Source organism: Aquarana catesbeiana, linkage group LG03 (assembly GCF_042186555.1).
Source record: "Aquarana catesbeiana isolate 2022-GZ linkage group LG03, ASM4218655v1, whole genome shotgun sequence".
Lineage (NCBI taxonomy): Eukaryota > Metazoa > Chordata > Amphibia > Anura > Ranidae > Aquarana > Aquarana catesbeiana.
Genome location: NC_133326.1, coordinates 119,171,878 through 119,243,966, shown reverse-complemented (window position 1 = coordinate 119,243,966; position 72,089 = coordinate 119,171,878). Strand labels below are relative to the sequence as shown.

The following is a 72,089-nucleotide window of genomic DNA, read 5'->3' as shown; positions in this document are numbered from 1 at the left end:
ACTCTCCAAGTGCTGAAAGGGGGCTGAGTGAAGGGGCCTATGACGTACTCTCGGTCTACTTCTGCTTGTAAGAGCCGATCTATGGCTTGTTCGTCAATGGCCGCTGAACGAAGATTCCCACATTCGTAAGTACTGTGGGGTAGTGAAATGAGGCCGGTGAGAAAGCCTACTGTGAAGCCCTGGATAAGGTAGGTGGCCAGGGAGGGGGTGGGATGTGAGGTGAGGTAGAGTCCTAGCCATAAGACGTTGATCCGGCTTAGTCATGCCCTCTTCTGTTGTTTGACTTCGCACAGGTTTCTTGGGTGCGCTCTTTGGCATAAGGTGCAGATGTGGAGTAGGCGGCACTGACTGAAGTTGCAGGACCCGTAATTGTAATTATTGCAGATGGCTGCCCCTCCCATGGTTCGGACTGGGCGTCCCAATTTGTCCACCTGAGGCGTTTGTTCAGGGGCCGACTGACCCTGAAGTGCACCGGAGGTAGAGGGAAATTCGAAGGGACGTCTGGTTGTCGCATTGGCGCACCAGGTGGCAGTGTGGGTGGAGGACTGGCAAATCGCACACAGGGGTGAGCGTAAGCCGGCAAAATGGCGGCAGAACAGCTCTGTGTCCATGAGACTCCAATTTGTTGTTGTTTGGAACTGTGTGAGTCTGGCAGCAGCCTTTGCGGAAAAGGAACGGTGGTAGTCATAAAAGGAAAATCCTCCATACTTGTAGCCCAAGTCTACTACCGTATGGAGGTATAAGTCCAGCTCTTCCCTTCTGCTGGGGGCGGCTGAGCATAGGACGTCTCTCAGCATGCCAAAGGCCAGGGTGAATTCTGGGACGGATAACTTGCGGTTCAGTCTGGGGTCTTTGGCTTTAAGGACCACCGATATGTCACCCCAGGAGTAGGCCTTATTTTCTGCCAGATCGTGCACAGAAATAAGGAGAGAGGCCAGGTTGATGTCCCTGCCGTCCAAAATGTCCTTCCTGATGCTGGTTGGAACCAAATGGGAGGGGTAGACAATGGGGCTCCAGCCTGAGGTACCTGCAGGAAGGGGTGTTAAGGTTTGGGTTGCGGTTGGGTCGGGGATAGCCGCGGCCGGTCGTGCCTCCAGGAGTGCCACCCTGGTTTGTACGTCTGTGACCGAGGTAGACAGGGACGACACCATCGTGTGAAGTTGTGAGATGGCTGAAGATATTGACTGGAGGGATGCCTGCTGGGTACTGGGTCGTGCTGCTGGTGGGGGAAAGAGGAGTTTGAACAGCTCACCTTTCCTTGCTGTGGCGGGGAAGGGCACACCTCTGCGTCTTAGCTCTGCCGTCAATTTGGGGATAGTCCATCCCCTGAGGGACTGCACACTGCCGCTCTCTGAGACCGGGGAAGGTGACAGAGGGGCCGTGAAGTCTTCGCTGCCGGCCTGCGACATGGTTGATCTGGTGAGAATATCCTGTCTTTGAGCTCTTATTTTTGGTTGACTGTAACCTATTGGGGGTGACATAAATTTCAAGTTTTTTCTTTGATTCCCTGAGTCATACTTACCCGGCTTATTTTCTCCCACTTTTTTTTTTTTTTACCTGGGGGGATATCGTCCAACCTGGTGCAGGGTGGACCTACTGAACTTTGACTGACCTGGAGGAAAATGAAAGGTGATAGTTCGTGAAGGGTTTGCTGACTAACTTGAAGCAATGACTTGTATGGTGCTTACAATCTTGTGACAATGAAATGATTAGAAATGTTTGCCTTGATTATGAAATGAGTGAACTCCATGACAGAGGTCCGGCTTGGTCGTGTCGTGACTGATCCGATCGTGAACCGGGCTCTGGGGCATGTACTGAAATGAGGCAACTGAAAAACATTGGTGCACACCGGGACGAATCGGTGCATGTTTGATGCATCTGGATTCGAATCGGAGCGCAGTAAGAAACGAAATGAGAGAAATGTTTACCTTGACCGAGGCTCGAATTGGTTGTGCCGCATTTTGCGACTGGCAACGCACCGAGCTCTGGTATAGGCAGGCCCAGATTAAGAGCATCATGGGCCTGGTGCTAAGGATGTTGGTGGGCCTTTTTATGAAAATAAATAAAAAAAAAACGCAAACAATTTTTTGTGAAATTTAAATTAAAGAGAGAGAGGGGGAGAGAGAGAGAGAGAGAGAGAGAGAGAGAGAGAGAGAGAGAGGTGAGAAAAAGGGGAATAGAGAGAGGGTGAAAGAGAGAGAGGGTGGTAGGGGGTGAAGGGGGTGAGAGAGAGAGAACAGGGTGAAAGAGAGGGGATGAGAGAGAGAGGGGGGTGGGAGTGAGGGGGTGAGTCTGTGGGGGGCACAGCATAGTACATTACACGGGAGGGGGGTATAGCACAGTACATCACATGGTTGGCACAACACATTACATGGTGGATACATGGATACAGCACATTTAATGGCGGGCACAGCACATTACGCGGTTGGCACTGCCCAATACAGCACATTACAAGGTAGGCACAGTACATTATATGGTGGGCACAGCACATGACATGGTTGGTACTGCACAACACAACACATTTCATGGTGGGCACAGCTCATGCACACAGTGGGCACAGGACCTTATATGGTGGGCACAGCACATGACATGGCAGGCACAGCTGAGCACATTACATGGTGGGCACTGGACATTACAAGTGGGCACCGCACAGAACATTATATGGTGGGCACAACACATTATATAGTGGGTACTGCACATAGCATGGTGGGCACTGCACAGCACATGACAAGGTGGGCACTGCATGACACAGCACAGCACATTACATTGTGAGCACAGCACATTAAATGGTGGACACCACGCATGACATGATGAGCCCTGCACACCACATTCCATTGTGGGTACTGCACGGCACATGCCATGGTGGACAATGTACAGCACATTACATGGTGAGTACAGCATATTACATGGTAGGCACTGCATGGTGCAGCACATGACATGGTGGGCACAACACAGCACATGACATGGTGGGCACTGCACAGCAATTTACATGATGGGCACTGCACATGACATGGTGGGCACTGCATGACACAGCACATTACATGGTGGGTACAGCGCATTACATGGTGGGCACTGCATGGCACAGCACATGACGTGGTGGGCACAGCGCATTACATGGTGGGCACTGAATGGCACATAACATTACATGGTGGGCACAACACATTACATGGTGGGCACTGCATGGCATAGCACGTTTCATGGTGGGAAATGCAACTGCACATTACATGTTAGGAACTGCACATGACATGGTGGGCACTGTTGAACAGCACAGCACATTACACAGTGGGCACAACACACTACATGCTGGGCACAGCACATGGCAAGGCGGGCACAGCATAGCACATGACATGGTGGGAAGTGCACATGACATGGTGGGCGCTGCACATTACACGGTGGGCACTGCACATTACATGGTGGGATCACTGTATGGCACAGCACATGACATGGTGGACACTGCAAATTACATAGCGGGCATTGCAAGGCACAGCCATGACATGGTGGGCATTGCACATGACATGGTTGGCACTGGATGGCACATCACATGACATGGTGGGCACTGCACATTACATGGTGGGCAATGCAAGGCACAGCACATGACATGGTGGGCACTGCACATTACATGGTGGGCACTGCAAGGCACAGCATGACATAGTGGGCACTGAACATCACATGAAGGGCAATGCAATGCACAGCACATGACATGGTCAGCACAGCGCATTACATGGTGGGCACTGCAATGTACAGCAAATGACATACTGGACACAGCACATTACATGGGGGGCACTGCAAGGCACATGACATGACATGGTGGGCACAGCGCATTACATGGGGGGCACTGCAAGGCACATGACATGGTGGGCACAGCGCATAACATGGTGGGCACTGAATGGCACATAACATTACATGGTGGGCACAACACATTACATGGTGGGCACTGCATGGCATAGCACGTTTCATGGTGGGAAATGCAACTGCACATTACATGTTAGGAACTGCACATGACATGGTGGGCACTGCAAGGCACAGCATGGCATAGTGGGCACTGCACATCACATGAAGGGCAATGCAATGCACAGCACATGACATTGTTCAGCACAGCGCATTACATGGTGGGCACTGCAACGTACAGCAAATGACATACTGGACACAGCACATTACATGGGGGGCACTGCAAGGCACATGACATGGTGGGCACAGCACATTACATGGGGGGCACTGCAAGGCACATGACATGACATGGTGGGCACAGCACATTACATGGGGGCACTGCAAGGCACATGACATGGTGGGCACAGAACTTTACATAGTGGGCACTGCAATGCACATGACAGGACATGGTGGGCACAGAACATTACATGGGGGGCACTGCAAGGCACATGACATGGTGGGCACAGCACATTACATGGGGGCACTGCAAGGCACATGACATGACATGCGGGGCACTGCAATGCACATGACATGGTGGGCACAGCACTTTACATAGTGGGCACTGCAATGCACATGACATGGTGGGCACAGCACATTACATAGTGGGCACTGCAATGCACATGACATGGTGGGCACAGCACATTACATAGGGGCACTGCAATGCACATGACATAGTGGGCACGGCACATTACATAGTGGGCACTGCAATGCACATGACATGGTGGGCACAGCACATTACATGGGGGGCACTGCAAGGCACATGACATGGTGGGCACAGCACATTACATGGGGGGCACTGCAATGCACATGACATGGTGGGCACAGCACATTACATGGGGGGCACTGCAAGGCACATGACATGACATGGTGGGCACAACACATTACATGGGGGCACTGCAAGGCACATGACATGGTGGGCACAGCACATTACATGGGGGCACTGCAAGGCACATGACATGACATGCGGGGCACTGCAATGCACATGACATGGTGGGCACAGCACTTTACATAGTGGGCACTGCAATGCACATGACATGGTGGGCACAGCACATTACATAGTGGGCACTGCAATGCACATGACATGGTGGGCACAGCACATTACATAGGGGCACTGCAATGCACATGACATAGTGGGCACAGCACATTACATAGTGGGCACTGCAATGCACATGACATGGTGGGCACAGCACATTACATGGGGGGCACTGCAAGGCACATGACATGGTGGGCACAGCACATTACATGGAGGGCACTGCAATGCACATGACATGACATGGTGGGCACAACACATTACATGGGGGCACTGCAAGGCACATGACATGGTGGGCACAGCACATTACATAGTGGGCACTGCAATGCACATGACATGGTGGGCACAGCACATTACATAGTGGGCACTGCAATGCACATGACATGGTGGGCACAGCACATTACATGGGGGGCACTGCAATGCACATGACATGGTGGGCACAGCACATTACATAGGGGCACTGCAATGCACATGACATGGTGGGCACAGCACATTACATAGGGGCACTGCAATGCACATGACATGGTGGGCACAGCACATTACATGGGGGGCACTGCAATGCACATGACATGGTGGGCACAGCACTTTACATAGTGGGCACTGCAATGCACATGACATGGTGGGCACAGCACATTACATGGGGGGCACTGCAATGCACATGACATGGTGGGCACAGCACATTACATGGGGGCACTGCAATGCACATGACATGGTGGGCACAGAACATTACATGGGGGCACTGCAATGCATATGACATGGTGGGCACAGCACATTACATGGGGGGCACTGCAAGGCACATGACATGGTGGGCACTGGGCACAAGAGAGCACATTACATGGGGGAAGCAGCAGTCTGTCCCCTAGCACAATAATTACACAACATCCCCCTAACAAATGTACTGACCTTATCATAACAGCATGGGAGATGTCCTTCCTCCCGGGCTCCTGCTGGTTAGGACATCAGCGCCCCTCCCCCAGACACTGAGGATCTGTGTGAGTGTAACAGATCATGTGATAGGAGTCAGGAGGCATCGGTAGAGACAGGACTCGGCTGCACTGACTTGTCTCCTCCATGTGGGCACAGAGGGCTCCTCTTCCTTCAGGAAGGCACACAGGAATTGACAAGCCACTGCCATGGGCCTATATTGAGGGAGGGGCCTGGAGCTGCAGCTCCACCAGCCCCTATGTTAATCCGGCCCTGGGTATAGGTATGGATACGGCCGAAACAACCGAGGCATTCCGTGACGAATCGGTGCATCTTGGATGCGACTGGTTTCGAAACGGTGATGCGCTGTGGGAGTGAAATGATAGCAATTCCATGACAGAGATGCGGATTGGTCGCCCGATATCTGCGACTAGCTATGATCCAGACTCTGGAGCATGTTTCAGAAATGAGGCCGAGCCCTGGGGCATGCCGTAGCGAATCGGTGCATGGAGGATGCGACTGGATTCGAAGCGGAGTGCGGTAAGTGCAGGTGTAACATATTGTTTGCCATGACAGAGGCGCGAATCGGTCGTGCTGCTGTAGCAACTGACTACGAATCGGACTCTGGAGCATGTACTGAAATGTGGCTAATACCTGGGGCACGCCGAGACGATTCGGTGCATTTCCATGCGACTGAATTCGTATCGGAGCGTGATACGTGGAAATGAAATGATAACCATGACAGAGGTACGAATCGATGAGTCATAACGACTGATAATGACGTGACTCTGGAGCATGTACTGAAATGAGGCCGTAACTACTGGGGCACACCGGAGCGAATCGGTGCATCTTTTAGGTGCGACTGGATTCGGATCGGAGCGCGGTACGTGACTGAAATGAGAAATGATTTAAAATGGTTTGAAATGTTAGAAATGTATTTAGAAATGTTTCAGAAATGAGAAATGATTGGTATCGAACTGACGTGGTCCGAAAAGATTTATGCATTTACGAATCGCTATGGCTGTCTACTGACACATGTTTAACAATTAAGACCTGTCTGAAATGAAGCGACGCTTGCGTCGCTGTGGTTTCCTCAGATAAGGCGAAATGGTAACATGACGACAGTGCGAGTAATACACATGCGGTTACGTTCGTGAAATTTGCGAGTGATTCGTAATTCTGGTATCACGGTTTAGTGACATGACATAACGTACGTAAAAACAAAAATCCGAGGGGACCCTACCTGCGACAGCCCAGCCAGACGAGTGGTGCGAACGAATCGGTAAACGCGGACTTCAAAACTCTCGGGCACGGAGATCACGAATGCGGGAACTTGTGAGCCAAGTTATTTGCGAACGCTGAAATCGGAATAGTCGGCCTAGTGACGTATATCGCGCACAGGAAACCGACAAGCACCACAGGTGAGCGGGCTGGTTAAATACCCCCCGGGCTCCTCCCATAAATTCAGGCCACCATACTGGCCTTCATATATATATATATATATATATATATATATATATATATATATATATATATATAGATAGATAGATATATGTTGCTCCAATCTGTCCTTCGAACAGTGATATAAGCAATGATGAATAGCAAAAACAAAAGTGTATAACAAAACAAAGAAAAAAACAGCTTGTGCAAGTGTTTCAGCAATCATATGTAAAAAGTCCAAAATTCAAAGCTGGAATCTTGTAAAAAGAAGTTGGGTAGAAAAATTCCAAAACCTTCCCATGTGGGAAAAAAACTGTTCTTTTGAAGGAGTGTTCTAAGGTCAGCTGCCGTGTCCCCATGCAATCAACACTGACCAAAGGCCATGGCTGCCACTACAGCAGCATATACGCCCAGTGCTGGGACAAGGTCACCCAGTGCCCAGGGCAAACATGCCATATTGCGCCCCCCGGGTTGGGCATGACCAGTCATCTTCTGTCTGGTCTGATAACCACACCTGATCGTCATACCTACCTATAGAATTCAAGAGTTAGGGCTGGATAAATTACAAAGTGTAAGGGTCAAGAGCAGAAATAATGTACAGAGTATAGGAATCAGCAACAGGGGTATTTTATAAAAGCAGTGGGCTTGTGTGCAGGATCATAAGTTGGGCCCAGTTTCTAGAATATAAAGTGCGGTGAGTGGCAAAAATTGGCTGTGGCTTTCACTTTGCTGACTATTGAGTATGGCTTAAAAAGTTTTACAGTGCAAGGGTTCAGTAGCAAGTGATGCAGAGCTCAGGAATGGGAAAAAAAGTCTTATTTAGTATTGTGGAAATGGGGTTTAGAAGATCTGACGTTTTTTGGGGTAGGAAGGGTCCACTTCTTTTAGTGTTTGTTCAGAATATCTACAATATTTTAGTGTGCATGAACGGAGGACTGGTATAAAACCCAAGATGTTATATATTGCAGCTTAACAATCATTAGATGTGATGGCTGCATTCGTTTTATTTTAGGCTTTTCCCTTCTGTTTTCACCTGGTGATCTGGCCAGTGGCACACGTCCTGTATTAGAGTGCCCCCAATCTGGATAAAGGAGCACAGAAGGCACAGCCGATAGCAGCATGGTCAGTCTGGGAAGGAGGGTAGTGTTATATGTACTAGCAGATTTAGCAACACTAACAAATTGAACCCAAACTCATGCAAAACAGGATCACACATTCTCCACACTTCAGCACACTGGACTCCTCTACTTTCTGCTCTGCTGTCTAAAGTCAAAATATGGGAAAGCGAACGAGGAGGACACGCTCTGACACACAGTGGGGCTCTGACACAGACAGGGGGGCTCTGACACACAGGGGAGCTCTGACACACAGGGGAGCTCTGACACACAGGGGAGCTCTGACACACAAGGGGGCTCTGACACACAAGGGGGCTCTGACACACAAGGGGGGCTCTGACACACAAGGGGGGCTCTGACACACAAGGGGGGCTCTGACACACACAGGGGAGCTTTGACACACACAAGGGAGCTCTGACACACAAGGGGGGCTCTGACACACACAGGGGAGCTTTGACACACACAAGGGAGCTCTGACACACAGGGGGGCTCTGACACACAAGGGGGCTCTGACACACAAGGGGGCTCTGACACACACAGGGGAGCTCTGACACACAGGGGGCCTCTGATTCCCAACGTCTATGGAAATTGCAGCTTGCTGAAATAAAGTTTCCTCAGCCTTTATCCCCAGTCTGCACATGTACAGAGCTCTATGCTAACACCCCAGCTCTTTGCTGGGAATGTGGGGCTGACAGAGCAGGGGAGGGCTCAATAGACTGACAGGAGGCTGGGCTAATAGGGACAGGTATTTTTTTTCATTGCACCCAGCTTATTTCAAGCAAATAAGTACATTGCTGTTAGTGAGGCATATCCTGTGTTCAGGATAGGAGACAGCTGGCGGGAGTTAGTTAAGCACTGGATCCCCTCCCCATACACAAGTACTAGATGGATCAGCAGAGAACATTAACAACTGAAAAGTCCCAGTATATATTCCCAACATATATAAGAATTGTTCTTCTCTTTTAGTAAACCTGCTGTGCAAAGTACAGGGCGGGTTTACAGCACAGCCAGGTACAGATGGAAGGCAGAGCAGTGGGGACTCACATGGAAGAAAGCTGACATCCATCCTGTGAGATCTTCATGTTGGGAGAGCTGTGTGATGTATGCAGGGGCGGGAAGCAATGATCGGGACTGCACTGTTGTGTTATCCTCTTGCTCCGCCCACCTGTAGAGGAGCTCTCAGTGTCACAGCACGATCCAGCCAGACTGATGAGAAATCAAGCCCGGGAGAGTGAATTCTTCTCCCTCTGTGCCAGGATGTGGTTGCTGCTGTAGAGAGGAGGCAAGCAATATGTATGAGCGCATCCTCAGCCCACTTTTTGGGCAGGCTGTAGCACTGAGTGAAGCCATAACCTAAATATACTCTGCCCAGATTCCTCTGCATACTGCTGCAGGCAACCCAGCGCCCCCTCCCACACCCCGCCCAGGGCAGCTGCCCTCCCGCCCACCCCTTGTACCGGCCCTGTATACGCCTATTGCTTTAAGACAACTATCCACAGCAGGTATGCGTGCTTTGCCCAATGTCCACCTCTAGGCCTCTCCTCGATGCAGTCAAGCTGAAGTAAATAAAGCTCACCAAGAACCAGAGAAATACTCTGATAGTGTAGTATTTAAAGCGGGGGTCCACCCACACCGCCAACAAAAAAAAAAAATATTAAAAGCCAGCAGCTACAAATACTGCAGCTGCTGACTTTTAATACATGGCCACTTACCTGTCCCAGGGTCCAGCGATGTCGGCAGGCGACGCCGAGAACCCGCTCGGTTCTCGGCAGCTGCCGCCGCCATCCTAGGTGAGGGAATCAGGAAGTGAAGCGTTGCAGCTGCACGTCCCAAGTGGTCCCCGCTATCTCCTGGGAGCTGTGTGTTTCCCAGGAGACAGCGCGGTGGGGACGGGAAGAGGCGTAGACTCCCATGGGAGTCTATGCCGGAAGTGGGTGTAAATACCTGTCTTAGACAGGTAGCTGCACCCCCCTCCCCCCTGAAAGGTGCCAAATGTGACACCGGAGGGGGGGAGGGTTCCGAAAAGCGGAAGTTCCATTTTTGTGTGGAACTCCGCTTTAATGTGAATCAATAATATGTTAAAAACGCCTGATTCTTACATGGAATGCCACTGGCAACCCAGGATCGGACAGCGGCGTGATGTCAGCACTAACAACTCCTCCTCATTGGTACGCGATCAGCGCTGGTAGCCAATGGCTGCCAGCCCATACCAGTGTGTTCTGGTGGGGGGGGGGGGCGGTGGCAGAACACAATAGCTCAGCGGGGAGATCACTGTACTAACATCGGATAGCATGAGGTGGGTTACTGGCCAGATCACCAGGCGAAAACAGGGAAAGTAGTCTAAAAAAAGAAAACTAAGGCAGCCACCATCTAATTGTTAGTAAGCTGCAATATGTTCCATTTTTGGTTTTGGGTTTAATAATGCTTTAATAAATCTACATATGATCATTTTAATGCTTACAGGATTCTAATATTTTATATATTATCTTTTGAAGACCCCCTCCCTATTGTTTTATTTTTTTGTCCATTCTTCTTAAAAGGTAAGCATAAAATTTGCTTAAAATACAATTGTCTTTTAAAACTGATGTGGACTCATCATTTATAATGACTTTCTCATACCATTATATTGTTTTTGATAATTTTGTTATATATTTTAGTATAAAGCTATTTTTAGTGTCATCCTTTCCCTTTGGCTGGCCATGATAGCATTTCTGCACTGCTGCAACCTATGCAATCTTCTGTCCAAAGCTGGCCATACATGGCTCAGTTTTTTTATTCAGCCAGCGGGCTGAATGAAAGAAAAATTAAACCGATTCCCCCTTCCACACATTCGAGGGGGGTGAGGGAATCTGATATCACTGATAGAATTAACGTTTTTCCAGCAAGTCCACTTGTGAGCAGCTGATTAGTAGATCGACTGTTCCCGAACAGGACTGACCATAGATGGACTGAAATTTGGCTGATCCCTGCTGAACTGGCTGGATCCATGTATGGTCGGCTTAAGTCAGCTGACAGGTGAAGTCAATTTAGATATAGTGAGTATAGTATACTGTTGATGTTGTGACAGAGCTTCTCTATGTCACAACATAGTCATCCAGGGTTCTCACTCATTGGGTTCCCTGGTACCCAGGGTTCTCACCCATGCAGGTTGAAGGGCTCCAGGATGTGTTTGCATTAGGAGAAAACTGGCCTTGCAGTTTCCTCCTGGATCGGTTAATTCTGGTTTGGGTTCTGGAGCCTGGAAGCTTCGTACAGTTTTGGGTGTGTAGGTGGGGTGCAGCGTGGTGCAGTGGCAATGATTCACACACAGTCAGGTGTAATATATAACTTGTATTGAAGTAATGCTGCAACAGTTCTCAACAAACCCAGTGGAACAGCTATCCAGCCAGGCACTCTCAGAAAATACAGAAGTAGGTTCCAGCCAAACGGGCAGAGTCTTTTGAGAGGGGACCGAATGCGGCCTGGCTGTCTCATGCCCAATCCAGAGAGATGAGACCCTACGCTTTCCCTCCTTGTCAGGAACCTTTCCCTATTGCTAGTATTGTACCTAACAGATGGGGAACCTTTCCCTACTCTACCCACTTGTAAATGTGCGCCAAACCCAGGGGCCAGGGTCTTAAATAGACACTGCTACACCCAACATGGCCACCAGAGTGAGTCACAATAGTGACCAGTATCAAATTGGATCGCTGCCCCAGTGCACAGACAACCATAGAGGAACCCTGTTCCCCAAGACTCGCTCTCCTTCTGCATTGCCACTGTGTTTGAGCGCCACTTTCAGTGGAGAAGAAGTTTCCAGTCCACATATTGATGGTGTACAATACATGTTACTTGTGCAGGTGTGCAAAGGCCTTATTATTTGGCAAATGAGTAGAGCTCAGAGCTCCTCCCAGGAGTTATAAGTCTCCTGCTGAAAAGTCAAGGTGTTGGCAAGTGCAGCAGGGAGCTGCAAGGTTTGCAGAATGTACAAGTGAGCACAATGCTTTGTCGAGACTGAAGATACAGACAGGGGGCCAGAAGTGTTGGGCCAGAACAGCAGTGCTGAAAAATGGAAGCAAGGAGGCTGTAGGTATTTGAGTTATGGCAATGAAATTCTGAAAACCCCCTCAAGGTAATCCTTTCCCGTGATTTTTCTTTGAATAAAAGTGAGCAAAAAAAAAATCGGTGAGTGGCTGAATTCCTAAAATAAACAAGGAAGACAGTTTAATAGCTTCGTTACATTTTGCCTTGAGAGAGTTGGGCTCTGACATATCAAAACATCAGTATGATAAAACTATTGTACAGTAGTCCCTGTTCATCTGGATAAAGCCCTTTGAGTGCCTACTAGGGATGAGCCTGCGAATCGAACGTAAGTTCGACTCGAACATCTGGTGTTCATTTGTTTTAAACCGCACAAACAAACCGAACATATGGGGCGTTCACAGGAAATTAGAGCACGCGGAACGCCCTATAATGCACTGCGAGATCACAGTACATTGCTGTATGATGATTGGCCAAAGCATGCACCTGACCTGCATGCTTTGGCCAATCACAGCGTGCTCTGCTGAGAGAGCCATAATTGGCCAAAGGCAGGGTGCCTTTGGCCAAACATGGCTCAGGGGGCTAAGTCCATGCCCCACACTATATAAGGCTGCTGCTTACACGGCGGCCGTATAGTGTAATGAATGAGAGATTAGGCAGCTTAGTGGCGTGCAGGCAGTGTATTTGAGATATATATATATATATATATATATATATATATATATATATATATATATATATATATACATACACTCTAGTATGTGTATATATATATATATATATATATATATACATATATATACATATATATATATAATATACTCTGCATTTAGTGTAGATTAGATATTCAGTGTAGAATCTATATTCAGTCAGAACAGGCAGTGTATTTGAAAAAAAAAAAAAAAAAAAATATATATATATATATATATATATATATATATATATATTGCAGCCTAGTATATACTCAGGCAGTGTAGTATGTAAAATATAGTGTATTGAAGTGGTTAAGGGGAACCCTGCACCAAAATTTAAAATAAAATGTCTGTTCCCATGTTCTGGTGCGAAACGAACCGGGGGTGTTCAGCTCATCCCTAGTGCCTACTATACCTGTTGCTGCTTATTTTCCATGGAAATGTTTGTGGCAGGGGTGTAGCTAGCACCAAACATCCAGACAAATGCCCCACATATCCAGCTGGGTGCCTCGGGGCTCAGGCTCCCTGATACTTTTTACGGGGTTTCTGGACGCCTCTTTGGTGTTTTTTTTGTGAATTGAATACTTTTGAGATAAATACAAGGTGGATCAAAAATCCATGCGGTAATTATTTCTTCGTGAACTGACCCCAAAGACTGTAGCACAGGAGTTCTATTTGACTATACCCCTTTAAGCTCCTTCCCTTAGTAATGTGTCCATAACCCCCATTCCCCATGGCACTCATAGCGAGCCCCATCATCCTTATTCTTTTAGTGCCTAGTTGTGCTCCAGGTCTTTAACCATCCTAGCAACACCTCTAGACTGGCTTATGTTTGCACATTAATTATCTAAAATCTGCAAAAGGCCTTATACTTGTCAAAACTTTAGAAAAAATTTGCAAGCTGAGGAAGTTGGGGGGGAATTTACTTAAACTGGAGCAGACAGAATATGGAGAAAATGTGCATAGTATCCAATTTGCTTCTATCCTCAGCTTGTTCAGTTAAGCTTTAAAAATAAAAGATAGCAGCTGATTGGTTGCCATACACAGCTGCTTTAGATTCTGGCTACTCCAGCCCTAGTAAATTCCCCTCATTGTTTGCAAAGATTTGGCCATGTATGGGCACTTGGTCTTGATGTATAGTACAAAGCATCTCTGCAGGTTTACTTACATCCATTATACATTAACAATAATATTGAGGCACTATACCTACAGTGGGGACGGAAAGTATTCAGATCCCCTTAAATTTTTCACTCTTTGTTATATTGCAGCCATTTGCTAAAATAATTTAAGTTAATTTTTTTCCTCATTAATGTACACACAGCACCCCATATTGACAGAAAAACACAGAATTGTTGACATTTTTGCAGATTTATTAAAAAAGAAAAACTGAAATATCACATGGTCCTAAGTATTCAGACCCTTTGCTGTGACACTCATATATTTAACTCAGGTGCTGTCCATTTCTTCTGATCATTCTTGAGATGGTTCTACACCTTAATTTGAGTCCAGCTGTGTTTGATTGTACTGGTTGTACTTGATTAGGAAATCCACACCTGTCTATATAAGACCTTACAGCTCACAGTGCATGTCACAGCAAATGAGAATCATGAGGTCAAAGGAACTGCCTGAAGAGCTCAGAGACAGAATTGTGGCAAGGCACAGATCTGGCCAAGGTTACAAAAAAATTTCTGCTGCACTTAAGGTTCCTAAGAGCACAGTGGACTCCATAATCCTTAAATGGAAAACATTTGGGACGACCAGAACCCTTCCTAGAGCTGGCTGTCCAGCCAAACTGAGCTATCGGGGGAGAAGAGCATTGGTGAGAGAGGTAAAGAAGAACCCAAAGATCACTGTGGCTGAGCTCCAGAGATGCCATCGGGAGATGGGAGAAAGTTGTAGAAAGTCAACCATCATTGCAGCCCTCCACCAGTTGGGGCTTTATGGCAGAGTGGCCCGACGGAAGCCTCTCCTCAGTGCAAGACACATGAAAGCCTGCATGGAGTTTGCTAAAAAACACCTGAAGGACTCCAAGATGGTGAGAAATAAGATTCTCTGGTCTGATGAGACCAAGATAGAACTTTTTGGCCTTAATTCTAAGCAGTATGTGTGGAGAAAACCAGGCACTGCTCATCACCTATCCAATACAGTCCCAACAGTGAAGCATGGTGGTGGCAGCATCATGCTGTGGGGGTGTTTTTCAGCTGCAGGGACAGGATGACTGGTAGCAATCAAGAGAAAGAGAATGCGGGCAAGTAAAGAGATATCCTGGATGAAAACCTTCTCCAGAGTGCTCAGGACCTCACACTGGGCCGAAGGTTTACCTTCCAACAAGACAATGACCCTAAGCACACAGCTAAAATAACGAAGGAGTGGCTTCACAACAACTCCGTGACTGTTCTTGAATGGCCCAGCCAGAGCCCTGACTTAAACCCAATTGAGCATCTCTGGCGAGACCTAAAAATGGCTGTCCACCGTTTACCATCCAACCTGACGGAACTGGAGAGGATCTGCAAGGAGGAATGGCAGAGGATCCCCAAATCCAGGTGTGAAAAACTTGTTGCATCTTTCCCAAAAAGACTTATGGCTCTATTAGATCAAAAGGGTGCTTCTACTAAATACTGAGCAAAGGGTCTGAATACTTAGGACCATGTGATATTTCAGTTTTCCTTTTTAATAAATCTGCAAAAATGTCAACAATTCTGTGTTTTTCTGTCAATATGGGGTGCTGTGTGTACATTAATGAGGGAAAAAAATGTACTTAAATGATTTTAGCAAATGGCTGCAATATAACAGAGTGAAAAATTTAAGGGGGTCTGAATACTTCCCGTCCCCACTGTAGAACATACAGAGACCCTATTTTTGACCCATTTACCCAACCATCAGTTGTAGCATTTAAATATACTTTAACATATTTCAGCCTATGACATCTCAGATGGTGAAGAGATAACCAAGCCTTTATCTAACCAGTACCCCTCATTTCTCCAGACCTCCAGACCATAAAAGATAATTCTGGCATTTGCCAAATGTATAGTATGTAAGTTTTTGGTCACGATATGGGTACTTTGAGCTGTACAAAGTAAGATTTTTGGGGTTTTTTTATCCTTTACAGCAGGGGTCTCCTATCTTTCTAAACTAAGATCCACTTTACTGTTGTTCAGACCTTAGGGGGGCCAGCTGTGGTGAGTGGGAGTATTAAATGTCCCGGGGTGAGTGGGAAGAATAGTTCCCCATGTTTAGTATAAGAGAGGAGTAGTGTCCCATCCTTGGCAGAATTGTCGCTTATCTCCTCTTCATCTGTCAACATCTACAAACTTACTTTATTTCCTTCTAGCTCTCTATATACAGTATTTTCTTCCTGCTTACCACCCCTTCTACAAATCTCCTGAACTCTTTAATCTGGACCTAAAGGTTCTTGTGAACCATCAAGACAACTATTCATACATTTCAGTACTGGAGAATGAATAGTAACATACAAGTTTATCAATATTCTTTGTCACTTGGTTATACTCAAATCATGTTCCGTTTTTCTAACATGTTGCAGAAAGTATAAAAAAAAAAATGCGCTGCTGGAACAGGCATGTTGGGCGAGACTAATGCTAACGTTTTTACTTACTAAAGGAAACAAATGCTATTTTTGTGGCCAATTGGCCCTCAAATTACCTGCCCTTTTTAAGATTTTTTCTGCATATTTCATGACCACATTTCCTAATTTTTCCCTTTTTGCTTTTGGTTTTCCCATTCTTCCCACTTTGCTGTTCAAATACCAAAGCTGTGCATAGAGTGATTGGACCGGTTCAGCAAGGACTGTCTGAATTTGAATCCATCTATGGCCATTCCCATTTGTAAGAGGTCAATCAAATGATTGACATCTCACAAACTGGCTTTTTGGAAAATTTGGCAGTGGCAATAGGCAGTGGCGGCTGGTGCTCAAAATTCTTTTTTTGGAGGGGGGGCGCAAACTAAATAACAAACCCTCCGCGGGAGACAGACAGACGGCTGTGATCCTAAGACTCCCTGGCCAATCAGGGCTTCCTGATTGGCAAGGAGTTGAATCAGGAAGACAATAGCGAATATTAATTTGCTATTGTCATACAAGTTGGTGGGCATGGGAGTCCACCCTTTTTTTAAGCCAATTAGAGCCTCAGCTTCTAATCACATGCTTAAAAAAAAACAATAAACAATTGGAATCCTGCGTCCGGCGCCCTGCATGTAGATTAGGGGCCGGGATGCATGGATTAGGGGGGCGGCGCCGCTGCGCCCTGCATGGATGTGCCACCACTGCCAATAGGCTGCAGCGCTGATCATTGTATTTTGGCTTCAGGGGAGTTCCCATTGTCAGAATACAATAACACAGCGGGAAGGATTCCCTCATCTACCTCCCTTATGTGGATGGGGAATCCATTCATTTGTTTTGATCAGCTCGCTGACTGATCAAAAAAAAATCAGAGCCATGTATAACTAGCTTTAGCTACTGGTGCGACAGCCCTGCTACGAATCCGATGGTGGAATAAATTGCCAATTTCCACTCTTGTTCACAGCTGGAGCATTACCTGGCTTTACAAGTACAGAGACATACATAAAATCCCATGCCCTCAACAATGGTTCCATGATGGCCTCAGCTTGGGCCAAACCTAGTTCCTGGTTGTTTTTTGGTGCAATAACAAACACATCCTATTATAGAACTACAGTTCTGATCCACACACACACACACACACACACACACACACATATATATATATATATATATATATATATATATATATATATATATATATATATACAGTATTTTATACATACACACAAAAAATATATGTATTCCATTTCTCTAAAGCACAGAACGTTCATGTTTGAAGGTTAATGGTCTGGATATGCAATGGCACTACAGCTATGAAATTGGTAAGGTGCAGCAGAGTATATAATGACCTCTGGAGAGCAATTACTCCAGTTATAAAAGTATGTCCTTGCTGAGTGCATTTCCAGTCTGCTTTCATCTCACTGCGTACGTCCTTTGCATTCCATTTAAGAGCATTAAGGCTCATTGCATTTCATTTGGAAAAGTCTTGTTGTAAGAGAAACATTAACGTTAAAACAATGCACACAGTTCAGTGACAACTTATTAAGTCAACCTACTCAGACTGCCTCCCTTGTTAAAAATACTCAATGGACACAGTGTTTTCTTCTCTCTTTAATAGTATATAGGTGATGTGAAGATTTTGCTGGCTCGGGGACAGAAAGACATATGAGGTTACAGCAAGAAATGTGAGGTTATAGGATGGGTTATGAGAGGCCGCGCTCTACTGCCCTCTCTCCCCACAGTTCATAAGAAAGGTTAAAAAGTGCACCATATATTGCCCATACAAGATTAGTGTGCAGATGTCACCATGACACCTATTTTATTTAGCTCTCCCTCACTGTACACACAGCAGTCTTGCTGTCATGTCTTTGTACAGTACACCCATTCAAATAGCTCTGATGGTTTAAAACCCCACTTTATTGCCCTGATTGCTTCCACACTTTCATCTCCCATACTATCTATTATCCTCATTATTCCACCATTCAACTCTGCTCCTTCTTCCCCTTTTTTGGCACATATGGTAACACAGTCTGGGTGCTCTTGTCACACACTGTCTGGGTACTGCAGCTCCTGGTCCCCTTTCGGACCCCAGAGATTCCCCCTTTGTTGCTCCGTATAGTAGCACAAGGGACAGATGCTCTTGGAGGGTCCCGAGGGGTCTCCTGGCTATAGGGGGGATCTTCGCTGTCATCACAGCAGAGTGCATGGTATAGAACTTTGTCACTGAACCTCACCCGGTCCCTGGAACCAGGTGTCCTTGATGGAAGGGGTTTCTGTGGTGGCACCATGGGAGTTTCTTCACTAGACGAATCTGGCCCATTGGGTGTGGCTCCTCCATTAAGAAGCCTGAAGTCAGGGGGGCGGTCTGAGCCATCTCCAGAGTCAGAAGGTGTGGAGGCTTCTAGGAAAGAACAGAACTCCCAGCTGTCTGAACTCAGGAAATCCAGGGGTCCCAGGTCACAGAGAGGACCTCCCTTTTCACTGCTGGATGTGCTACTAACAGTTCCTGGAGTCCAGTCATCAGTGTCTAGTTCAAACTCAAAGTCCGAGGTAAGTCTGTCTATCTGCTCCACCACCTAAAATATACAAATACAGGGTTAGTTCTTTTCATCACAGCAAGTTAATTACAAAATATGTTCAAACTGATTTTTTTCATCTAGAAACAAGGGATGTTTGTGTGTATATTACCCAAACAAAGCAGGTTCATACCAGTAGGGCATTATTATACATGTAACAGTAAGTGTTCAAAGTCATGTTCACACATCTTGTGCACTTGTAGAAGTCTAAAATCTAGCATGCCCAAGTTTGGGCTCCTTTTTTATGGTTTGTAGCCGCCATGAGTACCACCATCCCAAAGAAATGAAGGGTGCTATGGTGCACATGCACAATATGAAGAAGAGCTACCTGAAGGCTGTGTGGTGCCAGGCTGGGGAGCACAATTAGCATCACTGGATTGTGGGGTAAGGTAAGTATGTTACTGGGTGGGTTACACTCAGAGGGGTATAAGAAATTAAAGGACAAGTTCACTTAAAGTTGTCTTTAGGATACCCTGAAGAGCAATTAAGATATGTTAATGGCATATGATAATTGACTAAGAGGCCACTTTAGTATCCATAAAGCCCATTTTTATCCCTTGCACGTAATTGGGTCTTCTTTGTAAAGTGAATCTTCACCACTTTGGCTAAGCTCTGGGACAAATTCCCTTGCAAAGTCAACAGCCACTTTCACCTTATATAAATCAACCCCAATGTCTCTTAATGAGCATTTATCGCCACTGGAGGCTAGGGCTGGCAAACCTCAGTCTTTGAGTTAATGGCCTTCTGAAAATGCTTACAGATAGGATACTGCTCACCAAGTCAGTAAAGCAAGCAACGTTTTTTTACATTTGTCTCAAATAACAGGTTTTTCTGCTCTCAGTAGCCCCCTTATGCAGTTTCACAGTTAACCACAATTACATGTTGATAGACTTTTATGGAGAGAAAGTCTGTGCCTTTTATATAAAGATACTAAAAATGGTTAAAATAATGTACATGCTTTAAGAAAAAGCACAAAAACAAAGCAAATAAAGAGAAACAAACAATATAAATACTATAACAGTGCATACATTTTGAAATGCAGCTACAGTATGAGTGGCCACAGGACCATGTTGTTAGGCACTGGCTGGCAGGATTGTGGATGGTGTATACGTGTCACATAGGTTTCTCGCCTACACATGGGGATAGGCTCCAGAATGACTGATTTGGAGAAAAAAAGTAATAATTTTCTCAGAATATTATTACGTTCTGTTCTTTTCTGCAGCCCAAAGGCGTAATCACCCCGTGTGGTGCAGATTCCCCCTGCTGCCTGGGCGCCCATGTCACACCCCCCTACCCTGCAGCACTGCCAGCCTACCTTCTCTCCTCTTTTGCTAACTGCTATGGGGCATATTTATGAATGGAGAGCTGGGGAAGAGACTGGTAAATATGTAATTTATAGGCCCCTTCCTTCCTCTCATCAATCACTGTGTTCAATCATAACTGAAGCATAGTAAACACGGTTTATTATGCTTCAGTTTGTAAATGAACAGGAAGTTGCTTAGCACAGAGTACTTTCCATTCATTCACTGTTCAGTGCAGCTGAGTCTGCAGAGAAAGAAACTGGGGAATCTTAGTCCTCAGTCCCTTTCCCCATCTCAGTAGTGAGACATCAGGGGTATGTTTAGACTCTTGATATTTGACCAAAGCCCCCAATGGTGCTCTTAAAAAAAAAAAAACTGTAAAATATAAATAAATATTGTAAAAAATGATTAAAACATTTGTAAAATATAATTTAAAAAAATGATAAAAATAAAAAACTTCATTATTAGTCTCAGCTGTGCACAGATATTTATATATGTGAGCTGACTGATGCTCAGGGCCCTCTCACTTACTTTCTCTACTATGGGAGCCTGCTGCTGGGTGAAAAGGCTGATCGGTGACAGAACACTATAAATGTTCAAACTCTGCCTGTTTGTTTTGGGGAACTGATTAGGGGGTACCATGTTAGTAAGGAGCTGACAGGAGTTTAGTTAGTGGCTCAGACCAGCAGAAACTGAGTTTGTTCTATGTGATGGACTTCCTATACAAAGCCCTCCTGCCTTGAAACAATGTTGTTGAATAAAAGCAGCCTCCATCATTTGGAAGATATACCCTCTTGTCTGTAAAGTTCATCTATTTATACATGCAACCACCTCCTGTATACAAGCACTCTAGCGAATGCTGCTTGACATTTTTTAGAGTGGGTTTTCTGATGGTAACAAGAGTGGACCCGCACTGTTGGATCTGTACTGGAATGGTCACCTAGACATTCATTGGAAACCCATGTGACAGGGTGACAATGAAGGAGCACAAGGGCAGAACATTATCACCCTATAATAGAAAGTGCCTGAACAAAGAACCTTCATGGAAGGATCACCAGGCCAATTTATATTTGTATGATTTGTGTTTTATTAATAAATGCAACAGAAAAATGCAATGCATATATCACTGTTTAATAGAGCAACTATGTGGCAAATGAGGTATAATGTTGATATATGTAAAATTATGCACTTGGGGGCTAAGAATATGCATGCATCATATATATTAGGGGGAGTACAACTGGGGGAATACATAGTGGAGAAGGATCTGGGGGTTTTGGTAGATCATAAGCCTAATAATAGCATGCAATGCCAAACTGTGGTTTCCAAAGCGAGCAGAGTCCTTTCTTGTATTAAGAGAGGTATGGACTCCAGAGAGAGAGATATCATTTTGCCCCTGTACAATTAATTGGTAAGACCTCATCTGTAATATGCAGTTCAGTTTTGGGAACCAGTTCTCAAAAAGGATATTGGGGAATTAGAGAAAAGTGCAGAGAAGGGCAACCAAACTGATAAGAGGCATGGAGGAGCTCAGCTATGAAGAAAGATTAGAGGAACTGAATTTATTCTCTTTTGAGAAGACTAGATTAGGGGGGGGTATGATCAACATGTATAAATACATAAGTGATCCATATAGTGAACTTAGTGTTGAGTTATTCACTTTAAGGTCATCACAGAGGACAAGGGGACACGCTTTGCGTATAGAGAAAAAGAGAATTCATCTCCAAATACGGAAAGGTTTCTCCATAGTAAGAGCTGTGAAAATGTGGAATAGACTCCCTCCAGAGGTGGTTCTGGTCGGCTCAGTAGATTTCTTTAAAAAAGGCCTGAATTATTTTCTAGATACACATAATATAACTGGATACTAACATTTATAGGTAAAGTTGATCCAGGGAAAATCTGATTGCCTCTCAGGGGATTAGGAAGGAATTTATTTCCCCTGCTGTAGCAAATTGGAGCATGCTCTGCTGGGGTTTTTCGCCTTCTTCTGGATCAACTGTGGGTATAGGATTGTATATATGGGATTGCATGATTTTTTTTTTTTGATTTTTTTATTGGTTGAACTAAATGGACTTGTGTCGTTTTTCAACCTGACTAACTATGTAACATAGCTGAATCAATGTTCCAAGAATTAGTCCTTAACCGAGTACAACTCTGCCATAGTTGCAACATGAAGGCTTGCAGGCAAAAAATAAACCAAATATAAATTGACGAGAATCCACAGCTTAAACAATATTGAAAACAAATTCTAAAATTACATTATGATGTTAAAATTACCAATATGATATATTGGTGGTTGAGTTTACTTATACTTTAAGCATACACAAAGAAATGGGGCAGATTTATTAAATCTAGTGTGTATGTTCCTGTAACAGCCAGGTCCTTTTATGCCATTCCCTAACTTGTCCTAGAAAAATAACAGCAGGATTCTGCCTTGTTACTTTGGGCATCAAAGATACTTTCTTTCCCCTTACTGTACCAGCCTAATTTTAGATAGACAGTGTAAACATAAATAGATGAAGATATGCACAATTCAATGGGAAAAATATTTTATACTTTGAGTAATACAAATGGTATCTGTTCTATACTGTGCAACCCAGAATAAACAGAAATGTTGTTCTTGCATCTGATCCTGATCTTTAAATGTCAGAAATATAATTTCCATGGAAACATGCCATCTGTGTAAGCTCAATGTTTAAACCAACTCCTCCCATCATGCCAATGAAACTAAATCACAGTTGCATTCTAGTAGCCTACAATATGGAAGGAGGATCTGTGTAATTTGCTAAACTACTCAAACACTCCTACTTTAGGATCTCCAAAACATAAAGGCTAATTAATCTGCACAAGATAAGAACTGGGAGAGAATGTTGTCATTAAAAAACACAAAACAGAAATGGGAATTCTTCAAAAAGACTATGCAAACACACTGCAAAATATATTCCCTTGGGCAAAATATTTGGGCCTGGTTCACACCTATGCATTTTTTAGTGCATTTTCAGTTTTGCAGAAACACACTACAGTCCATTTAACATGGTTTCCTATGGGTCACGTTCACATCTGTGCATTTTACAGCAAGGGCCAGTGACCAGCAGGTTGTGTTTTTGGTTCCATAGACTTCAATGGACCAAAAACGTGTATTGAAAAACGCAAAATGCATCTGGAATATGCATCAGCTACAACCTGCATAGGTGTGAACCAGGCCTTAAAAGGCTAAAAGTAAAACCTATGTGGCTCATGTCCAAAATAAAAATAGCTAGAAATAATAAGCAAAGATCATTTTAAAAAATGTAAAAATAAAGGAACACTTACATCATTTAAAAATGACAAATAACATATTAGAATATGTAAAACATACACACAAAAATTGAAAACAAACAATAGGTTGCAAAAGATATTAGGTCAAACCCCAAAATATTCTTCAAATATATTAACAGTGAAAATGTCAGATCTGAGCATATAGGCCCTTTACAAGATAATTATGAGTTGGTGACTGGGGATAAAGAGGAGGCAAATGTATTAAATACCTTCAGCTCTGTGAATACAAAGGAAAATGGTGGAGCTCAAGTCCTTAACGGGGGATAGTATGGACACAGCCCCAAATGATCCACAATGGCTCAAAAATAACATGGTCCAGAAAAACTTAGACAGAATAAAGGTGAATAAAACACCTGGAGCTCTGTCATTTCTAAGCCAATGTTTTTAATTTTTAGAGACTCTTTTTTTGACTGGCATGGTACCACTACATTGGTGTATGGTCAGTGTGGTTCCTATATTTTGCCTATATTTAAAAAGAGATCAAAGTTTTTACTAGACCGGTTAGTTTAACTTGTATAGCTGGTAAGGCACTTGAGAGTTTAATGAAAGACCACATAAAAGAGTTTTCGCTAGTAAATAATATTTTAGGCAATAGTCAGCATGGATTCCCAAAAGACAGAAGTTGTCAAACAAATCTGATTTCTTTTATGAGGCAGTAATCAAAAACATAGACAAAGGAGTGGCTGTAGATATAGTACACTTGGATTTTGTGAAGTGAAAAGTGCTTGACACATCCCCTCATATGGCTAGTGTGTAAGGTAAAGTCTGCAGGCTTAGAAAATTCAGTTTGTAAATAGATAGAAAACTTTCTAAAAAAACATATTCAGAGAGTAGTTATTAATGATTCATACTATAAATGGTCCAGAGTTATTAGTGGTGTACCCCAAGGTGTTGGGACCCTTACTTTTTAATAAATTTATAAATGATATAAAGTTTGGGATTAAAAGTACCATTTCAGTCTTTGCAGATGGCATCAAACTATGCAGCGGAATAACGTCCTTACAGGATGTCTCCAATTTACAAGCTGACCTCAATGTACTGATTAAATGGGCAATTATGTAAAATGAGGTTTAATGTTGATAACTGTAAAGTTATGAACCTGGGGGCTAAAAACGTACATGCATCATATATACTAGGGGAGAACAGCTGGATGAGTCAGTGGTGGACAAGTATCTTGGTGTTCTGGTAGATCATAAGCCTAAAGGGGTTGTAAACCCTCGTTTTTGTTTTTTTTAAAATAACAAACATGTCATACTTACCTCTACTGTTCTGGGGTCCTCTGCGTATCAGTAAACCCTCTAGGAGAAGCGCTCTCCCTAGAGGTTACCGTGCGGGCGTGCTCCAGAGTCCAGCATTTGCATACATAGACACAGAATGCCGGACTCGGCCCCGCACCCCGGTGCCTGTGTCATTGGATTTGATTGACAGCAGCGGGAGCCAATGGCTGCTATCAATCTATCCAATCAAGAGCCGAAACAACGGGCAGAGAGGTAGAGCGCATCTTCGCCGAGGGAACGAACGGGCTCAGATGAGTAAAACGAGGGGCTGGGGGGCTGGTCAGTGTCAGAAGTTTTTTCACCTTAATGCATTAAGGTGAAAAAACACAAGGGTTTACAGCCCCTTTAATAATAGCATTCAACGCCAAGCTGCAGTTTCTAAAGTTAGCAAAACATTTTCTTGTATTAAAAGAGGTATGGAATCCAAAGAGAGAGACATAATTTTGCCCCTGTACAAATCATTAATAAGAACTCATGTGGGATACAGAGTTCATTTTTGGGCACCAGTTCACAAAAAGGATATCAGAGAACTAGAGAAAATGCACAGTAGGGCAACCAAACTGATAAGAGGCATGGAGACTTCAGCTACAAGGAAAGATTAGATAAAGTGAATTTATAAATACATAAGTGTTCCATACAGTGAACTTGGTGTAGAGTTATTTAATCTCAGGTCATCACAGAGGACAAAGGATCACTCTTTCCATCTGGAGGAAAAGAGATTTAACCTTCACTTATGCAAGGCTTCTTGACAGTAAGAGCTGTCAAAATGTGGAATAGACTCCTTCAAGAACTAGTTCTGGCCAGCTCAGTAGATTGTTTTAAAAAAGAGTTGGATGCATTTCTAAATGCACAAAATATAACAGGATATTAACATTTAGAGGTAATAACACCAGGGGTAGTTGATCCAAGGAATACTGGATTGTCTCCTGGGAATCAGGAAGGAATATTTTTCCCCCGCTGAAGCAAATTAGATCATGCATTTTTTTTTTTTTTTTTGGCACTCCTCTGGATTAGCTGTGGGTATAGGATTGGGAATATGGAGGTTTTCTTACTGGTTGAACTAGATGGATTTTTTTTTTCAACCTGACTATAGCTGGGTACACACTATAAGAAAATTGGAAGAAAAACTCTACGAGAAACGATCGGTTTATCTTATCATTAGTATAGTACTTTCGACAGCCAATTCTGACTGTTTGGACAAAAAAACAAAAACAAAGGTGCAAACTAGAAAATTTTTATCGTACCTGAACGCAACATCTGATTTTGGCTCAATGTGTACAGTAATCATATGAAAATAATCAAATAAAGAAAAACGCGCATGATCAGGAGCAAAGAATGATCCGGAGGAAGGTGGCAACAAGCATAGGAATCATACGAGAAAGAACGTTTACTTTTGTTGTTTAAGGATTTTTGGATTAAGTTCATACCGCTGTCGGTTACAACGTGATATGCACCTTTGTGGAAATGTGGACGGCCGTTCATCTGACTTTCTCATAGTGTGTACCCCCATTAATCATAACTGACTAATCATAGTCATGATGAAGCTGAAGCCCGCTGTTGGCTGACGTCACAGAGCCGGACCAGGCTCGGGAAGGATCGTGACCATAGATGGCCACTCCCGTCCTCTCCACAGCCCAGCGCTCCAGTGAGTGCAGGGGGAGCAGAGCAGAGAGCCAGGGACTGACAGTCAGCAGCTCTCTGCTCACAGAGCTGTGAGAACTGAGCGATCGGCGGTGTTTGATCACTCGGTTTTTCGTTTTAGAGCCAGCCGGGGACAGATTAAGCATGAAACCGATGCTGCATCCACCTAGGTAAGTATGATTCAGAAAAAAAAATGTTTCCCATATTTCTCTTTTATTAAAATATTTAAGAACTAGATGGGCTCTTTAAGATAACGCAGGAAGTCTGCAGAGTACACAGGACAAGATCAACAGGTATTTTTTGCACTTATCAAACAGACACAACAAAATACTTCCAATGGTGTATCAAACAGACCAAAAGGTAGCGAATAAGAGAAGTTGAAGTTGGCGAGAAGGTTTTTAGAAATTATTCTTAAAAATGCTATCTCCCCTTCTCCTGCCTATCCTGCATAGCCTGTATAAAAAACAGCAGTGTAGATACCTTTTTACTCCACTCTGCTGCAGCCATGTGATCCACCAGCTCCGGCTCCCCTGTGTCAGAGAGTAGCTACTGCAGGGGAGAAGAGGAAGCACCAACAATGGATGGACAATGGGGGCCTATGGGTGATGACACAGCCCTGGGAATTCACAGCCATTGTCAAGCGCTCCCTTACTGCTGGATTGCGTGACCGGACCTAACTGGAAAAAAAAAAAGTATTTACACTGTTCTTTTTTATACAGGCTATGCAAGATAAGTAAAAAAAATGGGGGAAGCAGCATTTTTAAGAATACTTATAATTATTATTATTATAATACAGGATTTATATAGCGCCAACAATTTGCGCAGCACTTTACAATATAAAGGGAGACAATACACCAACAATACAATTCAATACACGAGGGTTAGGAGTGCCCTGCTCCTGCAAGCTTACAATCTAATAGGGAGGGGCTGGTGGAAGAAAAGACAATAACTGTGAGGGATGAACTGATGGGAGAAATTGAAGATTTGGTTATTAGCTGAAGGAAGGATAGGCTTCCTTGAAGAGATGAGTCTTCAGGGTTTGCCTAAAAGTGGACAGAGTAGGAGATAGAGTAGGAGATAGCCAGACAGATTGGGGTAGTAATTTCCAGAGGATGGGAGAGGCCCTGCAGGAGTCCTGGAGATGAGAATGGGAGGAGGAGAAAAGGGAACTAGAAAACAGGAGGCCTTGGGAGGAGTGGAGAGGATGGTTGTTTACTTGTACTTTACTTCCACTTTAATTTCTAAGGTGTATGAACACTAATGTGGCCTTTTCAGTTTTAAAAAAATAGTAATTATTCAGATATATTTGTGTAGTAACAAGGTGTAACAACCTTAAGGGTTTGTTTAGACTTGCATTCCTCTCTGAAGATCTGCAATGGATTGCTTTTCAGAGAGCGGTGCAGGCATTCAGGAGGTGATACTTTCACCTCCTAAGGCCAGGTTCACACTGGTGTGACACGACACTCGTCCTACTTTGGATCCGACTTCAATGAATGGGGATCCGACTTGGATCCCCGCCAATGACAGGCACTGTGTTTGGTATGATTTTTGAGGGGGAACTCCACGCCAAATTTTAAATAAAAAAACAGCATGGGTTCCCCCTCCAGGAGCATACCAGGCTCTTCGGTCTGGTATGGATTTTAAAGGGAACCCCCTACGCCGAAAAAAACGGCGTGGGGGTCCCCCCAAAATCCATACCAGACCCTTATCCGAGCGCGCAGCTCGGCCAGTCAGGAAAGGGGGTGGGGATGAGCGAGCACCCCCCCTCCTGAAACGTACCAGGCCGCATGCCCTCAACATGGGGGGTGGGTGCTTTGGGGCAGGGGGGCACTCTGCGGCCCCCCACCCCAAAGCACCTTGTCCCCATGTTGATGAGGACAAGGGCCTCTTCCCGACAACCCTGACCCCGGACCTGCCTAATAAATTACTTTAAAAACCGGTCTAGTGTGTTTTTTTTATTGACACTTTTTTCCCCCAGGTGAATTGGTAGGGGTACGATGTACCCCATACTCATTCGCATAGGGCGGGGGGCCGGGATCTGGGGCCCCCTTATTAAAGAGGCCTCCTGGATTCCGATAAGCCCCCCGCCCGCAGACCCTGACAACCAATGGCTAAAACATGGCCAAACATGGGGACAAGGTGCTTTGGGGTGCAGGGGCTGCAGTGCGCCCCCCTGCCCCAAAGTGCCCACCCCCCCATGTTGAGGGCATGTGGCCTGGTATGGTTCAGGAGGGGGGGCGCTCGCTCGTCCCCACCCCCTTTCCTGACCGGCCGGGCTGCGTGCTCGGATAAGGGTCTGGTATGGATTTTGGGGGGACCCCCATGCTGTTTTTTCGGCATAAGGGGTTCCCCTTAAAATCCAAATCAGACCGAAGGGCCTGGTATGCTCTTGGAGGGGGAACCCATGCCGGTTTTTTATTTAAAATTTCAAGATCATCAGAGCACAAGTCGCATGCCAAAGTCAGATCAGGCAAGACGGCGATCCGACTTTGATCCGACTTCAATGATATTCAATGGGCTGAAGTAGGATCAAAGTCGGACCAAAGCAGTACAGGGAGCGTTTTCAAAGTCGGACCGACTTGTGTCGGACTAGTTAAGACGGCTCCCATAGGGAAACATTGATTTTCACACGTCGTGCGACATGAGCTTCCAATGTTGGAGCGTTTGTCGCACCAGTGTGAACACGGCCTTATAGCTTCTTGGATTTCCCAGGACTAAATAGCCACAATTACAGAACCCACCAACAGCATCCCCAGCAGGTGAATCTGTCAGGCCTCAGGCATACTTGTGTGAGCAGAAGGCACAGCCCCACTGCCAGCAGTCTGTAAAACTCTATAAGCGACTGAAAGGCACTGGAGGATGCGCCGAGTGGTATTAACATTTAGGACAGTATACACCCAGGGAAGAACGCTTGGAGTGTAAAGGAAGTCTGTGTTTTGGGCATTTTTCAGTGGGCACATACTGCCCTAAATATGCTAGAATCATCTTTATTTATGTATTTATTTATTTATTTACTGGTTAACCCCTTTAAAGACTGGTGTATTTATAAAATCAGCCATTAAATGGTGCTTATAGACTGACTGCTTACAGCACAAGAATAATCATCATTAAAGATTAGGTTAAAATAATTTGTAGTCACATGAAGAAAGTCAAAATCCTCCAGGTGGCCTGAATTTCTATTTTTGGTACACGCTAATATAGCTTTACCAAGGATCAGAATTCAAATAAAACAGGTCTTTGTTTAAAATGTTTTCACCCAGGTTTCACACAACGTTTAACCAGGATTTAAATGTTTTCCAATTGAAACCTATTAGAAAAAATGTGTCATTCTTGGCTCAAAGCTGTGTTTTTACTAGTCTGAGATTTTCTGATATGGATGTACCCTATATTGTCAAAAGTATTGGGACACCTGTCTTTACACGCACATGAACTTTAACGGCATCCCAGTCTTAGTCTGTATGGTTCAATATTGAGTTGGCCCACCCTTTGCAGCTATAACAGCTTCAACTCTTCTGGGAAGGATGTCCACAAGGTTTAGGAGTGTGTGTATGGGAATGTTTGACCATTCTTCGAAGCACAATTGTGAGGTCGGGGACTGATGTGGATGAGAAGGCCTAGCTCACAGTCTCCGCTTTAATTCATCCCAAAGGTGTTCTATCGGGTTGAGGTCAGGACTCTGTGCAGGCCAGTCAAGTTCCTCCAACCCAAACTCACTCACTGAATTAAAGCGGAGATTACGAGCCAGGCCTTCTCATCCAACATCAGTGCCTGACCTCACATATGCGCTTCTGGAAGAATGGTCAAACATTCCCATAGACATACTCCTAAACCTTGTGGACAGCCTTCCCAGAAGAGTTGAAGCTGGCATAGCTGCAAAAGGGTGGGCCAACTCAATATTGAACCCTACGGACTAAGACTGGGATGCCATTAAAGTTCATGTGTGTGTAAAGGCAGGCATTCAGGGCCGGCCCTACCATGGGACCCAGTGGGCCCATGGTCCCAGGTGGCATTTTAAGAGGGGCGACAGCCGGCAGTGACAAGTTGTACCCGTACGGTCTTTACGGCTGTCTCCCGAGATCTGCCTGGGGGACTGTCACTGCTGTGAGAGGCTGCATCCAATGAGTGTGCAGCCCTTGCTGCCTGTTGGACAGTTTCACACTGAGCAGATCGTTCTGCTTGTAAGAGCCGCAGAGTGTGTGACACTGTCATGTAATGTAACCTAATGCAGAGAGAGACCAGCTGTCAAAGTTGATGTCTGGGGTGGGCGGCTATCAAACACCAGCCAATGGGGTGGGATCTGGGCGGGCCGCTACGTATATGTGGCCCCACCCCCTTTCTTAAGCAGCCCAATCATTGGCTGTTGTTTAATAGCTGCTGGGTCCCGCCAACCCCTGGTCTCGCCCACCCCTGACATCAATGATGAATTTTGACAGCTGGTCTCTCTATGCATGAAGTTACATTACATGTCAGTTTCACACACAGTTTACCTAAGCGTCAATATCTGCTCAGTGTGAAACTCCCTCTCCTCTGTCAGTGCCAATCAGTGCCACCTGCCAGTGCCAATCAGTGCCATCTGTCAGTGCCACCTGCCAGTGTCAAGCAGTGCTTCCAATCAGTGCCATCTGTCAGTGTCAAGCAGTGCTTCCAATCAGTGCCATCTGTCAGTGCCAAGCAGTGCTTCCAATCAGTGCCATCTGTCAGTGCCAAGCAGTGCCACCTGTTAGTGGCAGTCAGTGCTAATCAGTGTTTCCAATCAGTGCCATCTGTCAGTGCCAGTGCCACATGTTAGTGCCAATCAGTGCTAATCAGTGTTTCCAATCAGTGCCACCTGTCAGTGCCAATCAGTGCTTCTAATCAGTGCCAACCAATGCCACCTATCAGTGCCAATTAGTGTTTCCAATCAGTGGCACCTACCAGTGCCCATCAGTGCTGCCAATTAGTGCCCATCAGTGCTGCAAATCAGTGCCACTAAATGCTGCCAATCAGTGCTGCCGATCAGTGCTGCCTATCAGTGTCATTAGTGCTGCCAATCGGTGCCACCTATCAGTGCAAATCAGGGCCCATCAGTGCTGCCTGATAGTGCCAATCAGTGCTGTCAATCAGTGCCAATCAATGCTTTCTAATAGTGCCAATCAGTGCCACCGATCAGTGCCAATCATTGCTGCCTGTCAGTGCTGCCAGTCGGTGTACTGAGTGCAGGGATGGGGTGATGAACTCAGCAGCCAGGCACATTGTCCATGGGGGGCCGGCCTGGTAGGGTACAACTGAAATCTGTTGATGTTTATTTATTCCACATGCCAATCTTTAGTATAATAGGTAATCACCTACTACTATTTACAATAAACTACTGGAGGTAAAATTAAAAAAAAAGTGTCAGTAAAAGGCCTGCCGCTAAGCACTGTTATGTGTTCCCACATCACAAAAAAAAAAGTGCAGCGCTAACTTACTGATCAATAACATAATAATCATGCTGGAATCCTTTAATGTATAGAAATCTCAATAGGCTTCAATATTACGACAATACCAGTCTCTGATATGCAACTTCACATATAATACACTGAAAAATAAGACATACTCTATAAAATAAAACTTAGCAGGGATGGTGGAAACCCTTCCTATAGATAGATATTGGCTGTAAAAAATGTCTTCATCAGTTTAGCCAAATATGTATTCTGCTACATATTTTTGGTTAAAATCTCAATAAGCATATATTGATTGGTTTGCGTAAAAGTTAGAGCATCTACAAAATAGGGAATAGATTTATGGCATTTTTAATCAGATTTTCTGATAAATTTAATTTTAGTTATCATTATATAAAATAATGAATGTGAGGGCCGTTTGGTGGGCGTGATTTTTTTTTTTTTTTTTTTTTGGGGGGGGGGGGGGGGGGGGCAGCATTTCATTCTTGGGCCCAGGCAGCACAATGTCTTGGGCCGGCCCTGCAGGCGTCCAAATAATTTTGACAATATAGTGTATTTATGCATGTCTACTTAGGAATTATCATTAGATACAATATATCCATTAGTCCTGCTATTTGGTTGCTGTTTCTTATTTTCCATACTCTGTTAGTTAAAGCGGAGCTTCACCCAAAACACCTTGGACTTTAAGGCCTCCTCCCCTACTCCTCTTTAACCGCTTCAGTCCCGGAAGATTTTACCCCCTTCCTGACCGGAGCACTTTTTGCGATTCAGCACTGCGTCGCTTTAACTGACAGTTTCGCGGTCGTGCGACGTCACACCCAAACAAAATTTACATCCTTTTTTTCCCACAAACAGAGTTTTCTTTTGGTGGTATTTGATCACCTCTGCAGTTATTATTTTTTGCACTATAAACAAAGAAAGAGCGACAATTTTGAAAAAAAAAAAGCAATATTTTTTTTTTCTTTTTGCTATAATAAATATCCCCCAAAAATATATAAAAAAACTATTTTTTTCCTCAGTTTAGGCCGATATGTATTCTTCTAGATATTCTTGGTAAAAAAAATTTCAATAAGCGTATATTGATTGGTTTGCGCAAAAGTTATAGCGTCTACAAAATAGGGGATAGTTTTATGGCATTTTTATTATTAATTTTCTTTTATTCATTAAGGTGGCAATCTGCGATTTTTATCATGACTGCAACATTATGGTGGACACATCGGACACTTTTGACACCATTTTGGGACCATTGTCATTTATACAGAGATCAGTGCTATAAAAATGCACTGATTACTGTGTAAATGACACTGGCAGAGACTAGAGGGCGAAGAAGGGGTTAAGTGTGTCCTAGGGAGTGATTCTAACTGTGGGGGGGATGGGCTACCACTCACATGACAGAGATCACTGCTCCTGATGACAGGGAGCAGTGATCTCTGTCATGTCACTAGGCAGAACGGGGAAATACCCTGTTTACATAGGCATCTCCCACGATCGCCGAGACACCAGCAGACATCGAGTCCGCGAGTCCCGTGGGCACGGTCATGCTGTATGCGGCGGGTGCGTTTGCACGCCCACTAGCCCCACCAATTAAAGGGGATGTACAGGTACGCCCATTTGCCCACTGCTGCCATTGTGCTGATGTATATCTGCGTGCAGCGGTCAGCAAGTGGTTAAGAAATAGCACTTTTTTTGGAGGGGGGGCAGGTATCTGGTTTTGACAGGTACCCTCTGCCACCTCCTAGGTGATCCAAGCGGTGATCCAAGCAGAAGTTCTCCTCCCCCCTCCCTGCAGTCCTCTGGGATATGTCACAGGTCCCAGAAGGCTGCGGGACCATTCACAATGCGCGGCGTGGCTCGCACATGCACAGCGGGCACCCAGCTGTGAAGCCACAAGCTGTCACAGCCGGGTGCCCACAGTTGAGATTCTGGCGCCAGGGATAGAACACTGATAAAAAGAACGACTTGGGTGAGCACAGCGCTGGATCCTGGGACAGGTGAATGTCTGTTTAATACAAGTCAGCAGCTACAGTTTTTGTATTTATTAAAAACACAAATATGACTGGAGTTAACCAGAAATCTGTGAAATGTATAAGCTATCAGGAAATCTGTTGTGTCTGGACTACCTGTAAAATGTAAGGATTCACCACTTCTACTTTTGTTTAAGGTATATTATACTAGGAGGGAGTTTGTGTCTCTGCACAGTGCTAAAGACATCAGGTATCAAAAACCATTACCTTTCCTACTGACTTCCAATATTGCTGGTACTAAAGACTTACAAGAAATAACTGTATGTAACCTACTGTGATGTAAAAGAATTTAATTAAAGCCGAACCCCAGGCAGATATAATTACCAATTAATTCAGTTATACGTTTGCTAAAAAAGAATCCGTGAAATATATTTTAAAGCTCAACTCCAGAAAAACGTGAACAACCCTTAGGTAGATTGCTAGTTTAGAATCTGGGAGTGTCAAAGCACTTTTACCTTGCCCAATCCACCGCTTCCCTGGCAGGCAGCGCTACACCTGCATTTGTTTTTATTGGCGTCAGAACCTTAGACCTTTGAAGTATGGAGGGGAGAAGATGCTGCAGGGACTGGTCTAACAGCGTGGAGGAGAAGGGGATGAGGTAAGTAAGTTTACTTTAACCATACCTCCCAACTTTTTGAAATGGGAATGAGGGACACCTACCAGCAAAAGTATGCAGGCATAGGACACACCCCTTGCCACGCCCCCTTAAAGGAGAATTGTACATAAAAAAACAAGATTGTTTAAACAAAAAAGTGCTTTTTTAACACTACTATTCCTTTATATTGGCTTTTGGAATTTACATATGCAGCAATTTAGAAATCAGATGAAAGGTTTAGCACTGGAAAACACTTTTTGAAAGATAAAAAGTGCATTTTATATACATCTATATAGATCAGACCAAAATGAGGAGGAAAGAGGGACAAAGGGACATTGCTCCAAATCAGGGACAGTCCCTCGAAATCAGGGACAGTTGGGAGCTATGCTTTAACAAGTCCCCCAGACCTAAATAAGCAAGTTTCCCAGAAAGATCATATCAAGTTTTCCAGAGCCAGGCTTTAAATGCAACTACTGTAAATAAATGACTTAGCATCACTTAGCCGCAGTTTACACTATGCACTGCATGTGAATTGCACAAAAACTGGACCACATTCCTGTGCAATTCACAAGCGATTCAGTGAGGTGTAATTTGAGCCCATTCATTTTGAATGGGCTCAAATTGTACCGCATCCCACCCATGTGGTGCAGCTCCTATTTTGGAGCTGCACCACATGCGGATTGCATGATCGTTTTGTACCATGCGATCCTGTGCAGGCAAACAGCACTCCATTTGCAATGCGTTTTGGCGTTTCATTAACTTTGTATTGACACCCACAGCTGATCACAAACACAGTGCGACTGCAATGTGGTGTGGGAGACAGGCAGGGATCACTGCATTTCACCGCACCGTATATGTGCGAATCTAGGCTTATGGCCCGTACACACGATCCGAATATCGTACGACAGATCGTACGACTTTTTTTCGCTTAAAAGTCGCAAGGAGGATTTGAATAGGTTACTAAAGTCACGAAAATTCTCGTATGACAGAAAAAAATAATGGAAGTGATGTCATGTGTTGTAATGTATTTGTATTGTATTTTCGAACGACAACTGTACTGACTAAACGAAAATCGTACAATCTGGTATCGTACGAGGGAAATTTTCCTGCTTGTCCGGTCAAATAATATCTGATGAACTGTTGTGATCGGCTCTCGAAAGCTATGTACTAACGATCCGATTATCGTACGATCGCACCGAAAACGGTATTTTTCGTCCGATTTTTTTTTTTGTGTACAGGCCATTAGAATGGGAGAGGGAGGGGAATAACAGAAACAAATCTGGTGTGCTTCAGTGCACATGTGTAGATAAGAAACATGTTGACAGTGGGAAGAACAAATAGATAATCTCCTTAGACATCTGCTCTACTTTATTGTCCATTTAAAGGCCTGGGGTGGGAAGCTGCAAAGGGTGGGCCAAGGCAATATTGAACTCTACGGACTAAGACTGGGATGCCATTAAGGTTCATGTGCGTCAAAAGGAAGGTGTCCCAATACTTTTTTTTTTTAATGGTATTTATTAAAGTTTTCACAGTACAGGATAAAGACCTCGGCATCATGTTTAATAGTGTATAGTATTCATAGTCCTTCAAACACATATAGGTATGAACAATATACAGTGGGGACGGAAAGTATTCAGACCCCCTTAAATTTTTCACTCTTTGTTATATTGCAGCCATTTGCTAAAATCTTTTTTTCCTTATTAATGTACACACAGCACCCCATATTGACAGAAAAACACAGAATTGTTGACATTTTTGCAGATTTATTAAAAAAGAAAAACTGAAATATCACATGGTCCTAATGCCGCGTACACACGACCGGACTTTACGGCATACTTTGCCCGGCAGACTTTTCGACGGACTTTACGACGGACTTTCCGAATGAACGGACTTGTCTACACACAATCAACCAAAGTCCGATGGATTCGTACGTGATGACGTAAGACCGGACTAAAACAAGGAAGTTCATAGCCAGTAGCCAATAGCTGCCCTAGCGTCGGTTTTTGTCCGTCGGACTAGCATACAGACGAGCGGACTTTTCGACCGGACTCGAGTCCGTCGGATAGATTTGAAACATGTTTCCAAACATGTTTCAAATCTAAGTCCGTCAAACTTTTGAGAAAACAAAGTCCGCTGGAGCCCACACACGATCGAATTGTCCGACGAAATCCGGTACGCCGGACCAAGTATGCCGTAAAGTCCAATCGCGTGTACGCGACATTCGTATTCAGACCCTTTGCTCAGTATTTAGTAGAAGCACACTTTTGATCTAATACAGCCATGAGTCTTTTTGGGAAAGATGCAACAAGTTTTTCACACCTGGATTTGTGGATCCTCTGCCATTCCTCCTTGCAGATCCTCTCCAGTTCCGTCAGGTTGGATGGTAAACGTTGGTGGACTGCCATTTTTATAGGTCTCTCTAGAGATGCTCAATTGGGTTGAAGTCAGGGCTCTGGCTGAGCCATTCAAGAACAGTCATGGAGTTGTTGTTAAGCCACTCCTTCGTTATTTTAGCTGTGTGCTTAGGGTCATTGTCTTGTTGGAAGGTAAACCTTTGGCCCAGTCTGAGGTCCTGAGCACTCTGGAGAAGGTTTTCGTCCTGGATATCCCTGTACTTGACCGCATTCATCTTTCCCTCGATTACAGTCGTCCTGTCCCTGCAGCTGAAAAACACCCCCACAGCATGATGCTGCCACCACCATGCTTCACTGTTGGGACTGTATTGGACAGGTGATGAGCGGTGCCTGGTTTTCTCCACACATACCGCTTAGAATTAAGGCCAAAAAGTTCTATCTTGGTCTCATCAGACCAGAGAATCTTATTTCTCACCATCTTGGATTCCTTCAGGTGTTTTTTAGCAAACTCCATGCGGGCTTTCATGTGTCTTGCACTGAGGAGAGGCTTCCGTCGGGCCACTCTGCCATAAAGCCCCGACTGTTGGAGGGCTGCAGTGATGGTTGACTTTCTACAACTATCTCCCGACTGCATCTCTGGAGCTCAGCCACAGTGATCTTTTGGGTTCTTCTTTACCTCTCTCACCAAGGCTCTTCTTCCCCGATAGCTCAGTTTGGCCAGACGACCAGCCTTAGGAAGGGTTCTGGTCATCCCAAAAGTCTTCCATTTAAGGATTATGGAGGCCACTGTACTCTTAGGAACCTTAAGTACAGCAGATTTTTTTTTTTGTAACCTTGGCCAGATATGTGCCTTGCCACAATTCTGTCTCTGAGCTCTTCAGGCAGTTCCTTTGACCTCATGATTCTTATTTGCTCTGACATGCACTGTGAGCTGTAAGGTCTTATTTAGACAGGTGTGTGACTTTCCTAATCAAGTCCAATCAGTATAATCAAACACAGCTGGACTCAAATGAAGGTGTAGAGTTAAATATATGAGTGTCACAGCAAAGGGTCTGAATACTTAGGACCATGTGATATTTCAGTTTTTCTTTTTTAATAAATCTGCAAAAATGTCAAAAATTCTGTGTTTTTCTGTCAATATATTGTGCTGTGTGTACATTAATGAGGAAAAAAATGAACTTAAATGATTTTAGCAAATGGCTGCAATATAACAAAGAGTGAAAAATTTAAGGGGATCTGAATACTTTCTGTCCCCACTGTATCTCTTGTTCCTTTAAGGCTATTTATCAAAGGTTCTGGTAAAAGCTTTGCCTTATCTACTTTATCAATTTTGGTTTGTATAACAGACTTTACGGTGGATACTCCACCTTACGCATTACACTATACTCTGTAGCCTTATGTCAACTTCATAATGTAGGTCTAATGCCCCGTACACGCGATAGGATTTTCCGATGGAAAATGTTCTATGGGAGCTTGTTGTCGGGAATTCCGACCGTGTGTAGGCTCCATCGGACATTTTCCATCAGAATTTCCGTCACAAAATTTGAGAGCTGGTTCTCAAATTTTCCGACAACAAAATCTGTTGTCGTAAATCCAATCGTGTGTACACAATTCTGACTCACAAAGTTCTATGCATGCTTGGAATCAAGCAGAAGAGCCGCACTGGCTATTGAACTTCATTTTTCTCGGCTCGTCGTACGTCACCGGGTTCTTGACGTCCGGAATTTCCGACAAAATTTGTGTGACCGTGTGTATGCAAGACAAGTTTGAGCCAACATCCGTCGGAAAAAAAACATGGATTTTGTTGTCGGAAAATCATATCGTGTACACAGGGCATCTGGCATCCTGAACTGAGCTATTCTAGGGAAAGCAGCAGTGCCTTTACAGATCTAGTTTCAGGAAGATGTTATATACTGTACCATAAAAAAGTGATATGAATGATTTATTGTAGCTTCCATTTGCAATGCTTTGGGGATCATAGGTAAGTAGAGAGTTGTTCAGACAGTAGATATTACGCAAATGTAACTATTGCACCATAAGGCACTATAATGAGGGAAACTGAAACAGCAGGTTTTTAATGAATAGAAAACTGTGGGGAATAAAAGTACAAATACATTTAATTTTTGCTGCATGCAAAGTTCTGAATGCTGAGCAAAGCTTTGTGGTATAAACGTGTTTATGGAGATTTTACAGTCACTCACCTCTCTCAGCTCTTTGGCCACTTGCTTGAGATCCCGTAAAATTCCCTCTAGCTGACCAATGACTGCCCGTACTCTCCCTCGGATTCTTTCCCTCTCCCCAGCTCTTCCACTCCGTCCCCCTTGCTCCGTGGTCTTCCCCACCCCCCGAGAGCACATGATTCAGAGAGAGGCCTCCAGCCTCCTCTACAGCTTCTCTCCTCTGGGGGGAGCTCTGCATCTTAACGTCTAAACCCCCTTTGGCCCTGCACCCCCTCCCTACACTCCGTCTCTCACTGTGCTCCCCAGCCCCCTCTTCAGGAGGGCTAAAAAATGGTATAAGGTCAGGCAGACACTACTTTTGAGGCTACAGGTACACCTGGTTAACAGTGTCTGGTCTAATAAGGAAGGCAGGGGCATGAAAGAAGATATCTGATGGGAGAGTTTTAATGTGCAGCACAACTTCAGCAGAAAGGATGGCAGGTCATGAAGATCCAGAATGGAGAACTGGGCCCTGTGTAAAGAAAATAAGATGACAATTATACATAGTTATTGAAAAAGGTGCAAATGATAAATTACTGGTATGGAATGTTACAAGGTTTCCACTTCTTATTTTTCATACATTTTATACCATAGAAAATGCTAAAGAGAACACAAAAAACATAAAACCAAACAAATATTTTTTGTTTTTTATTGCCCTTGCTTCAGTGAAATTATATTCCCCAAGTAATTGAAAAAAATGAATCTAAAGCCCTCATCCAGCCTTACCTTCAGTCTTGCAGCTCATCTCCTGTATTGGAATGACTTAGGCCGGCCATACACGGAGCTAATTTTTTTCCTGCAACCACGGGTTGCAGGAAAGAAATTAGCTTGATTCCCCCATCAACACAGACAGTGTTGATGCAAGAATCCCTCCTGCCGGGCCATTGTCTTCTCCCTGCCCCCGCCAGGAGAAGACAGGGAGACACGGCTATAGCAGCCCCTAACAATCGCAAGGGAATCTGGCAGGCTGGTTGTACCCAAATTGATCGATCGATCAACTTGGTACATTCAGCCTGCCCATTAACAATTAGAATCTTGGCCAGTTCAGCAGGAACCTGCCAGGATTTAAATCGTGTATGGCCAGCATTACTCTGATTTCACTGCACAATTAACTTTTTACCAGGGCCACAGATCATTTTTTTTCTTGAGGGATGGGTTCAGCTCTCTCAAACTGCAACAATGACACAAGATGGTACCATTTACACTTGCTCAGTAAGGTTGGCTACGGGAGTGTTTTCTAAAAGCAGTGGGCCTGTGTGCAAGATCATATGTCTCCTATCTGTAAAAAAGAAAGTGCAGCGCGCAGCACACCATGGCAAATATTGGGTGTGGTTCTCATTGTGCTCATTATTGGCCGTGACTTAAAATGTTACTAAACCCAGGACCCTGCATTCACTATATCTGGTCTCCCACAGTACACAGAACATGGAAAAGCATACTTGCCAACAGTCCAGATTTTCCCGGGACAATCCCGATTTTGGGACCCTCGTCCCAATCGGAGCTCGTCCCAATTAAAATCCCAGGATTTTGCTTTTGTCCCAGGAATTGGGACTGTCTTTGGCAAAGACCGCAGGCTACAAAAAGATGGCCGCCATCACCGCGAGATCTCTTTCCCCGTGTGTTCAGTGGAGAAGGGAGGGGCCTCCGATCCGTACAGGCAATCGGCTTCTCTCTTCAGTGTACAAGTAGACAATTCTCTTGTACACTGAAGCCGACTGGCTGCATGGATAGGGGATGGAAACGGAAAATCATGGAGCTGCCGCCAAACCTCCATCACGTGTGTCCGACGAGTGGGGACACTGATGTAAGGACTGGGGCTCCGCTGGGGACACTGATGTAAGGACTGGGCTCTACTGGGGACAGTGATGTAAGGACTAGGCTCTGCTGGGGACAGTAATGTAAGGTCTGGGCTTTGCTGGGCGCACCAGATGTAAGGATGGACTCTGCTGGGGACACTGATGTAAGGACTGGGCTCTGCTGGGGACACTAATGCAAGGACTGAGCTCTGCTGGGGACACTGATGTAAGGACTGGGCTCTGCTGGGGACACTGAGGTAAGGACTGGGCTCTGCTGGGGGCACCTGATGTAAGGACGGACTGCTGGGGGCACCTGATGTAAGGACGGATTGTGCTGGGGGAACCTGATGTAAGGACGGACTCTGCTGGGGGACACCTGATATAAGAATGGACTCTGCTGGGGGCACCTGATGTAAGGACGGACTCTGCTGGGGGCACCTGTTGTAAGGACGGACCCTGCTGGGGGCACCTGATGTAAGGACGAACTCTGCTGGAGGCTATGCTATTGTGGTGTAGGATCTGGACCTGCTGTCCCTCCATCCCTCTTTATTTCCTTCCTTCTCTCTCCTTCCCCCCCTATCACTTTCTTTCTCTCTCTCTCCCTCCCTCTTTCTCCCTTTCTTTCTCCCTCCATCCATTGTTCATCTCAGACTCTAACCACACCCCTTTAAGCCACGCCCAATGTTCCACATAAACCATGCCCATTTTTCGCAGCTCCACCCTTTTTCTTTCTCCGTTATGTCATGCCTACAAATGAATTCCACGCCCCCTAATTATAACAAGACTCCGCCTGCAGGCAAAAAAAGTGTCCCTATAAATTTTTTTACAATGTTGGCAACTATAGAAAAGCAATTATTTTAGTAAATGTAGACTGCTAAATACCTTTTCTTTTCAGCAGTATATAGCAATCATATGACTTCTATGAGTGTCTGGTTTAAGCTTGTAGGAGGAGTTTTCATTCTCCTCTGACTGCCCTATGAGGCTGCAGGACCCCTGACCCTCTGTCTGGATAGTACTGATTGGCCCTGTGCTGATCACTTGCACCTTCCCAAGAAAAAGGGAGATGGTTAAACAGAATCTGTGCCTAGTTGCTGTGTACACTGCACATATATACCACAGTCCTTGAACCCACAAGATACTCCTACTCCTACTAAGTATCAGGGATACAAATAAACATCTGAACTAAGGATCACATTTAAAAAAAAATTAACATTTCCATCACATATGGTTTTCTGCACACAGAAAGTGATCACTTTGTCTTTTTGAGCCTACATTAAAGAAGAACGTCATTAAAACCAGCAACTGTTGAGACAATGAACACTTTGGTCAGGACTATGTAACGTACAACATAATGTACCGAGTGCAGGGATCAGGATAAGTAACATACAAAACAACAAATAGAGTGTAGCAGTCAGGGCGAGTTCACCTGTTCACTTCAGTTTCCCGTCCCCCCTTACATCATGAATTCCCATTATAGTTTCCCATTTCATCAGAGTCCTCAGAATTCCCCCCCCTTAGTCAGGGTCCCTGGAGTCAGCCTCTCTCATACATCAGGGTCCCTAGTGTCACCCTCCCCCTTATATCAGGGTCCCCAGAGTCACTCTCCCCCTTATATCAGGAGCCCCAGAGCCCCTGCCCCCTACAGCAGAGTTCCCTTCTTTATATCAGGATCCTCAGTGTCACCCCCACTTTACATCAGGGTCCCCAGCGCTCCTCCTCCTTGCATAAGGGTCCCCAGTGACACCCTTCCTTACATCAGGTCCCCCAGAGTCCCCTCTCCTTCATCAGGTTTCCCAGATTCACCCACCCCTTACATCATGGTCCCCAGAGTAACTCCACTTACATCAGAGCCTCCCCTTACATCAGGGTCTTCAGAGCCGCCTTCCCAACGTTAAATCAGAGTCTCCATAGGCTCCTTACCCCCCTTGCAAGAGAGTCCAATTAGGCTCTCAGTGCAGGCCGTAACCACAAGTGAAAGCTGGAGGGAGGGGCACTGGCAGCAGGTCTGGAGGCTGAAGTTCCATCCTCCTCCTCTGAATGTTGGGGGTGGAGCAAGCACTTGGTTGGTTGTTAGGATCCGGGGTGGTCCTAGCAACCAACTACTAGAGCTGACATCAGTGGGTGGGAGGTGGCGTTACAGTGGTGGTTGGGTAAATATAATATATCATGAGATCTGTGAGATGAAGATGCTAAGGGGGTGCTACAAAATACCCATGTATCTCGGTGGCACCCACTCTATGCACTGTTGAGAAGCAGTGCAGCGGCACTTGTACAGGATACACACCCCGACCTTATCTATACCCCTGCTTCTCACAGTGTGCATTAGAAGTTGCAGTAAGCCAGATAAAGCCCTCCTCATTGCCTGGCTAAAAATATCCACCATCATCTAGTGCTTTCCTCCCCAACTTTGCTGTCCCTGGCCTGTCTCTCTCATTGATTGGATTTCTGATGTTTCAATCATGGGGGTTCAGCATCTCATGTGAGCAGGGCTGCCATTAGAAATCATGAGACCCCATAGAGCCTGGGTAACCGTTCCCCCCTGTGTTACATGCGCTTTTGTGATGCATTTTGGCTTTGCCACAACGTAGGTTACATGTGTGCAATGTGGTGCCATTCATTCTGAATAGCATCCCCACACACCTTGCAATAGACATGCCATCAATGGATCCAAATAAGGTATGTAAACAGAGAGGTTTATTTAAAAAAAAAAAAATCCTTTGCAATTAAGATGGGAAAGCATGAACCGAAGGAAAGGAAAGAGATAAGCAGAATACACTTCAGCTTTAATACAGAGTCACCAACTGATGTCCCATTACATACAGTTGCTACATAATGAAGTCACATGCTGTCAACATTATTTATCTTTTCATCCTTACAGAACTGACACAGAATAAAGCTCAGGGTCAAGAAGAACAGAACTGAGTGGAATAAGTAAAAATAGGAGAAGATAGGCAGTTGAATAGTGAATGACTCATAATGTTTTGTTACAAGATAAATAACTTGGTTGCAATTGGGGTGTTTAGTTCTAAAATACATGATTTTACTATTAAGTTAGTCATAAATGCAGCAGTAAGACTATATCCTACCTAATGATTATTAGTAGGGCTAGTTGGACATGCAAGCACAATCATACAGCTTTCTAAGCATTCTGGTAGCTATTTGTGTTGCAACCTTGGGAAGCAGCGGTCTATTGATAAACAAGCCAAAATTCACTCAGTGGGTGGTCCTCCCGTCTGACATCCTTCAATTGAAAGATCAAAGACATTGGACAGAAAATTGTCAGCCAAACAGGCCAATCAAAATCAGGCATTGTTCAGGTATTTTTACAGCTGCTGGCATCAGAACACAATAGCTGCAGTGATAGATTCATCTATCTGCGCTGTTTGGCATAGATGGGAGAATTGGTTAGATCTTTTTTGTTCTTTTTTATGAAAATAGATTTCCATGCTTTTCTTCTGTGCAAGAAATTCACACTACAGCCAAATACAGATACTAAGCATCAGTGGCCGCTGGTGCTCAAAATTTTTTGGAGGGGCGCAAACAAAATGAGAAAATTAAAAAAAAATCCCCATCAATTGCAGCCTCACTGTGCCCATCAAATGCAGCCACTGTGCTATCAATTGCAGCCATTGTGCCCATCAAATGCACCCACTTGTGCCCATCATATGCAGCCACTTGTGCCCATCAAATGCAGCCACTGTGCTATCAATTGCAGCCATTGTGCCCATCAAATGCACCCACTTGTGCCCATCATATGCAGCCACTTGTGCCCCATCAAATGCCGCCACTTGTGCCCCATCAAATGCCGCCACTTGTGCCCCATTAAATGCCACCACTTGTGCTCATCAAATACAGCCACTTGTGCCCATCAAATGCAGCCACTTGTGCCCCATCATATGCAGCCACTTGTGCCCATCATATGCAGCAACCTGTGCCCATCTTATGTGCTGCCACTTGTGCCCATCAAATGCCGCCACTTGTGCCCCATCATATGCAGTCACTTGTGCCCATCAAATGCCGCCCCTTGTGCCCATCAAATGCCGCCACTTGTGCCCTTCAAATTCCGCCACTGTGACCCCCGCCCGGCACTTTCCCCATCTTAGTGCCGGGTCAGGCAGCAGATGACGGCGGCGAGCTGTGGGACGGCTCCTGTGTCCTCCATGCTTCCCCCTCCTCTGTTCTTCCGTTCTGCTAGGTGTCCAATAGGGGCGCTTGTGCCTTCAGCCAATCAGGTGACGGGTATTAGACCCATGCTTCCTGATTGGCGGAGATGCGGTTCAGTGTTAAAAAAGCAAATATTAATTTGCTTTTCTAACACATCTGGGTGGACTGCGAGCGCAATGCTCTGCGCTCCGAGTCCACCTTTTTTGCCTATTAGAGCCTATGAACCTGAATAGGGGGTGGCAGTGGCAGCCATGGATAGATTCATGCAATGCATGAATCTATTCAATAGTCATATAGGGGGTGGCGTGACAGAAAAAAAATAACAGACAACAGTAAAGTTAGCCCAATTTTTTTTATATTGTGAAAGATAATGTTACGCCGACCAAATTGATACCCAACATGTCATGCTTAAAAATTGCGCCCGCTCGTGGAATGGCGACAAACTTTTACCCTTAAAAATCTCCATAGGTGACGTTTAAAAAATTCTACAGGTTGCATGTTTTGGGCTACAGAGGAGGTCTAGGGCTAGAATTATTGCTGTCACTCTACCGATCATGGCAATACCTCACATGTGTGGTTTGAACACCGTTTTCATATGCCTTTCACATCCCTTGTAATAGAAGAAAAGCATGGCAGAACCTCTTAAATATGAGATCTGGGGTCAAAAAGACCCCAGATCTCATATTTACACTAAAATGAAAAAAAAAAAAAAAAAATTTGTCATTTAAAAAAATCCTTTAAAAAAAATGGCCCTTTAAGAGCTGTGGGTGGAAGTGACGTTTTGACATCGCTTCAGCCCTGCATTGTTATTCCCCTCACTCGTCTCCATACCTAACAGGAGACAGGACACGATCACCTCCGCTGCTGCTGACGGCTCCGGTAAGCTGGGGAGGGCACTGGATTGCAGCGGGAGGGGGGGGGGCCCTCTTCCGCAGCCGATAAAAGTGATCTTGCGGAGAATCTGCCGCAGAGACCACTTTTATCTTGTAGCAGACCGGCCGCTAAAGAAGAGGATACCGGGGTTATGGCAGCTAGCTGCTGCCATAACAACGATATCCTCCTTCAAACATCCGACGTAAATCTGGGGTGGGCGGTCCGTAAGTTGTTAATGGATGGGCTGCCCCCTGCTAAGCATTATACATATATCCACCTGCTTCACCTTCAGACCTTCAATTACATTTGTTAGTGGGAAGGCTTCCAATTTCCTTTGCTGGGATCACATGACTTCTCAGAGCCACAAATAAGGTCATTGATGGAAGATTCCCTTCATCAGGCAATGTGACTGCAGGTCTGAACAAGGAGCAGTTCATTACATAATGGCCAGCATGTGCCACTAACTGTAGGTCCCACTCTGAGGTTTGCATGGGGTAGAGTATTTCCACTAAAGGCAACCAGCTCAACATTTTAGTTGTGCTATTAGAGTCCCTCTAGCCCGAGGGTCAGCAACCTGTAGATCGTGGCCAGGCGACTGGTAGATCGTGATCTGGGCTTGCTGACCCGCTAATCCCAGAGCATCAAACAGAGTGCAATGCAGAGCCCAGCTAGCAGTCTCCAAAGTGGTGCCAGTAGCAGGAAAGAAGAGAAGAGATCTCCAGGTCAGTGTAAAGCAATACTTGGGGCATGATACCCTGTTTCCCCGAAAATAAGACCTAGCGTGATTGTCGGTGATGGCTGCAATATAAACCCTACCCCCCAAATAAGCCCTGCCCTGTTTCCCCAAAGATAAGCCCTACCCTGAAAATAAGACCTACAAGGACTTTAACTAGGGCTTATTTGGGGGGTGGGGCTTATATTGCAGCCATCACTGACAATCACGCTAGGTCTTATTTTCGGGGAAACAGGGTAGCAGCATTGTGTTGCTTTCTCACCACCTGCTTTAACCCCTTGGACCCCCCAGAAGCATGTAGTTGCAGAGCTCTTGCAGAGTGGCCCCATTTACTTATATGGGTCACGATTGGCAGGCAGTAGCACCTACTAAAAGCAACAGGGGGCTTATTTCCTGCTGTGACATGTGTACACCTTTGGCTGCTGCCTCAGGACCTAAAGGGAGTAGAGGGCAGTAAAACTGTGACTCAACTGCAGGGTTTTACCACCCCCCCTCAACTTTACATGTGAACAAGCCCTAAGGGTGCCGCTGCCGAATAAGGGCTCATACACAAATGCAGCAGGAACACTGCTCCTCTGAAAAGTGATCCAAGTGTGTTTGACAGGTGGTAAGGAGGCGATATGTTGCCTCTTCACCACCTGATTTAAACCCATGATTTCCTTGCAATGCACGGGATTGCAACATAGTAGTATGGAAATTTGAGTTTTAAATCAGGTGTGAGGAGACAACACTGGGTGTCACTGTGCCCGGTTATCTTTGATTTCTCTTATATTGTTCAGGTAGATCTTCACCTCTTTAAGGTTGCCTATCCCTGCTCTAGCCCCTTCTCACTTTAGGTTACTCCATCCCTACCTAGTAGTATGATTTTGGGAGGAAACCTGTGGACGAGGCATACCGCGCCCAAGTGGGGACCTAGAGAGAACACTCACTAGTGACCCAAAGGTGAGCTGAGGCTGCCACTTAATGTATTGTTGGCATTAAGTCAGCACTCCAACTTAAAAGCAATTCCTATTCATAGAAAACATACATCATTTATAAGTGGGTTGAAATTTAGGCAGTTAGGTACTGTCCCAGATGGGAGGGTAGGACTTAACGTCTTCCTGATTCTCTAAGTCCGACCCACTGGTCCTGTTATAAAAGAGACAAGGGTCCAGAACAGAGAGCCCTGGGCCCGAGAGCCCCTGGGAAGCAGAGCAAGAGCAGGCACGCTAGAGTTACAAGACAGCCCCAGGCCTGAGAGCCCCTGAGAGGAGCGTGAAAGAGGATTGGAGAGTCACACTCGTGAGGAATGAAAGAATGTCGCCTGCTGCAGCTACTGTTGTAACGTAGAAGGTCTGCTGTATTTGGGGCTCGTCCCCGAAGATTCCAACACTGGGAAATGCCACTGATGGACTCCTGTTCTTACATGGACTCTACCTTTGCAGGTATGCCAGGGCCGCACACAGCCTGAGTTAGGATTAGGGTCTAGGAAAAATCCTGTTCTTGCATGATGGACTTGATGTTTATTTTGCACTAGTAAAGCTTTTGAAATCTTGTTCTCGCCTAGTCTGAAGTTACTCAAGGGGTGTAATGCAAGCAATCGACACATTAGTCCATGGCTTGGGTTGTTAAACACATTGGAAGACATCTTTTTAAGAATTAATACAGTGTGAACTGTACCTAGGGTAACAGAAGTTCAACAAGCAGCTGTCAGGGCTGGGCTCAGCCCTTCCTTCTTTGAGCTGGCCGCTCAGCTGTCGGCTAATTGCCAGCTCCTATCTCTCCACAGTTACTCACCTGTTGATGATATCCTGCTTGTTAGTCCTGCCTACTTAAGCCGTCCAGCCCAGATGATCTCTGCCTTCGCCTTGGTCAACATCACAGAGACTTTCCTGTTAAAGACTTGCTTGGCTGACATTCCTTCTGGCTCTAGATCCTGCTTGCTGTTCCACTATGCTGATTCCTGGCTTCCTGACTTTCTGGCTTGTCTGACTATTCGTTCTGGTTACCAAACTTTGGCTATGTTTTGACTACGTTTGTTCTATTTACTTTTATTATTAAACAAGTGTGATTTAACTGTACTTCTGTCTCAGTCTGATTCATGGTTTCTGACAGTAGGTGAAGGCCATGAATTCAGAAGATGCAGTCAATCCACTTGTTGGTAATATTTTTTCCAGATTGGATGAGCAGGATTACCGCATGGATCAGTTTGCCATGGCGTTACAAACGCTCCTGAGTCGCATGGCTCACTTGGAATCTCCCACTGTGGCTGCTCCGGTACAACCTGTGTTGCAGGCTGTTCCTGCTGCTGCTCCAGTCTCTGTGCAGGCACCCGCCTCACGCATTACCTCTATAAGTGGTATGTCTGGTTCCACTCCACTTCCCCAGCGATTTGGGGGCGATCCAGTCCAATGCAAAGGGTTTTTCAACCAGGTTGAGATATACTTTGAGATGCTGCCCCAGGTGTTTCTCACGGACAGAAGCAAAGTAGGTTTGTAGTACGAGAACTATTGCCAATTACGCCATTGAATTCCGTACTCTGGCAGCAGAGGTTGCTTGGAACAGTGAGGCTCTCATGGCTGCTTTTTCTCATGGTCTCTCGAATACCATCAAGGATGAGATAGCAGCCCGAGATATACCCACTGAGCTGAAGAAGTTGATCACGTTTGCCATCCTCATTGACTCCAGACTCAGAGAAAGACTCTCTTTGAAGGAGCGCTTACGGAAGCCTCCTGCTCATTTGTCTTTGCAGTCCCACCCTTGCCTCCCATGCCTCCTGGTACCGAGTTGGTCAGTGAAGGTGAACCCATGCACTTGGGTTTCACGCATCTCTCTGCGGAATAGAGAGACCTTAGGAGGAGGGAGAGATTGTGCCTTTATTGTGGCCAGGCAGGTCACTTTTTGTCCTAACCGTCCAGGGAATGCCCGAACCTTGAGGTCCTGTAACGGACAGACCTTAGGTGGCGTTGTTTCGTCCCCAGTTATCCAGAAGGATAAGCCCCTGGTTCCGGTTACCCTTTCTTGGGCTGAGTCTTCCGTCAAGATACAGGCTCTATTCGACTCTGGGGCTGCAGGTCTGTTCATTGATGCTGCCTTTGTATCGAAGCACTCGATTCCACTGCAGCTGCATGCCCCTCCACTTGCCATTGAGGCTCTTGACGGGAGACCTCTACAGCCTGCCCATGTGACTCATGAGACTGTTCCATTGACAATGGCTGTAGGGCTCTTCACCATGAGATAATCCAATTCCAAGTTATTTCCTCACCTAAGTTTCGCTGGTTATTGGTTATCCTTGGTAAAGAGGCACAACCCCTCTTTTGATTGGCTTTGTGCTGAGGTTCTCTCCTTGTCGCCACAATGCAGTAAGATAGGCTTCCAGAAGGTAGCCAAGGTCCTGTGCGCCACTTCACTCTCTCTGTCGGAGGAGTACCATGATTTTAGCGATGTCTTTGACAAAGTTCAAGCCGGTAGTTTGCCTCCACACCGGTGGTATGATTGTGCAATTGACCTTCAACCTGGTGCCATACCCCCTCGGGTTTACCCTTTGTCGGTTTTGGAGGATAAGGTGAGTATGTTGCAGACGCACTTTCTCGAGGTTTCATCCGCAAATCCTCGTCTCCTGCTGGCGCTGGTTTCTTCTTTGTGAAAAAGAGTGGTGAACTGAGACCTTGTATTGATTATAGAGGGTCTCAATTGTTTCACAATTAAGAATGCTTATGCGATTCCGTTGATTACAGAGTTATTTGACCGCCTCAAGAGAGCAACGGCTTTCACAAAGCTTGATTTGAGAGGGGCATACAATCTCGTGAGGATTAAGGAGGGCAATGAGTGGAAAACTGCATTTAATATCAGAACAGGCCATTATGAGTACCTCATAATGACATTTGGCCTTTGTAGCGCTCTGGCAGTTTTCCATGAATTTATTAACGATGTCCTCCGAGATTTGTTGCAGTTATGTGTGGTGGTTTATCTTGACGATATCCTCATATTTTCCAAGTCCCGGGAGAGCCACCACACAGATGTCTGTCGTGTGCTTCAGAAACTAAGAGAAAACAATCTATTGTAAACTGGAGAAGTGCGAATTCCATTGTGAACAGGTTAAATTCCTGGGTTATTTAATTTCCAATGCTGGTTTTTCGATGGACCCAGAGAAACTTTCAGCAGTCCTACAGTGGCCCCGACCCATGGGTTTACGTCCTCTGTAGCGTTTTCTTGGCTTTGCCAACTCTTATTTGAAATGTATTCGTAAATACTTGTCTCTGGTCAAGCTCCCGTCTGATATGACCAGAAAGAACGGTAACCCACAGAGTTGGTCTCCGGAGTCCATTAAGGCCTTTGAGAGTCTCAAGGCTGCCTTTGTTTCTGCTCCTGTGTTGGCACACCCTGATGCTACGTTGCCTTTTATTCTAGAAGTTGATGCTTCTGAGACTGGAGTTGGCGCCCTTCTGTCTCAACGTCCTACCTCTGAGAGTGCTATGCATCCTTGTGGCTACTTTTCCAAGAAATTGTCACCTGTGGAGTGCAATTACGAGATTGGTGACAGAGAGCTGTTAGCGATCATTTTAGCCCTGAAAGAATGGAGACATCTCCTCAAAGGTACCACTGTGGTGGTTCTCATTCTTACTGACCATAAGGATCTCACATTCTTGTCTGAGGCTAAAGGCCTCTCTCCCAGAAGGGCACGATGGGTGCCTCATTCTTACCCGGTACTAAGAATGTAAGGGCTGACGCTTTGTCGCAACAATTTTCCTCCGCTTCCAAGATGTTGCCGGTTCCAGTTCCTGTGATTCCTCCTGATTGTATTCTGGCTACGGTTCGCACCAGTCTCACTTCTCCTTTGAGTGACAAAATTCTTGCCACTCAGATCCATGCTCCTCTTGAGAAACCTTGCGACCGCTGCTTTGTCCCAGAGAGTCTCCATACTGCCATGCTCCAGACTTACCATTCTGCCAATGCTGCTGGCCACCCTGGGAAGAATCAACTCTTTTGGGTCATTTCCCAACAATTCTGGTGTCCTAGTCTATGTTCTTATGTAACCGCCTTTGTAGCTGCCTATTCCGTGTGTGCTCAGAGTAAGACTCCACGACACCTTCTAGTGGGCCTCCTACAACCCCTACCCAATGCAGAGAGACCCTGGACCCACCTTTCTATGGATTTCATTGTGGAGTTACCCAACTCCCAAGGCAACACAGTTCTCATTATGGTGGTTGACCGGTTCTTGAAAATGTCTCATTGTATTCCACTTAAAAAGTTGCCCACTTCTAAGGAACTGGCTTCCATTTTTGCTCGGGAGATCTTTCGCCTACATGGGCTACCCAATGTGATCGTCTTGGACAGGGGTAGTCAGTTTGTGTCCCAGTTCTGGCGAGCCTTTTGTGCACAGTTGGGAATTCAGCTTGCTTGCTCCTCTGCGTATCACCCGCAGTTTAATGGGGCTGCAGAACGAGCCAATCAATCCTTGGAGCAGTTCCTACATATATTTCTGACCATCATAACAACTGGTCAGACCTCTTACCGTGGGTGGAGTTTGCTCACAATAGTGCCTTGAATTCTGCTTCCCGATTGTCCCCATTTATGGCAAACTGTGGTTTCCAACCCTCCATGTTGCCTGACTCATTTGTTCCGCAGAGTATTCCTTCGTTAGAGGAGCATCTCCATGGTCTTCGTTCCATTTGGGCACAAGTCCAGGAGGCTTTGCGACATGCTAATGATAGGTACAGACTCCGTGCTGACAGCAGACACCTGCCTGCACCTTCCTACCATGCTGGGGACAGGGTCTGGCTGTCATCTCACAACCTCCGACTTCGTGTTCCCTCTCTGAAATTTGCACCCTGGTTTATTGGGCCTTTCAGTAGTCTCCGCAGGATTAACCCAGTGGCTTACGCGTTAGACCTTCCTTCTAATATGTGTATCTCAAATGTATTTCATGTCTCCTTATTAAAACCTTTGGTCTGCAACCGCTTTACCACCTCGGTGCCACGTCATCACCCCGTACAGGTTGAGAACCATGAGGCGTATGAAGTACAGTCCATTGTTGACTCCCGTAGGTTCCACGGGCGCATACAGTACTGGGTGCATTGGAAAGGGTATGGTCCGGAGGAACGCTCTTGGGTCTCATCCTCGGACGTACATGCCCCTGTCCTCCATAAATTCCATAGATGTTTTTTCCTCAAGCCTGGTGGTCCTCCGAGGGGGGAGGGGTCGTTGAGGAGGGGGTACTGTCAGAGCTGGGCTCAGCTCTTCCTTCTCTAAGCTGGCCGCTCAGCTTTCGGCTAATTGCCAGCTCCTATCTCTCCACAGTGACTTGCCCATTGATGATATCCTGCTTGTCAGTCCTACTTACTTAAGCTGTCCAGCCCAGATGATCTCTGCCTTTGCCTTGGTCAACATCACAGAGACTTTCTCCTGCGCTCCTGCTAAAGACTTGCTTGGCTGACATTCCTGCTGGCTCCAGATCCTGATTGCTGTTCCACTACGCTGATTCTTGGCTTCCTGACTTTCTGGCTTGTCTGACTATCTGTTCCGGTTACCGAACTTTGGCTATGTTTTGACTACGTTTGTTCTATTTACTTTTATTATTAAACAAGTATGATTTAACTGTACTTCTGTCTCGGTCTGATTCATGGTTTCTGACAGCAGCCTGTCATTAAGCATGTGCCTGAGATAGGTGGGATAGCCTCTTGCAGGAGGGAGCTGTTGTCGACACTCTCTCTGTGAGCAGTCTGTCTCCCATAGCAATGGGAGCGGATTTGTGCCGCGGAGGTCCCCAGCCTGTAAACAGGTACATAAGAGTTAGGTGAAGTGAAATGCCCACATGAAGTCGCAGTATGTGCATGGCAGGACCCCATACTGTTACTGGAAGTGAGGTAGCAGTGATACCCTGGATAGGTGGATATGGACAAGGCTCAGCATGTCCCTCCTAAATGCAGATTACAGAGAAGGTTTACACTGGGGATCCGAGAGTTAACTGGAGAACAGTTATGGTGCAAGTGTATATGGTGTGCCGTAGTGTATACAGTGTATCTCTAAAAACAGAGGCCCACCCTAGGATCAATTGTTCCCTCACAGTGGCCTCAGCCTTGTTCCAGGGCATTGATGGAAACTGCACAAAAGTAAAGGTATCCCATGTGTAGAGCTAAGTGATCCTGTTACAGGTGCCTAGCGTAGCCCAGAAAAACCCATCCTGGGGTAGGCCTCTCACGTGACCCTTGCTTGGCTTCCAACGAGGAGGGAGGCATGGAGGCCGTGATGACCACCCCGTTACTTTAACTCTACCCCCCTTCCAACAAACCTCTTGTAGTTAATGGCACAGGTCTTTAACTCAATACACTCTGTACAGTTTGGAAAACAGTTCCTCTTCTCTCTATATTGTGTAGCATTTATGAGCTGGTACCACTGAGCTTTTACTGGACTCCACCAGCCCAGTTACCCGTCACCTCACTCCTAGTGACATAGATTTGTATGTTTCACTTGAACACTAGGAAGCTGGACTCTTGTACATATCCCTAGCGTATTATCTCCCAAGGTCTCACTCCATCTTTCCTGACTTCTGGGCTGGGTCCCTTGGATACCCCGTACTAAAAAGTCTGACCCAGGATTGGGGTTCCGATCACTAGGGAAGAAGCCTAAACATACAAGCTCAAAATGTTGTGGTCAACTGTAAGGAGTTAACATCCTTAGCAGCATTATGTTGCTTGAATGGGGAGACCTGGAACCTTACTGTCAGCTGTATTACTAACTATGGCACCCCACAGAGGTGGTTCCCTCCTTTTTTATCTGTTTACCCCAGCAGGGGGCAGTACTTTCCCAAAACACCTGGGAAAACCTGGGCAACAGTGTTAACCCTTACCTCCCAGGGAGTACCACTTCAGTCGGGCAAGCACAACTAAACAGTGCAGTATTCTGACACAGAAATTTACCATAGACATCAATTGAAAGGAATAGAACCTTTTATTAAAACATAAACACACATGCACATGAGCACACGTAAAATACAGAAACTTCATGCAGTTGGTTTCAATAGAAAGAACTTATGATTTCAACGCTGCAAGGCTAATATGCCTAAATACCTAGTCATTATGCTTCTAATTCATTATGCAAGGTAAAATGTGAAACCAATCATTGAACTAGTAATGCTATTTAGCAAACATTGCAAATTGGCTAAAGTAAAGCTGCCCATAGATGATTCTATTTTTCCATTCAACCAGTGAGCTGAACGAAAAAACACACAGATTTCCTCCATCCACACAAAAGAAGTGGATGAAGGAATCCCTGTGCTGGGACACTGTATTCTGACAGCGAGACTGACAGAATACACTGAACAGGGGCTGCAGCCGCTGATCAACAAAAGTTTTCTGACTTGTTCATTATAGGAGATAGGAGTTTATCTAATGATCGACTCCTGTTGAACAGGGTTGGCCACACGCTGACCACATTTTATCTGGTCCCTGCTGAACCAGCCAAATTTCGAGCCATCTATGGCCACCTTTAGGAAACCTATTAAATTTACCTTACACAGAGATCTCTGTGATCCACCAAGGTAGATTCCTCACATGACAGTTGGATGAGTCTGTTTCCTATAGTCTGTTCTGTGCAACATTGTCTCTCTTGGCTTGTATGCATCACCAATTGGCTTCAAAGTTCCAAGGCAGGTTTGAATGAAATTGGTGGCTACAGTATAAAATCATCCAAGTACTGATATTTTGATGAATTAGGCATTCTGTATGAGAGAGACAGCAAAGAGCTTACTATGGGAGTGCTTGGCAATATCTCTCTGAAATCTGTGATTGGCCTGTTTCACACAGGCTTCAGCTTGTATAAGAGTGCTGTGAACAGCAAACTTTTACAAAGCATTTGCAGAGCTTTCAGCAAGCTTAAGGCTACTTTCACACTGAAAGCGCCCATCGTAAAGCACCGCTAGTTTTAGCTGTGTTTTAGCTGCGCTTTTCAGCCACAAGCGGGGCGCTTTGGCTAGCGGCCAAAGTAAGGGTTAAAAGCGCCCGTGTTGCAGCGCTGCCAAAACGCTTTGCAGGCACTTCGGCAGAGCTGTCCATTCATTTCAATGGGCAGGGGTGGTTTAGGAGTGCTGTATACAGCGTTCCCAAACCACCCCAAGGATGCTGCTGACAGGACTTTTTCTAACGTCTCGTAAGTGCACCGCCCCAGTGTGAAAGCACTCGGGCTGTCACTCTGGGGAGGTGTTTTCAGGTGCCTTACAGGCATTATTTCTAGCGCTAAAGCGCCTGAAAAACGCCTCATTGTGAAAGTAGCCTTTTTGAACCTTTTAAAGTACCATTTAGCTCCAATTGGTAAATATTGAACACGGATCCTAACGGGGTGCTGATTGCCACTTTAAACAAGCTGCTAGTGGGCTTCAGCACTACTTGAAGCTTGTTGAAAGCCTGCTAGCAGCTTGTTAAAATGACAACCAGCACTCAAATTAAGATCTGTGTATAACATTTTCAGACAGGAGCTAGAGGATACTTTAAATGCTTAGAGATAGCTGCTTGAAGGGCTTTGCAAAAGCTGCCTGAAAGTTTAGTGAAGCCTTGCTGTTCACACTGTTCTTATACAAGCTGAAGCCCGTGTTAAAGCAGAGTTTCACCCAAAAATGGAACTTCTGCTTTAGGCACTTCTCGCCCCATTACATGCCTCATTTTTTTTTTAGGGGGGTGCGGGTACCTAGTTTTGACAGTTACCCAGCTCCCACTTGTGCTATCCCCGCCTAGGTGACTCCTCCTCTTCCCCTCCCTCCCTGCAATCTTCTGGGACATGTCACATGTCCCAGAAGATTGCCCGGCCACTGAGAAGGCGCAGCGCGAATCGCACCCGGCGGTTAAGCCGCTAGTTGTCACAGTCAGGTGCCCACACTTGCAATGCCGGTGCCGCAGAGAGGAGAGGGAGAGGAGCGAAGCTTTGGGTCGCAGCATCGCTGGACCTTGGGACAGGTGAGTGTCTGTTTATTAAAAGTCAGCAGCTACACTTTTTGTAGCTGCTGACTCTTAATAAACTTAAAAACTACTGGAACACCGCTTTAAATGGGCCATTGTGAATTGCCCATTTAAAGCAAATTGACAGTGTCTGCACATAGCCCACCCCAAGTATATACATTTACCCAGCCTGGGCGTCTTGTCCAACCACTCCCCTACCTGCAGCATTACTGCCTTTCTGGGCTCTGGTGTCAGCTCTTGCCGGAGCTTAGATAGGAGGACGATATAATCCTCTCTCCCTTCCCACAAGATAGTGTTTGGGCTTGGAGATGGGCCACTCATGCCATTTGCACTGTCACATAGGGAAGGTCACGTGTTCCCCCATATCTGGAAGCCCATTTCCATTAGCAAGAGCTCCTGTAGGGAAGGGAGGTGGCAATGGACCATGGCTAAAAAAGTTCACCTGCCTGATGCAGACACTGTAATTGTGCCATGAATACAGTGAGTGACTGTGTTTCATTAATGGTGAAAGCTCTGGAATTGGCATCCTTATTTTGGTTCACTTCTGAGAAGTATGCATTGCAACCCAATGTGAACTTAGTGTGCCATTCAGGTTCCGTGGAAGCGGGGTGTGTATAAATCTTTGATCATCCGCTGCTGGAAGTGCTGACGCGAGTTCCTGCTATGGCTTGTACAGAAGGAAAGGATCCCTGTAGCCGCACATCCGTGTAGTCCCTAGAACCAGTGAAAGTGGCAACCTCAACCTGACTCCAGCCAGGTTATGCCCCAACGCATTTCACTCCGCTCCTTGGAGCTTAGTCATGGGCCCCATGATTAAGCGCTGAGGGGCAGAGTGAAACACATTGGGGGTGTGGCCTGGCTGGAGCCCAGGCTGAGGTTACCACTGTTCCAAGTTGTTCCGAATGACTCAGTAGGGAGCAGGGCTGCGCCCAGCGCCCATCAGTTAACAAAGGGGTACTCGGGCATCTGCTAAACAGGAGGGCTGGATGTACTGTCCTACTGCAGCCACCCATCATCTTCTGCCTCCCCCTGCAACACTGCCAGCTTCTCCTCCTCTTTCTCCTTGGGGCTGCACTGCAGGTAGATTGGTTCTAGCACATTCGCCCTTTCCATCTGTTGTCTGAGCCCCCCTGTGTGCCCCTTCCCCCTGCAGTGCTGCCAGCTTCTTTCCTCTTTTTCTCCCATCGGCAGCTGCTGCGGGCACACAAGGTGATGTTTTAAGATGGAGAGCGGGGGAAGGGGCTGTTATATATGTCATTTTCTGGCCCCTTCATTTCCTGAATAAACACAGTGAGTGATCGGTACCAATCACTCCTGTGTCCATTTATCACCATAGCATAGTAAACTTTGTTTACTATGCTTCAGTATGTGAATGAGCAGGAAGCCTCAGAGCTTCCTGCTCATTCACAAATTTTGACCAACTACTAGTAGCTTTACCATGAGATACAGTAAAAAACTTCACAGACGATGTATGTGTAAATAACTCATTCAGATTTCACATAAAAAAATAAGTGCATCTTTACCAGAATTCTAGAATCCCTAAATTATTTCAAAAAGGTTTGCCTTTTGGATCTTTGTATCAAGACGATCGGTAAAAGGGCTAACTGCAAAAAACTGAAAAACTTTCAATTATTTCCAAATGAACATTTGATTCTTAAATTTTGGATGTAAATTTAGGATGTAACCATATACTACAAAAGACCGCATGAATGCAGATATGGCAGTAGATTATAAATATGCCCGACACTCTACAAATTCTGAGGTCTGTCCAAGCCATAGGCTCAGTTGGTCAGTGGGAGAGCTGGGCTAATGTCTGGACAAGTATTGTTCCAAACACTTTCAAAGTAACCTTGAAACCTTGGCTATTATTGAAATTTAAATTATAGTACTTCTCCCCATGGGTATCAAAATACCCATTCTGTTTAGGGTCCATAGTAAACTCTGGGATGAACATCATTATAGAGACATTAGACATGTACATGTCTGACAATAGTGTTTTTTTATTGGTAGTGAAAATGTAAGATCTTAGGTCTTAATGCTGCTCAAGTATATACAGTATCTCACAAAAGTGAGTACACCCCTCACATTTTTGTAAATATTAAAATGATATTAAAATGATTTTATAAATTCATGTGATAACACTGAAGAAATTACACTGCTACAATGTAAATTAGTGAGTGCACAGTTTGTATAACAGTGTACATTTTCTGTCCCCTCAAAATAACTCAACACACAGCCATTAATGTCTAAACCACTGGCAACAAAAGTGAGTACACCCCTAAATGTCCAATTTGAGCCCAATTAGCCTTTTTTCCTCCTCAGTGTAATGTGACTCATTAACATTTAAGGTCTCAGGTGTGAATGGGGAGCAGGTGTGTTAAATTTGGTGTTATCGCTCTCACTCTCTCATACTGGTCACTGGAAGTTCAACATGACACATCATGGCAAAAAACTCTCTGAGGATCTGAAAAAAAGAATTGTTGCTCTACATAAAGATGGCCTAGGCTATAAGAAAATTGCTAGAACCCTGAAACTGAGCTGCAGCACGGTGGCCAAGACCATACAGCAGTTTAACAGCACAAGTTCCACTCAGAACAGGCCTCGCCATGGTCGACCAAAGAAGTTGAGTGCTCATGCTCAGCATCATATCCAGAGGTTGTCTTTGGGAAATAGACGTATGAGTGATGCCAGCATTTCTGCGGAGGTTGAAGGAGTGGGGGGTCATCCTGTCAGTGCACACTGTATCAAATTGGTCTGCATGGCTGTCGTCCCAGAAGGAAGCCTTTTCTAAAGATGATGCGCAAGAAAGCCTGCAAACAGTTTGCTGTAGACAAGCAGAGTAAGGACATGGATTACTGGAACCATGTCCTGTGGTCTGATGAGACCAAGATAATCTTATTTGGTTCAGATGGTGTCAACCGTGGTGGCGGCAACCAGGGGAGGAGTACAAAGGCAAGTGTATCTTGCCTACAGTCAAGCATGGTGGTGGGATTGTTATGGTCTGGGGCTGCATCAGTGCTTCCGGCACTGGAGTGCTACAGTTCATTGAGGGAACCATGAATGCCAACATGTACTATGACATACTGAAGCAGAGCATAGTTACATAGTAGGTGAGGTTGAAAAAAGACACAAGTCCATCAAGTCGAACCTATGTGTGTGATTATGTGTCAGTATTACATTGTATATCCCTGTATGTTGCGGTCATTCAGGTGATTATCTAATAGTTTCTTGAAGCTATCAATGCTCCCTGCTGAGACCACCGCCTGTGGAAGGGAATTCCACATCCTTTCCGCTCTTACAGTAAAGAACCCTCTACTTAGTTTAAGGTTAAACCTCTTTTCTTCTAATTGTAATGAGTGGCCACGAGTCTTATTAAACTCTATTCTGCGAAAAAGTTTTATCCCTATTGTGGGGTCACCAGTACAGTATTTGTAAATTGAAATCATATCCCCTCTCAAGCGTCTCTTCTCCAGAGAGAATAAGTTCAGTACTTGCAACCTTTCCTCATAACTAAGATCCTCCAGACCCTTTATTAGCTTTGTTGCCCTTCTTTGTACTCGCTCCATTTCCAGTACATCCTTCCTGAGGACTGGTGCCCAGAACTGGACAGCATACTTCAGGTGCGGCCGGACCAGAGCCTTGTAGAGTGGGAGAATTATCGCTTTATCTCTTGCGTTGATCCCCCTTTTAATGCATGCCAATATTCTGTTTGGTTTATTAGCAGCAGCTTGGCATTGCATGCCATTGCTGAGCCTATCATCTACTAGGACCCCCAGGTCCTTTTCCATCCTAGATTCCCCCAGAGGTTCTCCCCCCAGTGTATAGATTGCATTCATATTTTTGCCACCCAAATGCATTATTTTACATTTTTCTACATTGAACCTCATTTGCCATGTAGTCGCCCACCCCATTAATTTGTTCAGGTCTTTTTGCAAGGTTTCCACATCCTGCGGAGAAGTTATTGCCCTGCTTAGCTTAGTATCGTCTGCAAATACAGAGTTTGAACTGTTTATCCCATCCTCCAGGTCGTTTATAAACAAATTAAATAGGATTGGTCCCAGCACAGAACCCTGGGGAACCCCACTACCCACCCCTGACCATTCTGAGTACTCCCCATTTATCACCACCCTCTGAACTCGCCCTTGCAGCCAGTTTTCAATCCATGTACTCACCCTATGGTCCATGCCAACGGACCTTATTTTGTACAGTAAACGTTTATGGGGAACTGTGTCAAATGCTTTTGCAAAATCCAGATACACCACGTCTACGGGCCTTCCTTTATCTAGATGGCAACTCACCTCCTCATAGAAGGTTAATAGATTGGTTTGGCAAGAACGATTCTTCATGAATCCATGCTGATTACTGCTAATGATATCGTTCTTATTACTAAAATCTTGTATATAGTCCCTTATCATCCCCTCCAAGAGTTTACATACTATTGATGTTAGGCTAACTGGTCTGTAATTCCCAGGGATGTATTTTGGGCCCTTTTTAAATATTGGTGCTACATTGGCTTTTCTCCAATCAGCTGGTACCATTCCAGTCAATAGACTGTCTGTAAAAATTAGGAACAACGGTCTGGCAATCACTTGACTGAGTTCCCTAAGTACCCTCGGATGCAAGCCATCTGGTCCCGGTGATTTATTAATGTTAAGTTTCTCAAGTCTAATTTTAATTCTGTCCTCTGTTAACCATGGAGGTGCTTCCTGTGTTGTGTCATGAGGATAAACACTGCAGTTTTGGTTACTGAAGCCCCCCAATTCACTCGTGAAGACTGAGGAGAAGAATAAATTCAATACCTTCGCCATCTCCCCATCCTTTGTAACCAGATGTCCTTCTTCATTCTTTATGGGGCCAATATGGTCTGTCCTCCCTTTTTTACTGTTTACATACTTAAAGAATTTCTTGGGATTTTTTTTGCTCTCCTCTGCTATGTGTCTTTCATGTTCTATCTTAGTCCTAATTGCACCCTTACATTTCTTGTTGCATTCTTTATACAGTCTGAATGCTGAGGATGATCCCTCAACCTTGTATTTTTTGAAGGCCTTCTCCTTTGCTTTTATATGCATTTTTACTTTAGATACATTGGCTAATGCCCTTATTTAATATGCTCTTAAAGCAAACCCATCTCTCCTCCGTATTCTTTGTTCCTAATATTTTATCCCAATTTATGCCTTTTAGCAAGGTTTGTAGTTTAGGGAAGTTGGCTCTTTTGAAATTCAGTGTCTTTGTGTTCCCTTCATGTTTCCTATTTGTGTGATTTATACTGAAACTAATTGACCTGTGATCGCTGTTACCTAAATTGCCCCGTATTTCCACATCCGTGATCAGGTCTGTATTGTTGGTAATCAGTAGATCCAGTAATGTTTTATTTCTACCATCTGACCCATAAAATTGTCCTGCCAGACATTAAGGAACTGGCGAGCCTTAAATGAATGCACGGTTCCCTCCACCCAGTCTATGTCTGGATAATTAAAATCCCCCATTATGATAACACTTCCCATCCTTGCTGCTAATCCAATTTGTGATAGGAGATCCGTCTCCACTTCCTCCCTCAGGTTAGGGGGCCTATAGCATACTCCCAGTATTATTTTCCCCTTAGCTTCATCCCTTTGGAGCTCTACCAATAAGGATTCCACCTCCTCTCTAGCTCCCTCAGTGATGTCATCTCTCACATTCGCTTGTACATTATTCTTGATATATAGGCATACCCCTCCCCTTTTTTACCCTCTCTATCCTTGCGGTATAGGGTATACCCTTGAATGTTTGCCAGCCAGTCATGAGAGCTGTTGAACCAGGTCTCTGAAATTCCCACAAAATCCAAATCCTCCTTGTACAACAGTATCTCTAGTTCACCCATCTTGTCCGCCATGCTCCTGGCATTGGTGAACATGCCACATAGTTTAGACCGGTCGCATATTGTCCTCGTATTGGGTGTTTCGAGATTGCAACTAGGACTTGCTACTATACTCACCTTGTGTTTTTGTGCTTTGGTTAACCTACCACTAATGCCCCCAATACTACCCTCTGATCCCCTCCCTTCAGAGACTGCAATGCAGGGCAATATTCTAACATGATAACGACCCCAAACACAACTCCAAGACGACCACTGCCTTGCTAAAGAAACTGAGGGTAAAGGTGGTGGACTAGTCAAGCATGTCTCCAGACCTAAACCCTATTGAGCATCTGTGGGGCATCCTCAAATGAAAGGTGGAGGAGCGCAAGGTCTCTAACATCCACCAGCTCTGTGATGTTATCATGGAGGAGTGGAAGAGGACTCCAGTGGCAACCTATGAAGCTCTGGTGAACTCCATGCCCAAGAGGGTTAAGGCAGTGCTGGAAAATAATGGTGGCCACACAAAATATTGACACTTTGGGCCCAATTTGGACATTTTCACTTAGGGCTGTACTCACTTTTGTTGCCAGTGGTTTAGACATTAATGGCTGTGTGTTGAGTTAGTTTGAGGGGACATCAAATTTATACTGTTATAAAAGCTGTACACTCACTACTTTACATTGTAGCAAAGTGTATTTTCTTCAGTGTTGTCACATGAAAAGATATAATAAAATATTTACAAAAATGTGAGGCGTGTACTCACTTTTGTGAGATACTGTAGATTCAGGAAATATAAAGTTCAAGAAAAGTGAAGAAGGACATTTAAAAAAAAAAAAAAATTGTATAGTGAAGAATAGTATACCTGAGGCTGACCCAGTAAGGCTTAGTTCACACTCGCATTAAGAGCAGGCGTTTGAGAGGCGTTTGACAGGCATTAAAAACGCCCCTCAAACACCTATGCACAAGATATAATAGACATCACATTGTGCTGTTCACACTAATGTCCTGTACACACGATAGGATTTTCCGGTGGAAAATGTGTGATAGGACCTTGTTGTCAGAAATTCCGACCCTGTGTAGGCTCCATCACATCATTTTCCACAGGAATTTCCGACACACAAAGTTTGAGAGCTTGCTATAAAATTTTCCGACAACAAAATCCGTTGTCGGAATTTCCGATCGTGTGTACATAAATCCGACATACAAAGTGCCACGCATGCTCAGAATAAATGAAGAAACGAAAGCTATTGGCTACTCCCCCGTTTATAGTCCCGACCTACGTGTTTTACGTCACCGTGTTCAGAACGATCGGATTTTCCCACAACTTTTTGTGACCGTGTGTATGCAAGGCAAGTTCGAGCCAACATCCCTCGGAAAAAATCCATGGATTTTGTTGTCGGAATGTCCGATCAATGTCCGATCGTGTTTACGGGGCATTAGTGTTAGCGTTGCGTCACTTCCACATTGAAGCCCCATGTCGAGTCAGGAGGCATTTTAAGCCTTTCAACGCCTCCCATTCAAGTCTATGGTAACGTTCCACAAACGCTCTGGCAGGCATTTTCGGTGTGGTATTGGTGCGGTTTTGGCACGTTAAAATTAGTCACTTTCCATTGTGGAGCAGTTTTAATGTTCATCAAACGCTACGAAACCGTGCATAGGGCGTTTAACACCCTATGCAAAATGCCCCATTCTAAAGCTCATTGACGCCTGTCGGATGCCCATACTAACGCCATACAAACACTATAGGAGCGTTTGTTGAGCGTCAGTAATTTAGTCAAGTGTGAACAAGCCCTAAAGGCAGTGAAATGTGACAAACTCGATGTCTATACAAACCTTAGGGCTGTAAGTCCACCAAGAGTGCTATTTTTCTTAAAGGCATACTTAAGAAACATGAGTGTGAAGATCAGATTTGTTAGCCAGCATGGCTAAGGCTGACTTTTAGGAAATGGATTGGCAATGAGCAACATAGGATTTTAGAAAGTCGAATCCTAAAACTTGTACTGAAATTACTACATTCATGTTCCCTAACTATCTCCTATAATCCATACTATGGAGTGGGTTTTACTTTTGCATAACATGATGCGTACCATTTAATGAATGAATTCATCCAGTTTTAAGAGTACACTAAACACTCTAAAGGGTAGTTGCCATAGACAAAGTTAATATTCAATTTAAATATATAAAATACCAAACCTACCAAAATACCTTTAGAAAAATACTGATAGCAGTGCATTTCTGTGATTAGAGTCAATACCTAAAGAAGTGGGACAGATAATCTATGAAAGGAGTATTGGGACTAATTATATTTGTGCTGTTAAAGCACATTTAAATGAAGCAGCAACAGGGTTTAAACAAGGCTATAGAATTATTTGATGCCCCATTCTACCCAAGAGATTTGAAATGGCATTTTATTTATTGTTTAAAATAGAATCATTATAGGAACTAACTCCATGGTGATCCACATGGGTTTGATATGGTCCCACTGCAGTACCCTCGAACCCACATCCATCAACAAGCTATATACTTATAAAGCATTTGACACTACTGTTTATAATTCAGGTGGGTACTATTGTTAAATTCAGTACTGCTGAACAAAGCACAGAGGAGTTTGTTTGAAGCAAGGGCACCTTCCCTGGAGCCATCCTATAGCTGGCAGTGGGGCGAAGTATAACTCATGGTGCCTGTGGTTACCTAATTTCATACTGCATAGGGTGTTGATCCAATGTTAGGCACCGTAAAAAAAAAGAATAAAAGCTACCAGAAACAATATATACATTCAAAAACAACATGAAGGATAGTTAGTTTGTCAACCAGGACAAAAAAAAATGCAATACTGTTTACAATAAATTGATATTAAACATATGGAGGAACCAAATGAAATATAATAATAATCATAGATACTGTATGTATCTTTTTAACATTATACCTGCTCGCCATTATTTGAAAACCCAGTATTACCCTTCTATCATAAAGAGATTTGCAGAGCTATCATCATGATCTAATTTCATAAATGGCAAGACTGTTTTACAGGATTTAGGTCATGTAAAAATCGCATGTACTTGGCTATGCAGATTTGGTTAGATCAGGTTCATCCTAAACAGCAGCAAATTTTTATCTTCCCTGAGGAGCTAGGAGGTCTGTTATTATAGTAAGGTTCTACAAAATCCATACAGAGATAAACATAGGTATCCTTAGCTATCTGGAACTGCATAGAATACCATCTTGTGCCACCCCACACTTGGGTTCCCACCTTCTTTTACTATCAACTAATTTATTATAATGTATACAACATTAATACATTAGGCAAACATCTCTGATTTTTATATTGGACATTTTTGTTTTTTTAAAAGCTGCCCACTAGAAGCCTGGCAAGTGTCAGGGTGACAGGCCAGCAATGTTTATTACGCTTCTTGCATGGCAAATTATTATTCACACAATGATTCAAACTTTTGATTAATGGCTCAAAATGGCAAATTTGGTCATCTCAGATTAAGAGCTCTGAATTGGACATCTGTAGAATAATATGGGCTTTGCACTATGCAGTATGTTTTGGAACAAGGATATGTGATACTGGTACATGTTTGATGCCACTTTTTATGTTTTTATTCACTGACAGTGGTTAGAAGAAAACCTGTTTTTTTCATGAGGGACACCATACTAACATTTTACCCAGGTTCCACATAACCTGAAGTCTCTCATGGAGTTAATTATATCAGCAATCACACCTTTTTTGATGTTGTTTCCAATATCTGAATATGTGAAATGTGAAACAACCAAACATGACAAAAAATGTTAAGGTGACTGCTGGAGCCAAGTGTTAAAGATTCACGGGGCACGTTAGAGGAACTTAGACAATATAATATATTTAGCACTTTGACTGAGTTAAGAGATATCAAATTGGTGTTGTAGGGACTAATTGTCATTAGATAAAAGTAGACATTCATTATGGTAGGTAAAAAATTGGAAGTTATTGGGTAATTCCCACTGCTATGCTAATATCGCATAACTGTCAAAATATCCTACTGTTTTAGATCACCTCTGCAAGATGCTCTCTTAATAATATATTTATTTTACTCTGAAGATTTTATTTTTGGCTATTCTACCCATTTACCTATGCATTACTATTTTTCTTTTACTTAAGGTGGTTGACTATTTATATTATTTTATATGTTAGTTATAAAAGTATGGACGTTATTATGGAGAGATCACACCTATGCAATATATATATATATATATATATATATATATATATATATATATATATATATATATATTTACAAAGCTGAGGCTACACATTCCAAACATCTGTTGGCCTTCTTCCACGTCTATTTCCTTGTGTGTGCTTTTCCTGCTCATTTTGTTCCTCCTGTGTGCTCTAGATCTTTTCCCCGATCAACCACACTGCTTCTGCATCCACCCCCATCCTCCATATCCCTCTCTTCCACACATCATGTCAGGGGTCTTGATTATCTGATTGCTACCTCCTCTTACCTGTTAATATAGCTGGGTGGTCTGTCTTTGTTGTTGAATGGTGGTAAACTACAGAATGTCCTTCCCTTCTTTAGTGTCCTCCTGAGTCGAGCGTAAAATGACATCCAGGTAATCCCAGACGCACAAGCTAATATAGCTTTCCTTTCCCTTCCCAGATGTTCCTCACTAGGCCACCAGAAGAACAGATGTTGTCTTTGTGTTTTCGGTTCCAAATACCACACAGGAAAGGGCTGATTGTGTAACTGGGAGGAGAGCGGCGAGAATGTGGTCCTCCAACCTATTTAGAGAGAGATAAATTATTGGTATTGTCCCTTCATTCCTGCTATTCCTGTAATTTTTTTACTCAGTGCCCCTTCTCTATTCCTCTTCACCATTTTTCATATCCTAATGTTTTCATTACATCTGCTTGTGCTATTTCCATATAATTTTCCTCTGCAATGTCTTCTTCCCACTAACATTAAATCATTTACCATCATCGGCCACATTCCATCAATCTCACCCTTAATACCACTGTTTCGGCTTACTAATGTATAATATGCCTACCATATGGCATAGATATACTGTATAACACTACAATGTAGATCATTTTATATTCCCTCTGCTTTAATTCCATTATTTCAAGGCAATATATGTACACTTAACCCTCCCTTCCAATTAATACATATGTCTCACTTCATTATCCCCTTTTTAATAATGTGCATATTATTTCCATTTTCAGTACCCCTTGCATCCCTACCTTTTTTTTTGCTGCCCCCCACATCCCCCTCTTATCTCCCTCACCTTCCAGAAGGGATGATTGTCCCTTTATTCTGCATCTGCCTTTCTCCCTCCTGTGGAAGACAAGAGCAGACGCACAGCTCAGGCCTCATCTCTTCCTCTGTGGTGCTGATGCTGTAACACCGCTGATTCAGTGCTGGATGCTTTAGCTCTCTGCGACATGCCTCCTTCTCTATCCTTCTCTCCTTCACGATTTCCTCTGCTGGCCTGGTGGAGGAGGGGTCCCTCTCACTCTCCTCTTTCCCTCTCGGGGGATGCTATCGTTGCTATGTCTTTGGGTTCTCCCTTGTCAAACACAGAGAACAGAGCGTGTACCCCAGCACAGCCAGCGAGAGGAGGGGGAGGGGGGGGAAATGATGGTGAAGGAGAGAGAGAAAGACTGAACATTGTTTAATAGACATTTGCAGAGTATTACTTCTATGCAGAGTATTACTCCTATGCCTCTCAGCAGATAGTCGCCTACTTTATTACTTGTCCTGTACCAGGAATTGAGGTAGGCTTATTAACTACTTCCCAGCCATAAGTATTTTATGACAGGCCATGGCCCCAAAATCCCTCTTCACTATGGGCCTGTAAGCTGTGCTGCATTAACCCCTCCCCTGCTAGCGAACCGCAGTGTTTCCTTAACTCTTTCTCCCATCAGCAGTCAGGCCATGTAGTGTGTTGTTGTGCTAATTATCTTTCCAATACCTGCAGAATATTGCTTCATTACATGCTCCATTCTGAAAAAAAAAAAAAAGGAATGCTGAATGAAGTGATATATGTACGCTGATGGGTTTTTTCATGCTTCTCCTGTGCTTTGCTCTTTTGTTTTTAGCAATTGAAAGAAATTGGCAATTGAATTTGCACTGTTTCCCTCCTATGCACATAATTTACAATAGCAATTGCGTAGTTATAGCAAATTGCCATATTTTGTGTGGGAAGTCCCAAAGCAACACTTTGTAAATCTTCCGTATTGAAGACCCGTCTATTACGCTGTGATAAAAACAGACTTTACTCGCCTCTTTATAAAAGTTGCATAGTATGTCATATACTTTATGATTATCCCATAGCTGCAGCATGTTCAGAAAATCTCCACAAGCAGGGCTATGATAGCTCTAGCTTATGACTGCATCATTCAACCTGAAGTTCTATTGCTGCATCACATTTACAAATGTTGTTGTATACATACTATGACATTACTGTATAAGAAAAGATAAAATCTGTTTTGCTCTGTAGAGTTAGCATATACAGTCTGAAGGATCCATGATGGTTCAAACCCCATGGTTTAATGGGTACAGGAGCAGGAATACTCTTCAACAGACATGTGCACTACCGAAAAATTTGTTTCATCCATCCTATTCTCCTATTTGCTTCCGGGGATGTTCCCAGGAAGGCACCATTGCACCTATTTGGTGGTCTTGTCCCAAGGTATGCAGATTATGGATCAGAGTATATACCCTTCCCCGTAACATATTCCACACCAACATCAAAATGGACACTTATGAGGCCCTTCTTCATAAGCCGATTGAAGAATTGCTCCATGCGGAATAACAATTGGCCTTGCATCTTTTTACTGCAACTAAGTTGACTATTGTGAGGGCTTGGAAAAATCCTGTACAGTAAAACCTTGGATTGCAAGCATAATTCATTCCAGAAACATCCTTGAAATCCAAAGCACTTGTATATCAAAGCGAATTTCCCCATAAGAAGTAATGGAAACTGAAATGATTCGTTCCACAACCATTTATTCATAAATCCTTCAGTTTATAGTTCATATAAAAAGATTATAGCAAAGTGACAGGTTTTGTAACCATAAAATGTCCATCCACAAATGGCAGCCTCTACAAGTGGATTAGAAGCAAAATCCAGCAGGAGCTACATTATATATAAAAGAGAAGAGAGGCGCCTCTAAGTGTAGCAATATGGTTATATTTAATGAAGGTACAACATTTAGCAACTCACATGGTTGATGATTAAAAGAGGCACATCTAACTATACAAGCACCTGGGGTAAAGCTGTCCACATAGACCGTCCTCCGCACCGCCGGCTCTCACCGCTGTCAGTCTGCAATCGTGACCAGCAAGACTACCCTGCAGTAGAGCGATCTGAAAGCGTGCCTTTAACCGCTCGTGAAGCCCAGCGTGGAAGGGACGACGTTGATGGTGGTGCGGAGGATGGTCTATGTGGACAGCTTTACCCTGCATGCCTGCATACTTAGATGTGCCTGTTTTAACCGCTTTACCCCCGCCCTATAGCCGAATGACAGCTACAGTCAATAGACGGCCTCCCGTGCATCAGCTTCCTGCGCGCCCCCTGATCACTGAGTCAATGAGACTCGGCTGATCACAAATCAGAGTAAGGGGCCGATCTCGGCCCCTTACCACGTGATCAGCTGACAGCTGATCACGTAACGTAAACAGAGGATCGGTATTAGGCTTTTTTTCTGCTCGCGCTGAAAGCTTGAGCAGAAAAACAATGCCGATCACTGACTTGTGTCAGGGGGACAGCGGTCTCGAAGATGGTGAGACATCACCCATCTGTGCCCACAAGTGCCACCTGCCAGTGCCCACCAGTCCCACCTGCCAGTGCATAGCAATGCCGCAATCAGTGCCCACCAGTGCCTACTACCAATGCCCACCTGTGCCACCTATCAATGCCAACCTGTGCCACCTATCAATGCCCATCAGTGCCTCATCATCAGTGCCACCTATCAGTGCTGCCTATCAGTGTCACTTAGCAGTGCCCATCAGTGCCACTTATCAGTGCCACCTATCAGTACCCTTCAGTTCCACCCATCAGTGTCTCCCATCTGTGCCACCAATCAGTGCCACCCATCAGTGCCACCTCTCAGTGCCCACCAGTGCCATCTCATCAGTGCCCACCAGTGCCACCTATCAGTGTCCCCATCAGTGCCCCCTTATCAGTGCCCATCAGTGCAGCCCCATCAGTGCACATCAATGAAGAAGAAAAATGACCTGTTTGCAAAATTTTAAAACAAACTATAAAAATGTTTTTGTTTTTTTTCAAAAAGTTCCATCTTTTTTCATTTTTTTAGCAAAAAATAAATAACCCAGCAGTGATTAAATACCACCAAAGTAAGCTCTATTTGTGTGAAAAAAAATGATAAAAATTTAGTCTGGGTACAGTGTTGCATGACCACGCTATTGTCATTCAAAGAGTGACAGCGCTGAAAGCTGAAAATTGTCCTGGGCAGGAAGGGGGTTTAAGTGCCCAGAAAGCAAGTGGTTAATCATCAACCATGTGAATTGCTAAAGTGTTGTACCTTCATTAAATGTAACCATATTGTTACACTTAGTGGTTCCTCTCTTCTCTTTTATACTCAGTTGTGACATGACACTACTTGTATATCAAGACATCGCTTGTATATCAAGTCAAAATTTATTTAAAAATGTTGCTTGTCTTGCAAAATGCTCTCAAACCAAGGTTTTACTGTACTTAGTTTTGAAGCGGTTAAAAACCGTATGAACGATATTATGGTAAATGAGAAGTTGACCGCATTAGCCTCATACACATAATACATTTCTCAAGGTCTGGCAACCGTGGATCGCATATATCCAACCTTCCAGGTTTGATAATCAGCTTCTTTCAATTTAATAACTCTTTGGCGCACACCCCGTAGGACTCCTCTTCGCCTTCTTTTCCTCCTGGCTCTTTTCTTTCCCTCCTTTCCTTCCTATTTGTCAGTTTTCGCTCCAGCTCCAGTGTATTTACTTTTAAAGCCCACCAGGCTGTAGGGCATGGTTTGGGTGAGGAAGGTTACAGTGATTGCATCCTCCTAATAATATATGGTATATGTATTTATATAGATGTCCAATCTTAACATATTTAATCGTTTTGGGATCCCTAACATGATGCCTGGTGAGTGTTTCTGTTTTAGTTCATCATGGGATACAACCCGGAATATTGAGCTCTCTCAACCACGGACTAATTGACTTTAGTTATGATGATAAATTGAACTCGGAAGCTATGCAATTTTCTTGTTTTGCCCCTTTGTTGGGATTTCTTTTCCCCCTGTTTCGCTATCTAAAATAATGTAACCATCT

The 72,089-nt window shown here is 44.6% G+C and overlaps 1 protein-coding gene across 2 annotated transcripts; it reads right to left on the bottom strand.

Annotated features, from left to right (window-relative positions):
- Positions 1 to 18,498: 18,498 nt before the first annotated feature.
- Positions 18,499 to 68,417, bottom strand: INSYN1 (inhibitory synaptic factor 1). Of its 2 annotated transcripts, XM_073619077.1 has the most exons (4): positions 68,047 to 68,417; positions 67,267 to 67,543; positions 39,427 to 39,916; positions 18,499 to 19,298 (listed from the first exon to the last, which is right to left on the bottom strand). In XM_073619077.1, the coding sequence occupies exons 3-4, from the start codon at positions 39,580 to 39,582 to the stop codon at positions 18,705 to 18,707; spliced, it is 750 nt and encodes a 249-aa protein (XP_073475178.1). In that variant the 5' UTR covers positions 39,583 to 39,916; positions 67,267 to 67,543; positions 68,047 to 68,417; the 3' UTR covers positions 18,499 to 18,704. The 2 variants fall into 2 exon arrangements, with proteins under 2 accessions (XP_073475178.1, XP_073475179.1); XM_073619078.1 differs by lacking the exons at positions 67,267 to 67,543; positions 68,047 to 68,417 and adding an exon at positions 27,313 to 27,509 and having other exon boundaries at positions 39,427 to 39,566.
- Positions 68,418 to 72,089: the final 3,672 nt, after the last annotated feature.

Bases quoted from the DNA above. Each gene is read 5' to 3' on its own strand.
- INSYN1 (XM_073619077.1), bottom strand. From the start codon at position 39,582: ATGTGCTCTCGGGGGGTGGGGAAGACCACGGAGCAAGGGGGACGGAGT. The intron at 19,299-39,426 runs GTGAGTGACTGT...TGTATATTTTAG, and splicing joins TGGCCAAAGAGCTGAGAGAG to GTGGTGGAGCAGATAGACAG.